At 36.1% G+C, this 72,089-nt stretch overlaps 1 protein-coding gene across 1 annotated transcript; it reads right to left on the reverse strand.

Annotated features, from left to right (window-relative positions):
• Positions 1-20,194: 20,194 nt before the first annotated feature.
• LOC110460384 (sex peptide receptor-like) lies at positions 20,195-49,245 on the reverse strand. Its single transcript, XM_021513262.1, has 2 exons — positions 49,209-49,245; positions 20,195-22,753 (listed from the first exon to the last, which is right to left on the reverse strand). The coding sequence occupies exon 2, from the start codon at positions 22,698-22,700 to the stop codon at positions 21,543-21,545; it is 1,158 nt and encodes a 385-aa protein (XP_021368937.1). The 5' UTR covers positions 22,701-22,753; positions 49,209-49,245; the 3' UTR covers positions 20,195-21,542.
• Between the last annotated feature and the right edge of the window lie 22,844 nt (positions 49,246-72,089).

Here is a 72,089-nt window from a genome sequence, read left to right on the forward strand (position 1 = left end):
TTTTCTTCTTCTGATATTGCAGTTATTGAAGGAAAGCAAGCACTTAATATGTTTGTTTAATTGACCGTACTGTGATATATATAGTCCAGGTGTAGTACGTATAGCACTTATAGGTCGTTCTTTTCTAGGTTTTCAAAATCCATGTGATTAGATTTGGCTGTAATTTCACGTAGACGTCGTCTGTAGTAACTTTACGCGAAGTCTTCCTGGAGTCGAGTTTTATATGAAGGAATGGTTGGTTTTAAAATTGTTCCTAGTAAGTGTGTAATGTTACATTTAATACATGCATTACTATAAGAATGAGTGTCTATAAGGTGTTTTTTTGTGGCCCTATAGTATCCTTAATTTGTTTTAAAATGTCATATTGTATCACATGCGCAAACACTATGACAAACGTTTGACCAAAAGTGAACTTTTTGAGGTACCAAAGGGGGTAGGGTAAACCACAAATATAATTTGCTGTTTTCAAAATTAGCTAAAACAACTAAAATATTATAAATTCTGTTTTTGGAAACATGTGTAAATTAAACAGGCATACATAAAAGAATGACAAATGACAGAAATTTAATCGCCACTTAAAGATTGTTAATATAAAACGGCAGATTAAGTCAGAGGCTCTTTTAGGTAATTTTCATCAGTTTTTTATCAGTTATTTCCTTTATAATTTATATTTTGAGTTGAAATTTACAACTTAACTCATTTGATTACACTTACATAAAATGCATATTCAGTACAAACCTCCTTTTTTATACTGAATTAAAGTTTCTGGACACTTCTCAAACTTAGCATTTTCAAATATATCACTATCTTAAGTGAATTTTAATGTGCAGGACACACTTTATATGCTATTAGAATAGGATAGTAAAAGTTAATATTGTATATCAAATATATCATATTATATTTGCTCAACAAAGCCGAAGCAATATAAGTTTTGCGTGGTCGTACACACTTTACACCTGTGTTAAAAATAGTCCTGTGCTTAGAAAAAAACATATTTAGCCTAAATTTCAGTATCAAAAATGAGCTTTAAGTTTGATCATGTTATTTTGTGAGGTATTTACTTCACAGTGTGAGACCAAATAAATATGTAGTAAATAGAAAATACCATTACGATTGGTGAATATAAAATCAATACTGGACCATCACATATGAAGATTTAACATTTTGCACATTCATCTTCACTGTAGTGAAAATAGAAGTTTGTTTAACAACCAATTTGAATATTTCTGTTCTGATATCTTTGTTCTATTTCCTTTACTGGTGACAATTAATCTTTACACTATAAATAGGGATTAAAGTAGTAAAAAAATATGTTTCCAATTTTATATTTCACATTGTTCTAATTAAATCATTAAAAATATTAATATATTTTTAGTACAGGTACATGACCGTATTAATGATACTGTATTTCACTCATTACAGAAAAGACAAAGGTGGCATGTTAGTCTAGCATATATCTTGTTTTATACATAGCTTTAAAAAAAAATCACCGTAAACGTTTGTAAGTATTCAGTACAGTGGCAGGATGTACACTTGTGGTCCCTCTTACAGAAGTAAAATACGGTTACCCTTCCGGAACACCAGGGTTGCATGTAAATAATTCCTTTGTTCATATTTTGCCCTAGTTTTATCGATTTTGAGTTCGAAGTATTGATTTGTTAATATTACGGTGTATTTTGTTTGTTTCAAGGAATAAGCTCAAAAAGTGTTCTTCATCGCAATATTATTCAATAGATTGTTCCATATCGTAAATCGTATTATTGTATTGAAAAAGGACACAACTGTAAGTGAAATATCGCACAAAATTTACATTGCGAGCTTTGATTAAAAAAATTAACAAATACAAAACAAGACATATTCGGACGGCTGAAGAAGGAAATTATTGTTTTCTTGCTCGTTTTGGATTGTTAATTGTAATAATCTGTTGTTTACAGAATCCTAGTTAACAAAACATCAACTCTTTCAATAAATATGCAAATAAGCTTTTAAGAATTATTATTTTTTTAGAACTAAATGACATACGGAATGGGACTCTAAGCACCATTTTTAAGCATCAAACTAAGATCATCGAATGTTCCGTCGCCTAGTCTCATTGCCATACTTCAGTGTTGATTCCACGGCAATGTGATTCTTGGAATTAATCACGAACTGTATTTATACTATGATATTTGTTAATGTTTCCTACATACACGTACATCGGGACGTATTTTGGGTTGGGTGGCGCTGTGGATAATACGATCGTCTTTTACAAAGACAACTGGGATTCGATTCCCCGATCGGACTTGAAAATGGCGATTCACGTAAATAACATATCTTCCAACTTACCTCTAGGCTTTATGTCTATGAAAATCTTTAGTCTGTGACAAATGTAAACAACAAATACAAGATTCGCGCGGAGGAATACCATGCACATTAAAACTATATAGATAGACATTTTTAAAAAACAGTATTACCGTCACAGACTTCTTCGTTCGCACATTTACGCTGAAAAGGATGTTTTTATCCACACATTATTTGTTTTATATTTGTATAATGACTTGTTTATGACGGACTTTTTTCTTACGCGAAACACCTTAGTGTGCAAACTATTTACGGTGCATGACGTAACCTGGTGCGAACAGATGTTCGTGTTCGAGAAAACGGGTAAACCCATTCTTAAGCTGTTCTAAAATTCTTCCTGAGTATTCTCATAATGACAACCCGTGATTATGAATTCTTCATACTATCAGTAGGCGGTTAAATGTCGTATATAGATGATGATAGTCTATTAGATATTGATAGATAAAGAGAAAGTATCATGAAACACATTCTTGAATTTCTTTGTTTTTTGTTTGCTAAATCTAAATGGTTTTACCTACGCTTCACCAAAAGAGGGCCTGAAAGATGACCCGAAAGAACTGCACTGTAAACTGTAGAATTCCGTAATTGTTTTACATTAAGTTTTGGAGTTCATGATCGCTTGTCTGAAATTTCGAAAAAGAACGTTTTCTCTGAACCATATCGTTTACGCTTACAGAACCGGGCGGTTTATGTAAACATTATTGTAAATATTGCTGTACCTCACATCTAACCATGCTACATGTATATAAACAGAGAGTTGACTGTTACATGATCTTTTACACCTTTTGCTCTTTTTGACAGCCTGTCATACAAAAATAGTTTTAGACCAGTTATTTCGGAGGAAATGTATAGTAAATTGCATCCCTTCAAAGTTTTACACCGACATTTATAAAATAAGGAGAAAGAAATCACAAAATATACATACGTTTCCAGACAGACGTTATATCAATCAACAGTGCAATAGGCGCAAGTATTGGCTGCGTCGAACAGCGCACTTTTGACCCACCCTTCAATAACACACCACGCGCTCACTTAGCCACGACTTTGATTGAAATATATGAAGATATTTGTTGACGTTTTGCTTTAGTTTGCGAGACAATTTAGAGAGGCACGTCGATTTGGTACTGCACAGGGACCAATACCTCAAAGTTTTGTTAGCTTGTAGAATTACAGAAATATTTTTTTCAAAGCATTTGTTTGATATTCAAATTAAGCTTGTACATTTCAATTTATGGTTATTACCTGCAAATAGTTGCTGTTTATCAACATATATATACATGTAGCATAACATTTCCACAGTATTAACAAACTTCCCTATAAAAATAAACCATTCACTTGACGAAGAAGTTGATGGAGCTTAGGAAAGTTTAGTCCGGAATAGGTACGCGATTGACAATAGATGTAGTTAATGAATATAAAACGGCGGGAAACTGATCCCATCCTGAACTACGGGGTCGTTATTATCATGTCATGATCATCGTGTGATTGATGGGGTGAGAACTATTCAGGTTTGTCTTTTTCCTCATCTCCTGGATTTTCCGACTTCCCGTCATCATTTCGTGTAATCTTGGTACGGACGTGTGAGCCCTGTCTGATATCCCGTGAACCCGCGGACAAACTCGAATTCCTCTGACACCATCCAATTGCTTTAGGTATATTCAGGCCAAAATAAAACCACTTCTTGTTATAGGTTCTGATAATGCATTCATCAGATATATTTGTTCAACTTTTTTTTTTGTATTTTTTCCTCTTTGTTTGTGTTCTCTGTTTTAGGTTTTTGGGTTGTTGTTTATTTCCTTTTTTACATAGACCAGATGGAACAGGGATATTTAATGATTGAACGTCCGATAGATTGCAATTACAGCCAATTGAATGCAATCTGGGTGACAGATAAATAATCATGACGTCCTGCGCATCCGTTATGTTTACATTTCCTCATACGACCTGTCTTTTACTAATTAGTCGGATGGGCTTAATGTATATGTCCTACTGCAGCAAAACCTCACTGGTCCAATTCTTGGTACAGCCGCAGACGGCCATTATCGGACCAAAAGCTTTCCAAACAACGGTCGCCATTAAAAAATGTAACTGTTAAATGCAGTTAACAAAATAAGTCGTAGCTTGACAAAGGGACCAGTCGGTCTTGACACGTTGCGACACGTTTAATACGTACATTGTTTGAGTAAAAGTAAAACTTTGATATGTATCTATAACCACTCTTTAAAGGTACAATAACCTGTGTGTGAGTTGTGTTTCTCTGAAATGGTTAATAAAAGAATTCGCAGTGATGATCGAAATATCAAACAATAATGAAAGCACAGCACAAACCCCAAGACTATTTTATGGCTTTAAAATCGAAAACAAAGATTTGGAGATATTTTGGATACAAGGAATGACATGGTATCCTAGAAGTTATTGTTATTTCAATACTCGTCGAAAACCTTAATCATTTTTAGTTATATATTTGTTTATTTTATATCCCCTTGGTAACGTTGACAATTGACCCCCGCTGGAAATGGAACAGGGTCAGTTTTCAACGTTGAAAATGGAACCGGGGAGCCGTTGAAAACTGACTCTCCGGTTGAAAATGGACCCCATAAGAGGTCAATTTTCAACGTGTAGGCCGTTGAAGACGTACCCTTACTTTGTCCGAAGTACCACTATGCGTCCATCGTTCGACCACATCAGGTCAGTGTGACCTATTTCTCAATATTTGAAATACACTAACAGAAATTATCATGGGGTTCAGAAATATGCATATTCCGTTTACCTTAATTTGGTAAATTTGACCTACCTTTGAAAAATTTACCTACATGTACATTACTTAAAAGTGTCATAGGGTTCAGGATTGAACTCGGTCAATGTTACCTACTTTTGAAAATTTGACCTAGATTGCTAAAATTGCCATTTGGTTCAGAAATAAACTTAGAACTGTTGTTTCACCTAATAAGGAAAGTTTGACGTACTTTTGAAAAATTGACCTACATTATTGAAAACTTTTGTTTGGTTCAGAAAAGTACTTATAACTGTCATTTCACCTAATCAGGTCACTGTGACCTACTTCTGAAAAAATGACCTACATTATTAAAAATTGCCTATGGGTTCAGAAATGAACGTTCTTTCGCCTAATTAGGTCACTGACTCAAATTTAGTATGTTGCCGATGGTAGTACTATATGTTAACATGATGGTACTTATTACATCAGTGTTCACGATATGCCACGATAATTATGCCTCCATACGTATTGTTTGATTATTTAAGTATGTATGGGTTGATTCATACTTTTTTAAACTTAGTGGGACTATACTACTGAACTAAGTATACTATACGAAATATGAAAAAAAGAGCTGTTGAATATTTATCGCATTTTATCATCATATTTGGCTCTCTAAAACAAACAGTTATGAGACCCGTGTCATCAATCTCAGATGAAATTGAAACTCATATGAGATTTTCAATTTTGTATGTTTTTTGTTTGTTTCCTTTTTATTTCTACATACAAAATTGCCAATACAAAGCAGAAGCCACATTTAATAAAACGAAACTGTATAAGAATATTAGGCAACATGTGAGCGTAGAACAGTTACATTGTCTACCAATGTAGGTATGAAGTATAAAGTAACGCACATTTTACAGTGACATCAAATATATTCTAATAACGCTACCGGGTTCTGATAACTTTAAGACTTTTCTGACGTTAGGCTTTATCAATAAATCGAAATTTCGTATCTTTGTTTTGCAAACGTAGATCTAGCCAAGAAAATTAGACGAAATAAAAATAAATGATGTATACGGTCTCAAATATACTCGTTCACTGTTCATCTTGTAAACAATGTTATAGCAATACCTCCACATCAGAAGTTCTGAGCTTCTTTCTTCGTGTTTTTATTTGGTAGACAGAGTTAGAACGATTTTAATCCCATTTTTAAGCTTTATAGAACACCAGTTTAGTGTTCATATGGTATTGGCCGTGTCACATCTGCAACGTCACAACAAAATAGGGGCTTGTTTCTTGTTGATGTGCCTTTTCTGTTTGTTTTGTGGTTGATTTTACATTTTCTGAACAAGTAAAGCCTTAAAAGAAGGCATTCACGTCATGTTGACAAAAATGAGTTAGAAGAGAAGTTCATTTAGTGTAAAATCTGTACTACAGAAGGATTGTTTTCTTAGCTGGTGTTCCGATATTTGTTTGTTTGGGGTTCGACGTTTTTGGAACACAAATCATACCCGGATATAGCAATGATTTGTAGTCAGGAAATTCAATCAAAGACACTTCGTTTATAGTTCAAACGCTTTCCAATCTATTGTTATTCTTCTATAGAACATTCTGCAATTGAGAGAAAATTCTACGCCTTGTGAGTAACCAATTCCGTCTTTTCGTATTGCAGAGTTATCTGCTCTTGTGAGCTGTTATGGATTGTTACGTCATTTGTTTGGGAGAGTAACGTCATCAATTTTTGAGAAAAACGACGTAATTTTCTCACACGAACCAATGACGTAACAATCAATACCTGCTCACAAGAAAAGATAACTCTGCAATACGCAAAGACGGAATAGCTGAAACTTGAAATATTTGCTAAAAAAACATTTAAAGCACAACAGCATGTATTACACTCTATGTAATTTACAGTAGGTTGTAGTAGATTGTATTTTATTGTGTTACAGTCGGGCAGTAGGTTATAGTAGATTGTATGTTATTGTGTTACAGTCAGGCCGTAGGTTGTAGTAGATTGTATGTTATTGTGTTACAGTCAGGACGTAGGTTGTAGTAGATTGTATGTTATTGTGTTACAGGCAGGCCGTAGGTTGTAATAGATTGTAAGTTTTTACGTTACAGTCGGGCCGTAGGTTGTAGTAGATTGTATGTTATTGTGTTGCAGTCAGGCCGTAGGTTGTAGTAGATTGTATGGTATTGTTTTACAGTCAGGCCGTAGGTTGCTGTAGATTGTATGTTATTGTGTTACAGTCAGGTCGTAGGTTGTAGTAGATTGTATGTTATTGTGTTACAGGCAGGCCGTAGGTTGTAGTAGATTGTATGTTATGGTGTTACAGTCAGGCCGTAGTTTGTAGTAGATTGTATGTTATTGTGTGACATTCAGGCCGTAGGTTGTAATAGATTGTATGTTATTGTGTTACACTCAGGCCGTAGGTTGTAGTAGATTGTATGATATTATGTTACAGTCAGGCCGTAGGCTATAATAGATTGTATGTTATTGTGTTACAGTCAGACCGTAGGTTGTAGTAGATTGTATGTTATTGTGTGACAGTCAGGCCGTAGGTTGTAGTAGATTGTATGGTATTGTTTTACAGTCAGGCCGTAGGTTGTTGTATATTGTATGTTATTGTGTTACAGTCAGGCCGTAGTTTGTAGTAGATTGTATGTTATTGTGTTACAGTCAGGTCGTAGGGTGTAGTAGATTGTATGTTATTGTGTTACAGTTAGGCCGTAGGTTATAGTAGATTGTATGTTATTGTGTTACAGTCGGGCCGTAGGTTGTAGTAGATATTGTATGTTATTGTGTTACAGTTAGGCCGTAGGTTATAGTAGATTGTATGTTATTGTGTTACAGTCAGGACGTAGGTTGGCATCGATTGTATGTTATTGTGTTACAGACGGGCCGTAGGTTGTAGTAGATTGTATGGTATTGTTTTACAGTCAGGCCGTAGGTTGTTGTGGATTGTATGTTATTGTGTTACAGTTAGGCCGTAGGTTGTTGTGGATTGTATGTTATTGTGTGACAGTCGGGCCGTAGGTTGTAGTAGATTGTATGTTATTTTGTTACAGTCAGGCCGTAGGTTGTAGTAGATTGTATGGTATTGTTTTACACTCAGGCCGTATATATGTTATAGTAGATTGTATGTTATTGTGTTACAGTCGGGCCATAGTTTGTAGTAGATTGAATGTTATTGTGTTACAGTCGGGCCGTAGGTTGTAGAAGATTGTATGTTATTGTGTTACAGTCAGGCCGTATGTTGTAGTAGATTGTATGCTATTGTGTTACAGTCGGGCCGTAGGTTGTAGTAGATATTGTATGTTATTGTGTTACAGTTAGGCCGTAGGTTATAGTAGATTGTATGTTATTGTGTTACAGTCAGGTCGTAGGTTATAGCAGATTGTATGTTATTGTGTTACAGTCAGGCCGTAGGTTGGCATCGATTGTATGTTATTGTGTTACAGTCGGGCCGTAGGTTGTAGTAGATATTGTATGTTATTGTGTTACAGTTAGGCCGTAGGTTGTTGTGGATTGTATGTTATTGTGTTACAGTCTGGCCGTAGTTTGTAGTAGATTGATGTTATTGTGTTACAGTCGGGTCGTAGGTTGGCATAGATTGTATGTTATTGTGTTACAGTCGGGCCGTAGGTTGTAATAGATTGTATGTTATTGTGTTACAGTCGGGCCGTAGGTTATAGTAGAGTGTATGTTATTGTGTAACAGTCAGGCCGTAGGTTGTAGTAGATTGTATGCTATTGTGTGACAGTCGGGCCGTAGGTTGTAGTAGATTGTATGCTATTATGTTACAGTCGGGCCATAGTTTGTAGTAGATTGTATGTTATTGTGTTACAGTCGAGCCGTAGGTTGTAGTAGATTGTATGTTATTGTGTTACAGTAGGGCCGTAGGTTGTAGTAGATTGTATGTAATTGTGTTACAGTCAGGCCATAGGTTGTTGTGGATTGTATGTTATTGTGTTACAGTCTGGCCGTATGTTGTAGTAGATTGTATGTTATTGTGTTACAGTAGGGCCGTAGGTTGTAGTAGATTGTATGTTATTGTGTTACAGTCAGGCCGTAGGTTGTAGTAGATTGTATGTTATTGTGTTACAGTCAGGCCGTATGTTGTTGTAGATTGTATGCTATTGTGTTAGAGTCAGGCCGTATGTTGTTGTAGATTGTATGTTATTGTGTTAGAGTCAGGCCGTAGGTTGTAATAGATTGTATGTTATTGTGTTACAGTCAGGCCGTAGGTTGTAATAGATTGTATGCTATTGTGTTACAGTCAGGCCGTAGGTTGTAGTAGATTGTGTGTTTTTGTGTTACAGTAGGCTGTAATATATACCGGAATCCCTCCACCGCGGTTGTTGTAAGTGTGCCTCTACTTTATTACATTCCAGGTGATGCTGATGTTGGCTAATAGTGATTGCATATTTAAGTATTGAACTGTTACCAGATGCAGTATACAGTCGATAAGAATGCAATTTGGGTGACAGATAAATAGAATGTCACCCGTTAGGGCGACATGTATATTTATCTGTCACCCAGATTGCATTCATATTGACTGTATACTGCATCTGGTAACAGTTCAATGCTTATATTTACATTTATGTAGTTTGTTTTGTATAGTAACTAGCAAAAATATGTTTGAATTTGATATTATGCATAACTCAAAATCTCGAAACCGAGCCCCTGTGTGATGACGTTGACAAACTTGGTAATTTCGTATTTAGAATGGCGCGTACAATAACTTTGTGGTACATGTACCTACACATCTTATAATAAATTGATATTGTCATAATTTGTCAAGTTGCTTTATTTTTTGCGATGACCTACATTGCTAAATGCTAACGAACCCAGAAAGTTCTCTGACTATAGGCCTATTGATATCGGATATGACTGGCGGCCATGTTTGTTTACCTTGTACCAGTTTTATTCCTTCCTACACTGGCCGTATCACTGTAAATTGTAGTATACAATCTCATATACTGCAATTTGGTTTACTAACGACAAATAGTCAAATGCAACACATAATGTAAATATATATGAATATGTGCACGTGTGTCCCATGTATAATAACCCGGATGTTATTAGTGAAGTTGATGCTGTCATAACGTAGGATTACTGGCCACTGGGTAATTCATAAGTTTGTCATCTCTCGCTCTTTGAACCATGTTTCTCAAGGATTGATACCGAAGCTGCTGTCTTCTTCCTTTGGCGCATTCTAGCACTGTACAACGACATTTGCTACAAGCATAAGGTGTTTTTCGTTTTCTTCATTTTTTTTATAATTTGTTCCTTTGTTGAGTGATGTGAATGTCCCTGAATGTAACCAATTATTCCAAAAAGTTGGACAAAAAGGACGTAATATGCGTGTTTCCTCAAACACATGGGTGATTGATTGGCGCAGTGAATATCGCACTCGCCTTTCATCAAGGCGGCCGGGTTCGAATCCCCGATCGGACGTGAACAGGAAATTTGTCACTCGAGGATAAAGAGTTGAGTGGGGGTGAATTTTTCTCGGGGAAATCGATGATGATGCATCCTCACAGAGAATAATAGCATCTGTTGCGTGTTCTACCGACTTTCCAGAGCCTCCATATCATTTTGAAATCCAGTTATGTCCTCCTACTTGCTAGGTACATGTATCTGTTTAAATTAATAGCAATAATTTTAAACTTATTAGAAGTTTAAGTAAGTACTTGATTCAAGCAACTGTTAAGAGATGTCGTATATTATGAAATAGAAGCTGTATCAAAGTCTTGCTATAAACGTTTTGTTACTGTATAATGCGATTGAGATCTATGTATTTTACTTCACAATGAGTTATAATCTCATTTCATTATATAATATATAGTACTCGTTCTACCTTCCTGTTGAGTTTGTATGAATGACTTTGAAGTTTTGTTATTTCCTAGAAATTTGGTTAGATTAAGGCTTTATTTGTATTTTTTCATAAACAACTAAATTATGCTTCATAAGAGTCCGTTAAGTTACCTTAGGAAAACCTTAAAGTTTTCCCCAACTTATGACTATTTCATGACTTTGTAATTATTATGTATGGAATTGAATCTATTGCATTTGTTTTCCGCCATTGTACAAGATAGTTGTAAAGTATTTATCTATATGTATATTTCTGTACGCCTATATGCAATGTGCATTTGGTAATAAATTGAATTGAGAAAAAAATTCTGTCAGTAAGACGAACGAGTCCACTGTTGCTTCTATTAGTGTCCTCTGCTTATTACCACTCAAAAATGCCTTATCCAGTCTTATGTGTTAATACGCACAAGAATTACTTTAAATCATCTTTGAATATTGAATAAGCTTATACGAAAAGAAAAACTCCATTTGCGAAAGTATAATCACAATGCTTTGTCGAATTCACTATATTTGTAACACTCGTTCTAATTGGACAGTACAGAACTTTTTATGTAGCATTATTATGATAGACCTGCCGGAAATGTAGTTCTGACCGCTTCACAAAAGCTATTTACATGTATTTGTAGCGACTGACAGGATTGATCGCGGGTGTCCATGTACGTCAATTAAATAGAGCATCAGTTTAGGGTTCGGATGTTCCAGGTTCGAATCCAGGTCTGGCCTCGTATTTTCTCTCCTACTAAAGTGGTGCCCCTGATCAACCATTTTTGCAAGTAATAGGTGAATACTTGACCAATGGATACCAAAATCTAAGTTATAAATAGTGCTGTCTTTCCAGGCGAAGACATAAAAAGAGGGGTGAATAAAGCGGTACTAGGCTGAGTCAACCGCGGAGGGATCTTCCGTCTAGAAGTAGGAAGTCCCGTGCTCAAATCCCGTTTTAGCCGTGCATCTCTCTCTCACATGTAACACCTTTATACGCTTATAAATATGAAGGGTTTTTTATGAAAGAAAGATTATAAGGTAAGGCATTGCTTATGTTCGATGGATTAGTATCGTATGGAGATGTTATAAAACAAAAACAAACAAAAACAAATTTTTGCTCCAATTGATTTTTTTTATCAAGGAACACCTGCCCAGAGTGAAGTGATCGGTATTCGCGTCACTGATTCGTCCACTTCAAGAAAAACATCGGTTCTATTTTAAACATTTACGACCAAATATATTTGCATTTGTGAACGAACGTGAATCGGAATGGAGATAATCTTACTGTGTTTATATATTTGCGGTGGTTTATCGTCATTTTACTGTCGCTAATGTCCGCTTCACGTCGCCAGTCAAACTATATTTGCATCGGTATAATCACGATATACCGCCACAAGTCTTAAAAAAGCGACAGGCCATCCTCTAAATATATTCCCCAAATCTTTATGACCCGATCTGTATGATTTCAAAGTCACATTCATCATCATTCAAATACCATCTGTACACAAGCCGAGTCAGCTGTTAAATCGAGAGGTAATATCATTTCAAGAAAAAATGAACGTCTGTCATTATCATTATTGATTGCACTTCTAAAATTTGTTAAATGATACAGTATGCCAAAAGTAAAATGCACGTGCAACTATTTCGTCCTTCTAGGATTCATGGGTGAGGTTAGGGGCCAAAAATGTGAAAATCCAAATTGGTCTTAACTAGTGTTAAAACAAAAGGGGTGTGCGTCAAAACCTCTCAATTTATTGCTTTCAAAATTTAAAAAAATAGTGGTTATTTTCAAATCAAATTATAAGTCAAGTGTACACATCATAAGCTGTGCAGTACTCGAAAGAACGGGAAACCCGACGAAGTGAGAAGTCCACCAGCAGAGTCTACCACCTTGCATTTAGACAGATACAATTAGGTGATAGAAACAGTATACCAAAGATGCATCACTGCATCAAGTAAATGTGATTTTTTTTATCCTGACTGCGGACCTTGATCAACTCCTTAAGGACTCTAACAACTTAGAGCCAATCTGCAAGTGTTTCGTACGATCGTAATCCCTACCTTAAATTTGTACCGGTAAAATACAGGTCTCTGCCGTTTGTTGCCTTTGTCAGGTATATATTTAAGCATTGAACTGTTTTTGTATGGTATTTATGATCTATTTGAATGACACAGCTTTGCAAAGCAAACAACATAATACGCGCTAGCTCATTTTGTGAAGAATCAAGGCGTGAATGTATTTGTTGACTGTATAGGATCCTGACAACAGTCGGTAGATTCTATAACAGCCTCGTTATTTGACATGTCGTCAGAAACTGAGGAATGGTGGATGCGAGACGTGTGAAACTGATAGCGTTTGAAGTGAGTGCTCTTGCGACGGAGCACAGGTTCGTTACAAATGTCTGAAATGTTTATGTGTGCTGTGACTCATATCAGTAGGTCTGTAACATATGTGTCAGTAGGTCTATAGAATATGTGTATTTAAGACATTTGTAACGGACCCCTGTTGATCAGTGCAGTGTAACAGACGATATTTCTGATAAATTGCATGAGCGTTAAAATTGTTTCCATTGCCGGCATTGGTGATTTCAACCGATGTGCATTTTGTACGATATTGCAGACCTTGGTCTTGCTTTCGTTGTAATAAAAGTGTTTTTTATTTTATTTCTTATTTTGCACATTAATTTACAATGACATTGTCAAATCTCACAATGCCCAGCGATATTTCAGCAGCCGTCATGTTTATTTATATTGGATATTGTAGTTCCAGTCAGTGTTGTATTAATACGCTAAGAATTGTGTCTCGTGATGCATGGTAATTAAAGTCCCATCAACGACACAGCTTTTAAAGAGGCTATATAGTGACAATGCCATGCAAATGTAAATATATATAAATGAATCTAAACAGTTGTCACTAGTGTTGAACTTCAAATATTAAAGCTAAAGGTGTCTCCGTTTGGTTCTGTGTTTTGAAGTATTCTTGTTCCTTTGAACTATATCTGGGTTAATTTGTTTACAATACCGTACAAAGCAGAAAGATTTTGGTAACTCAAGATAGACAACGGATTTATAAGTTTCCTTATTTTTTATTGTTATTTAAGTCACAGCAACGGCGAAAATATACCTCCACAAAAATACGCACCTGCCACTAAATGAATATGTGACTAGGGAATAAGTCTGGCGTTGTTGCGAAACATCGTGGAAAAATAGGTGTTCACAAAAACAGCGTGGAGTTCTGTAGTCGTGGTTTCAAGATTAGCTTCGGTCACTTCTGCAGACCATAAAAGTCACAGAAAACATATTTATGTATTATCTTATGCATTCAAGCGTTGTGAAGATGTTGATTTTAACCAGATATCGTTCACATTTTACGCACAGACACCCCGTGGAGTAATTGGGGGAATATGTCAGCGTAGAATCTAGGCCAATGTACCATTGAGTAATTGGGGGTCGTGTCAGCATGAAATGATGGCGAATACGACGTGACACGTCTGTCGATGTGTTTCCGATCTCGTTTTCGTTCCATGCTTATGTCAGTGTGAAATGTTACCAAGGAGGTATATCGAACAAAGGCCTGTGTGCTGACGTCATCCAATTACCTCCGCCGTCGGCATTTCAGTGTTTAATAGTGCAAATAGATCGCCGTAAGATAGTCTATAAGGTGAAAGGTCATTGACCAAGAGGCATCTTCAGGGCATACTGTATGTAATGGCAAACATTGAATATCGTGTTTTAGTAAGCAACCGTCTCGCGGCCATTTCCGCTTACATCAAGCAACATCAAGGACTGTAACCATTGCAACAGGGCTGTAGGTTACAGTTGAAATCCCGTAGTTGGAACACCAGAAATCGGTTTCCTTGGTGACAGACACTTCGGGTATCATCCGCGATTTTTCAAATATTACTTTAGGTTTGGTTTTACTTTTCTCTCATCCCATGCACACAAAGAACACTCAATTGTCATACGAATTGTTTGATTCTTATTTTATTCTGAAGTCATTGTATACCTCGTCATATACATGGCAATATCATCGCATCAACTATAATTAAGGATCCTCGCTCCACTGCGAATAACTATGAATATGAACCAAAATCTTTTTATCGGAACATTTTTGCAGAACATTACACACCAAAAAATATGTATACATTAAATGATATAAAAAAATCACAATATTGCCATGAGAATATTCTGATTATGCGACAGGGTCAGACTGTGATTTGAATCCTTGACCTCAGACTGCCTAACAGTTGATCCAACTAACTAAGCCCAATGGTCAGCGGTCGTTACATGGCGAAAGTCCCATTACAGTAATATCCAATAGAAATCAAAGGGAGGTGACTGTATGTATGAAACATGCCAGCGGAACTCTTCTGTGTTTAGCATTTAGTTTGACACGGATCCTTAATGTATGTGAAAATAATATAATTATGAGTTAATGAAAGCGATTTTCCGATGAAATCATTTGGAAGCTACTTTAAACTTAGAAAAACTCTATTCACACCAGAAAAATCCCCAAACATTTACAGATATTAATAATTGTATTTCTTTATCAGATTGGTTTTTTCTTCGAGAAATTTCTTTTGTTAAAAAAACGTATAACAAAAAATGGAAACCAGTTTCATAAAGACATGTTTTTTGTATGTTCTCTATTTTAAGAAACAGCATTTCGCTCGTGAAATTCTTTATTTTGTGTTAAGTGTTAAGTATTGTTGGTAGTATATGAGATTTAGGTAGAGATTCCGGCACTTTGTTTTGTATCTCCATCGAAAAAGAGTTCAAGATTGCTTACACGTTTACTTGAGGAAAATAAGTATACACGAAAGAGTAATTATGATATCGATTTTCACAAGCTGTCGCCGTCACGAGAATTGAATATCCAGACCTTTTGACTTTGGGCAGATTTCTTTTAATTATCAACTTCGCTAGCGGTCATAATTTGTTCAATGTTAATATTCCTCTACAACGTTTACGAGAATGATTAGAAAAATGTTATTTCTCCATAAAATGAGCTCTAAGCTTAATTGTTTTTGCATTAATATATAGAGGAACTAACATAAAACTTAGCAGGCAAATCTTTTTTTTTCAAAATCTTTTTTTTTTTCAATATCTGAAAGCGACGGGACTTTCTACCTTAGGTAATTAGCATTGTGACTTTATTGACAAATACTTGTTGTTCTTAAAAATAACATTTTTTGTTTGCAAACGAAATTATTTGCGTTTAATAGCGTTGCAATTTTTCAAGCTACACTAAGTGTGTCTTAAACTAGTTTTTTTGTTTGTTATGAAATAAGAATAAAGGAATGAAACAATAACCATGTTCTTTAAAATAAGTTTTTATCTGCAACAACATTGATTTCCAAAATACTTATTGTCGAAATTGGTCATAAAAAAACACTGCATTTTCCTTTAAAAGCAGTTGTCAATTCTTCAAACCAGAATACGTTCATTTCATTTACACTGTAATAAGAACTTAGTATTAAACACAAAATGTACAATACATCAACATATGTGTTTTCAGGTTCGTGGAATCTCTTGGCGAAGGAATGATAGTGTTACTTCATACATGGAAACATACATCAAGTCCAGTAATGATATTAGAGGTAAATTTGATTAGGAAAATGGCATTTTATGAAGATCTTTGCACAAAGTGTTTCATTACAAACATTCACGAGGTGTGTTTCATTACAAACATTCACGAGGTGTGTTTCATCGCAAACATTCACGAAGTGTATTTCACTCCATACATTCAAGCAGTGTATTTTATCACACACGAATGGATTTTTACGAATTGTTTTATCGAAAACATTTGTGAAGTGTTTTCTTTAATGACATTCCTTCCCGAAGTGTGTTTCATCATATTCAAGCTACGTTTTTCACCCAATACATTCACGTTACGTATTTCACCCAATACATTCACGCTACGTATTTCACCCAATACATGCACGCTACGTATTTCACCCAATACATTCACGTTACGTATTTCACCCAATACATTCACGCTACGTATTTCACCCAATACATGCACGCTACGTATTTCACCCAATACATTCACGTTACGTATTTCACCCAATACATTAACGCTACGTATTTCACCCTATCCATTCACGCTACGTATTTCACCCAACACATTCACGCTACGTATTTCACCCAATACATTAACGCTACGTATTTCACCTAATACATCACGCTATGTATTTCACCCAACACATTCATGCTACGTATTTCACCCAATACATTCACGCTACGTATTTCACCCAATACAATCACGCTACGTATTTCACCCAACACATTCACGTTACGTATTTCACCCAATACAATCACGCTACGTATTTCACCCAATACAATCACGCTACGTATTTCACCAAATACACTCACGCTACTTATTTCACCCAACACATTCACGCTACGTATTTCACCCAATACATTCACGCTACGTATTTCACCCTATACATTCACGCTACGTATTTCACCCAACACAATCACGCTACACATTTCACCCAATACATTCACGCTACGTATTTCACCTAATACATTCACGCTACGTATTTCACCCAATACATTCACGATACGTATTTCACCCAATACATTCACGCTACTTATTTCACCGAATACATTCACGCTACGTATTTCACCTAATACATTCACGTTACGTATTTCACCCAATACATTCATGCTACGTATTTCACCCAATACATTCACGCTACGTATTTCACCCAACACATTCACGTTACGTATTTCACCCAATACATTCACGCAACGTATTTCATCACCTAATACATTCACGCTACGTATTTCACCCTATACATTCACGCTACGTATTTCACGCAAGAAATTTATGCTACGTATTTCACCCAATACATTCACGCTACGTATTTTGCCCCGTATATTCACTATTTATGACATCACGTATATTTTTTGCAGTGTATTTCACACCACAAACATTATCTTTTTCGCCCCATACATTCAGATGTATGACACTGCGTATATTTACGCAGTGTATTTCACCACACACATTCCCGCAGTGTATTTCACATCATACATTATCGCAGTGTATTTCACACCATACATTCAGATTGATGACATCACGTATTTTCATGCAATGTATTTCATTCCACCCATTCATTCAGTCTTTGTTGCCCCATACATTAAGATTTAAGATTTATGACATCACGTATATTTACGCAGTGTATTTCACCACACACATGTGTGTAGTGTATTTAACCACACACATTTTTGTAGTGTGTTTCGCCCCATACATCAAATTTGTGACATCACGTAGATTTAAGTAGTGTTATGCATGAAACCCATTCACTCAGTGTATTACATAACACCCATTCACTCAGTGTATTACATAACAACCCTTCACTCAGTGTATTACATAACACACCTTCACTCAGTGTATTACATAACACCCCTTCACTCAGTGTATTACATAACACCCATTCACTCAGTGTATTACATAAGACCCATTCACTCAGTATATTACATAACACCAATTCACTCAGTGTTTTACTTAACACCCATTCATTCAGTGTTTTCATCACAGGATTTATACAGTATATCTTATTACAATCAGTCACAAATAATCGCTATCCATGAAAGAAGTCTCTTCAGCAAATTCCCTAAGTATGACATATACAAAGCATCTCTTCAACACTTATCCACGAAATATATGTAACTCTGTTCAACTCTTTATGTTTACGAGGTGGGTTTCATCGTTTTGCAAGGTTAATCAAACCTTTGCAATGTCTTTAAAATACGTTTTGTTATAGATTTAAAGAAAATTAAAATATTTGACCGTCATTGAGTGTTTAGTTATATGTTAACACTAGTCTACAATAACATATTTTTGTGATACAGGAAAGTTTTTTTATATTCAAGTTAAAAGAAGTTATTTTCGTTTTATATCTGGTTTTCTCGTTTGCCAACTTTTGTTTTCATATTTTCTGCCACCTATCAATTGCATATTAAACAGTCTGACATACTTTTGAAAATAATTTAATATTTGGCTTCGAAATCTTTCATCTCCCATCCCCGTAAAAATGGATCAATGAGTCTATTTCACGGATTCTTACTGTTCAAAATACCTGTATTATCATTAAATGGTGATGTTAAGTATTGCAAATGACAGTCTTGCTTGATGTCAGATTTTTTTTTTCTTTTTTTTTTCTTTTTCCATGTATTCAAATATATCACTGACATGCCCTCACCAAGTTGTTTGATACCACACTAACATTTCTAATGTCTGAAAAAATATTAATAATACAATTAAAGAAAAAATAATGTCTGAAACAAAATCTAAGTTGCCTTAACGTAAATGTTGTCATACCCTAGTTTTCATCGCTGAGGAGAGTTCCACTCCAGAGCTGTCGTTGCTACTTTGAGTAACCTCCCTTTTCATAAACCATGTAGAAAATAAATAAAGCAATTGAGGGAGTTTTTTTTTTTTTCTGGCTTAGGATTACCTTCCTTATCAAAGTATTCGGTTCTCATTTTGATGCCGTGCATTTACAATCCCTAGATACATGTACAAGTAGCTACACTATTAAAGTAGAGTAATGTGTATAGATCCCTGTAATAAATCGTTCTTGTTTTTAATTTATTTTTAAAACAAACGAAAACAAAGGTGTGATTTAAATTTGGAACGTCTGTTAAAAAAATGGTGAACAAATATATCATAATAATGATGATGATAATTATACGTTCCACTTTATTATATTTTTTAAACTTAATACAACAACATTGTATCGCAAACAATAGCAACAATGTTTCGAAAGAGACTTTTTTGTCGTTAACGATGATTTTGTCTTAATAATAAGAACTTTTGAGTTGCAGGAAAATCACAAAATGATATACAGCCATCGGTTCAGGTACTCAAAGCTCGTAGCCTTTACCACAAATTAACGTAAACTAAAGATATCAAAACAATAAATCTACATTCTTAAGTATTGAAATGATTAAACTACATTGTAAATAGTTTCAAAATCATCATATGAAGACACTTAATACACAAAATATTTGTAAATTTAAACAAAAATCTCATAAAATCACATTTGAAAAATTCCATTTACTACTACATGTAGTAATGCTTACAAGACTTTTTCCACAACAGGATCCAGTAATCCGGAACCGGAAGTCCAGTGTTCCGCAACTGGAAGTAAGACAGATGGGCTCGAGATGTTATATATAAGTATTATATATATATATATGTCAGATTTTAAATATAAATTTCGGACACAAGCAAATATGTGATCTGTAGGCGCTCTGTACATGGAAACAATATCAGTATAATAAAATTTTGTAATTTAAACGCGTTTTTTTTTTCAAGCGATGACATTTGCAATGGGATGGGCACAGTTTATATACAAATTCAAATTTATTTCATAATCTCGCTTAATGTCAATATGAGTTATCTCATGAATGATAGAGTTCTTAAGATTGTACACAGCTTCATGATACAATAAAACACGAGATCTAATTGACCCACGTGAGTACATGTGAGAATGTGCGATAACTCACGAGAATATTTTAATTCTACGAAATATATGAAAACCAATATACTAGTTGTTTAATCAGTCACAATATCATAGTTCACGGGAACAGTTTACGCCTTTTCTTTTAACTGCTCCATAACGCACTATTTTTCACTTTTCTTCTTAACTTGCTCATTATAATGCGACTTCTTTGTAAATCACAAATCTACAACACATTCAACGTCCAGCGTTTTGCAGGTCGATTATATACATGTAACGTATTATGATTGTGACAAAAAATATGTACAAAAATAAAAGTGATCGTAGCCAATAACGTCATCGTAGACCAGCTTCCATTTCAACGATACACGCAAAAACATAACTTTGTTTTCAAAAATGACAGAGAGGGTCAATAGTTTTAATCCTGCGTTGAGCGCATTGAGATGAGCACGTGCACAACGAAAACTTTGTCAATCATTGCTGAGTGTTTGAGTTTCAGACGGCTACACATGTTTGGTTGATATTCCGGCTAGAATATTTGAAATCTAACAGTGCAATACCTCTAGTGATAAAGCATTTCACCATGTGTTACTATTGTAGTCCAACGTATGAGCCGATTTTTATCATTCCAAGGGTACATGTGGCATTTCACAGGGATGCATTAAGGGTTTCAATCATTTCGCCGAAATCTTACACTGTGCTTCTTTCATCCTTTTTGAGACTTTTGAAACACTGATGTCTGATGTTGATGCCAGTGACTAGACCCATAGGCAACTTTTAGGGCCAATATCAACGTACATAGAGAGAAAGAGAGGCCGTATAACGAACACCCTTTACGTCTTTACCGCATAACGTCACCGTAGGAGCAGCGATCATTCCGTCTTGAACTTTAGATGTTTACGACGTTTGTCTAACATTCACGGAAACGGTTGTTAATAGTCTACGGTCATGTCGCTGACCTCACGCTGGCGCGAATAACAAGCCTAACGCAAGGAATTGAAAACAAGCACAACATTCTGGGAGAGGTGAAAACGGCTCATTTCCTATGCGTCAAGATTGGCTTGCGCATACATGTCGACGATATGTTTATCCGGATATCACGCAACGTCGACAACAGACGACGCGTTTGACTGGATAAAACTTGTTGATCCTAAAGAGCTGTTTCGTCGGTCGTCAGGGCTGTCTTACCGTTTTCCGTTGGTAGTGTCATGTACTGGGAACAATCACGGTCGATGGGCATGGGCGCCCCTGTGAACATCCGCTTGAAAGTTTCCCGGAACTGCCGAGACATCCCGCAGTAAATAAAAAAATTCAACGGATAACTCAACAAAATGAAGAAATTCGATATCAAGTTCATGATACCGTATTTCTCAGCGTCAGAAAATATTCCTAGTTCAAATGTATTGTCCATAATGTTTACAATGATAATTATGCCGAGAGGCAGCTCTACCAGCAGAAACAAACCCACCACAGCCACAAGCATGAGTGTGGTACAGTTACTGTCCTTTAGTTTCTTGCTCTCACTCTTTTTATTCTGTTTCAGTAGCTGCATCCGACGAAGTTGCGCAGAGCGCATGGCCGAGATGAGCAAAGCGTTGAGAACCACAAGAAATGTGCACGGAATTAGATGTATACATATTACTCTGAACCAGTAATAAACGTTATAATATACATCCGGGTTATCTCGCACCCATGGCATTAATGCCTCTTCACATGCGACAATCGTCTGGTTTGGGTCCAGACGAGACGGCACTATAAACGGCTGGTAGGTAGAGTCAAAGAATCGTGAAATTTGGCTCAAAATAGCTATGACGTATATTGCCAACGTGCCGTAAAGCACGTTAGTGATTGTGCACCACTTCCGGGCCTTGAAACTATGACAAATGTAAATATACCGCTGTATTGCAAGCGCCATGGTGAGCCAGATTGAGGCGGTGTGAAAGATAGTCGGAATCAGCTCAGACATATACTTGTATGTGTAGCACCACTTATACGGGATATATTCTTTATAATTGCCCAAACCGAAAAAATACAGAAATACAGGCAAGGGAAACAGCCCAGTAAACATGTCAGACAGGGCCATTCCCGCCAAAATGGCGTTAGTGGGAGAACGCATGTGCTTCTTGAGAAGCACGATCACAACCAGAGTATTTGTAACCAGTGTAATGAGGATCAACACCGGAGAGAAGTATCCTAAAAGTGGAACAGCGTATCGTATCGGAAACGAGACCGTCAGGTCAAGGAGGAAGGGCGCATCCGTCGTCACGTTTTCAAACGAATTGTTGTCCATCTGGATCTCTTCCGCCATTTTGTATGTTGAATGCTGGGAAATGTTAGGCAGTCAAATTATGGACACGACAGCTGAAAATAGAAAACAGAAAGAGTTTAAAGTAATTATTTGGAAATAAATGTTATCAAATATATGCATGGTGACTGATTACGATTTACTACAAGTATATTAATTCGTGTATATTCAGGATCACTGTCCAGAATATATTTCATTCATACAGTTACCTCTCCTTTATAATCAGTCCATAATAAGTTGTCTAGTGGTACATGTAGGACGCCGGGCTCGTGACCGAAGGGTTGCGGGTTCGAGTCACGGCACGGCTCGGTACAGTGTTGTATCTTTGAGCAAGATACTTCACTCCGCTTGTTACAGTCTACTCAGCTGTAAATGAGTATGTGGATGGCAGTGCTCGAATTGTTGAATGCTAGCTGTGAGCGCCGAAATGGCTGCATCAGCTACATGCTCCACGGGGAGTTGAGAAAGCTATTGGCTGGTTGCAAAGGCCCTTTAACCACGGATTACAATTTGTGAACCGCCTTAAGCCGACCTACGAACTAGGTTGTGATAGAGCGCTATATAAGAACCTCGAAGAATTATTAATAATATTAGTATGATTGATGAACAAATCAAAACAGGAGATAAATGAGATTTTCGTTAATGCTCATTTTGGTCGCATACAATCCGCCTACATCAGGTATTTGATTTGCAGATATACGCTTCAAAATGGAGTTGTGTGCTATAGTTGCATCGAAAAGGGAAACATGTGATTAATCGACACATGAATACATGTAGATATTCATAAACATAAAACAAGTAGGATGCCATCGAAACAGGAAACATGTGACAAACTGTTCCTTATTGATTTGAACGTACATGTAGCTGTTGTGAAGTCGTAAAACTCCAAACAAACGAAAGAAAAAAAAACAGCTTCATGGAAAAATGGAACGAATATTTGCTTTTAGCCTAAAGATTGATCGAATGCAAATACATTAAGACTTTGAGACGACCTACGAACAACGTTGTGATAAAGCGGTATATAAGAACCACGAATTACTATTATATATTTGTTGTTGATATCACAGTAGCGCAACAGGTGTGAATAATTCCAGTGACCAGGTAACTAAGATAAAGAGGAATTCGAACCATGGTCGGTACCTGTTGTGACAATTAGAATGTCACTGTTGACTATTTTGGGAGGTGTATGCCATATTTATTTATTAATTGTTTTAATTAAAACATATATTTTTTGCATCAATGTTCTGCATGATATGGGCCCGTAGTCATGAAACTGTCCTTATGTGCAAATTCAGATTCTGTGCTAAAGTTCATCTTCTTGTCCCTGTGATAAATAAATAAAAAGCACACAATTTGTATATGATTTGGAATAATTTTGAGACATAAAGCCGTATAACATTTTCAATGTTCAAATCTGTAACTTTCATAGTGTCACATCATGATTTAGCGTGAAACAAAAACAGTTGGCACGAGCATAGACGCTATACTTCACCAAGGTTTTCTTTTTTAAAACAAAGTGTTTGTAAAAGATGTAGTCTGGACTAGAAAACGAGTTTCCAATGCACAGTTACAACTTTAGGCAGTGATACGAGGATCTTTTACACACCAGATTGTCATCCTGAAAATCGTCTCGGTCAACCAGACTCTTGTTGTCTACACAAGCTACGCCGAGTTACGAGGGAATCAGGAGTCTGGTTAGACGAAACTAACTGGATAATCAACTCACGGTGATGTTTTTACATTATGAAAGATCAACAAGAATTGGATTGCTTGTTTCTCATGTCACTCGAAATGTAAATACATATAGCATGACGTCATGGAGGAACACGTCAAACATGATTAATCGCTGGAAACAAAGACTCAGGTTTCCAAATAGAAAAACTTAACATTTAATATCTAGAAAGATATATCCTACATACTAAAGGATATATCTCTTGAAGTAATGAGATATCTTTCTCTCATTTCAATTTATGTAGATAGGGCTGTCGAGGCGTAATAAAAGGGTGTAAGACATTTCTATCTTACACCCGATTTCACATGAAGTGACGTCACAATTGCTCAACAATGATGTGACGTCACGATTTGGAATGTTCCGATACTGCAATGCGGTAAAGGCGACGTGATGAAATAAAAACCTTTTTATAATATATTTATCGCACACGTTAGAAAGAGAAGACTTTTTTTTCTGCGCGGACTCTGTTTTCTTTTGTTAGAAATGTTCAGGGAAAAAATGATATTTTCAAAAGTCCACACGCATTTTCATGGCTTCTGAGCTGGTTCTTGGAGTTGGAATGAGAGAAAAATACTCTTTCATGCACAAGGGTGTATGCTAGGATTTTTTTTTTTTTCCCGGTGTTTTCAAATTTGGCAAAACCCTCGGCAAAGCTCCGAGTTTTATCAAATTTGAAAAACCCTCGGTCGGAATTCCCCTATTACACCATTGGGCATGAAAGAGTCTTATGCTTTTGGTTTGAGGGAGATATCTTATACAGTAAACAATATAGATTTTGTTATATAATACTAACCATATGACAATACCCTATTATATTTAAAGATATATATATATATATATATATTAAATTATTTGAGATATCTTTAATTAGACATTTTCAGGTTATATCACATGAACTAAATATAGCACACACAATGACCTTAGCTGTTGATAAGACGTTAACTAAATAAGACCACAACCAAAAACCAAAACACAAAAAATGATGACGTCGTAAACGTATAATGCAATGTTTTGCGCGGTATTTGCAATTCTAGCTTCCGACTGGTTTAAGTCGCTCGGCGACGAAATTACAGCGCAATGTTGTGTTTTTTTGCAAAGTTATTATATTTTTTAAATCATAAACGAATAAATAGTCATTAGCTATAATCTTGAAAGTGTTGTCTGTCTTTTTCCGACACAATCCAAACACGTTCGCGCCATTGAGGCTAATCAAATAGCTTTTCTAGCTCCAATGTAACTTAAACAGTTACTAACACTGACATCAGTTATAGAGTGTGTTAAATCCAATACAGTTGAAGCGTTTGACTAACACTGACACTAATTAAATGTGTCTAACCCCGATGCAGATCTAACTGTTGCTAACATTAACCTTAATGGAAGCGTGTTTCAAACCCAGATGCAAATTGAATGTTACGAACATCAACGTCTTTAAATGAGTTTGACCCGGATGTAAATTAAACACGTTACTAGCTTGTGATCAAAGCATGTTTCTAACTCAGATGTTTATCAAACATGCTCCTACCAATCGATCTGCACTGTTCTGCGTGAAGTATTACGTGCTATTTCTATATTTGTATGTGTTGAGTAACTTTACGATTTCATCTAAAGTAGAATTACTCATAGGGTGTTGATAATGGCTCGTGAGCTCGAGAACTCGTGAGCGCGTGAGATGCCATTCAGTATTTTGTATATCAATCGAATTTGTTGCGTGTATCGTGCAGTTGATTTAACTGACTTATCTCCACTCCTTCTTCCATTGATCTAAAAAGGGACGTAACTACAGAGAACTTATAAATGATAACAAGCCTGTCATTTAACTGATTTTGTTGAGTGACATCAATAAATTCAGTATAAAAATAATTACTGTTTAATGCAATTAATTTATTAAATGCGCTGATTACGCATCGATCTCGGAGAACTGTTTGTCTAGATAAGGAGCTTCATGCTAAGAACTTAGATCAAAGGCTTATCGGTATATCTAAAAGGAACACGCGTACGGTTCACTCTGCTTCAGACCAGCAAAACAAATCAGCGACATTTGATTCATAAGAGTATACTTTTTATTCCTACTTCAAAACTGTTGAAGTTGTTTATATGTAGCCTTGAAGGACATGGTAATTACAATAGCTATATGATTATACGGTATATGTGCCGATAACAACTGGGTGTACTAAAATTTGCGGTAAACCTCTTTACCGATGTATACAATGTATAGGATATGACGATGCCTTTCTCTCTCTCTAGATATATTACAAGTAGGTTCAAAAATCTTAATATTTTTTAGATATTTTTTCATCATGAGTAGCCAACTCGATTCATGGGCGGATTGGTCTAGTGGTTAACGTTCGACCTTCCACGCAGGCGGCTGGGGTTTGATCCCCGAAGTCGTCGTAATATTGAATATTCAGAGAAAGTGTTTTTCTCTTGCCCACACAACCCCAATAACCCGAAGGGAGTATAAAATGGTCTGGGGTGGATGTTGCGGTATCTGTGCTGTAGCATTCAAGTGAGATGGCACGGTCTCGCTGTGTCCCCGTTGGAAGCACTGTCCCACTACAAACAGAACACACATTGCATCTCCAGCACATACACAGGCATACAAACATAGGGAGATATTAGCCAGGTGGCAAAGGACTAGTACATGTAGTTAGTACCTGATAAGGCAGCTCTTGCGAATTCCTCAAAAATTGTATTGATTAATGTATATACTAACTGTATTAATTGTTTATCTATGTATGCTATTACACGAGCGTTATGCCAGTTGACTACAATCCCCTATAGTATTAATATAGTCTTTTTATTATCACAAGGTAGGTATTCGTGCTTGTAAGACAAGATACAGAATACTACTTTCCATATATAAAATATTTAGCGAATATTACTTTTGGGAATAAAGCTGACAACATGAGACTTCCTCCTATACATTGCGAACTCAAATATTCGAGAAATAAACCCTTCACGCATGTCTTTGGGATAACTAACAATAAAACTAACTCTGCACAGAGTACGAAAATTATAACAATAAGCTTTATTTTCAAAAGACATCAATTATTGTCTTTGTGATACAAACATTATGTGCATTCACAATATGTGTAATACAGTAGTGGTATAAAATAAGTTCTGACAAGTTACGACAGGCAGCATTTTTACAATCTGTACATGTCTATACTTTCATCCAATATGACGGCTGACAGCCAGTATAGGCGAGTGGTTTCTGATCCGTGAGAACGACAGCACAAAAGTAACGGCGTCACGGCCATATAGCGTCATGGTTTCCCTACTCGATCGTAACAGACTTTGATAGCTTTATGTAGTGGCTAAGTAGACGTTAATGTAAATGCTATAAACTGAGAAATATGGATTATAGTTGACAAGAAACGGGATAACACTAAAGGACTTGTCGTTCTGTAGCTAACTTAAACCACTCGCCCGGCGGTCGTAAGCCTCTTAACGTCCAAACCATTGACCATTTACGTACGATAGTAACATATGGCTTTGCTCTGTGTCTGCGTAATGGTCATTCAGGGGGTCAGTGGCTGTATATTGTTCGTAATAAATTCAATGTGACCAGCGAGGTCAATCAGGGACAGGATAATCTGATAAGTTATTGCAGACACAACTGAATTATCTCCCCTTTCTCGAACTGCCATATTTTGTGACCAATCCGATGACGTATTTAGTCAGTGAATTGATAGGCACAGGATTCCAATTTATCGTATTGATTATACATTTGTTCCTATTCTATGTAGGAAAATGGTTATTATGCAACATCCTAAATCCGAGAAAACACCCACAGGAGTAGAAAGGTCAGACAGTTGGCATTGGATCGTGTCATTTTGACAATTTCCCCTGTTCACATAAACCAATCTTGATCAAACAACATCTCTTTATAATTAGCTCTGCCAGTCTATCATGTCGAACAGGCTCGAGTATTTAGCATGTAGCCTTGCGGGACGCATGAAGGGCTGAGGGAACGAAACTAGTCTGTCAGAGCCAACAAGGTGCTTAGTGAATTTGACTTGCCACATGAATCCGACAAGCGTCTGGTTGAATGAGATTCACGTAACACAGCGCATGGATAAAGTCCAGATAAATGTTGGAATGATATTTCTTGCTCGACCTAACACCTTTATACCACCAGAATACAAAGAAGACAGAAAATTATTATTAATTATATTGTCTGAATTTTCCTTCTAACAATGAGAGAATTTTAAAAGAAGAATATTATATGCACTGTACATGTGTTTCCTAATTATGGAACGATCAGGTTTTTGTTGTTGTAAACAATAATGAATGCATTGTCTCCGGGATCTTTTTGTAAAAATATATAGCTCTTTTTTATTTTAAAACTGTGTCCCCCTATTTATCCAAACTACAGTGGTATAATCTGACGACCTGTGAGACACAACATATTTGCCAAATTAACCTATGTAATCTGACGACCTGTGTGGCACACCATATTGGTCAGAATAATCTGTCTAATCTGACACCCTGTGATGTACAATACATTGGTCAAATCAACCTGTCTTAACTGACACTCTATTGAACACATTATATTGGTCTGTCTAACCCGTTTTATTTGACACTGTGTAAAGCACAGCATATTGGACGATAAACCTGTGTATTTCGACACTCTATTGGTAACCCCATATTGATAAAAAAAATAACCTGTTTAATCCGACGACCTCTGGTACACAACATACTGGTCATATGAGACAAGTTATTCAAATGCTTTGATCGGCTCTGGTTGTTTTCATCGAAAACAGTGTTATAACATAATGTTGAATTAAAGTTGATGATCGGGGTTTAATAAGGTTTCACTTTTATGATTATTTTTTAAACCTACGTCTCTATATATCTCATCAATGATTAAATAATCTTTAAATTGAGCAAGGTTTTGATGCTTAAAACAGAAACGCATTGTGAAAACGAAGCTACCAAAAAGGCTATATGGGCCTGCTGAAGTCGGAATACCGCCGATGAACATTAGTTCTGAAGCGTCGTTGCGTTTATAGATTTTGTTTTTAATAAGAAAGATTTTAAAGTTCAAAACAAAATATTCTTAATATTCAAAAGCCCAATAAAATACAGAAATATACAATCTTCATTTTCTTTGTGAAAATGCTAGGAAATCCTAGAAACTGCTTGTCTTGGAATAAATGTTACAGGACATTTAGATGTGCACAATGATGTACCATTCTTCAAACGCTGTTGTTAACCTGTGGAAATGACAGGTAAATATTGAATTTACACTTGTCCTGTGTGTTTATTGTGTTTATTTCCAACGTTATGCACATATTGTGTTTACTATGTACCTATAGTATAAAGGCTGCCTGTTATAAACTTGTCAGAAACTTATTTCGTAATACTATCGCATTGCAAATATTTTGAATGTATGTAGCAAAACGACAATCATGTCTATTGCAAGAAATGAAGACATATGTATCAAGATGGCTAATATTTTTGAGAAATAAAATATTGTCTTTAGTTTCAATTAATCCTTAAATAAAACTCTTCAAAATATATCATAATTTGTTTTCATAAAGTTTCACTGACAAATCTATTACAGATGCATTCAGAAAATCTTCATTCTTTTTTTGCTTCTTAATCGAATGACATCTTTAAACTGTATTTTCATTTAATTCATTCGTAACATTAACTTAGAACAAGAACGTCTGTGAAACATGGAGCGCCATTCCCTGTGTTTATATACGACACGATACACTCGAATACTCACAGTGTTAACACAGTCTGTATATCCCTACCGACTCCACGCACGACTGACGGCCATGTTGTTCAACGAAGCATCCGCCCATGTACACTTCCGCTTTATCGATTTTCTTTTCAGAATCATGACGGTTTCACAACAACTCATTCGATTAGTTCCTCTATTGCATCATGATACCTCTACCTTCAAAGAGCTTTTTTGCCAGTAGTGGGAATGTCAATTTCGTACGCACGTGATTGTGCCATTAAAATATATTCACTAATCAATATTAAAAAAGTGCACTTAATATTAACGAAATCGTGAGAAATGAATAGGTATTCAGATGTTTAATTAATGCGTGACTTCCGGTTTAGAACAAAACATCATAAACAACTTCCGGTAATAACAGGAAGTGAAGATCTAAATTTTAGGATTTTTGTTTTGTTAAGTGAGTGCATATTTGATGAGAAAGTAGGCTTAATGTAAAAATATACTATTTTGATAGAATGACAACGTGTTTCAAATCTTCAAATGTTTTTTTCATACACATATATCGGTAAAGCAGCAATGTGCAATGAAATCTTACAAGAAAAAAGGCAATTGGGCGAACACTTTAGTACAAATTTATTTTGTAGAGTGACAGATGAAAAGTAGGCAGCATTTGATGTAATTTGGAGTAAATGTTTCTTTTGTGGTAACGACTTGGCAATAAATACACATTGTAAAAATTACAAGGATCCGACAATTCTTTACAGAAGGTATAATTGGACCAATACTGATGTTCCGAGTAACATGAGATGTTTAAGGGCTTTTAATCAGATGTACCATCACTACGGTTCCATTTTAACCGAGAGTTTATCCTAATCGAACAAAAATGTTTAATATTACTCCGAACACATCAGTTCACATGTAGGTCCGAACATGTCAACTGTAACAAATTATCTGGTCCATGTGTTAAAAATATGCAATGGCTTGAGAAATTCTGTTAGGTATTGAGGAAGCTATCGTCAAAAAGGACAGTAGCTCACAGGTTGATCAACACTTTTTTTGTTTCAAGGATCTAAAAACATGTATTTATATACAATGTACGCTTGTACATTTAGTATTTTGTATATAAAATTGAAGAAAATGCAGAGCACCTTGTTGAGGTTAATCATTGCCTGAATGATTAATTGCCGATAATACTTATCGAACAAGGAGGTCAGTCTGCGGATAAATAATCACAAGCTTATATACCTTTATCGGCTGACTGGAAGAAAAAAAATCGGTTAAACACCAGGAGAGTATACATTACTAGGGTAGGTTAATGATGGTCACCTGTATTAGCTGCCGCTGTATCATTAACTACTATGTAATTAAATACATAATTAAATTCGCTAACAATTACAATTTTGTTACAACGTACACTGTCCGTCATACATAAATATCACCGGAGAAACATGTGCTATGATTTAATACTACAGTAACGCTATTTGTTCGACCGTTTTCTCGACTTTTAGTCGCCATGCATAGAAATGCAAAGAACGCCGTTTTTTCGCAGCAGCGCATCCAATATAGTCGTTGCAGTCCATGTTTAAAATAAAAACATTTTGCAACTTCGCTCAAATCTAATATATCTTATTGCAGCATTGGGAACAGTACAGTTGATAACGCGCTCGCCTTTCACCAAGGTGGTGTTTGATCCGCCGATCGTACGTAAAAAGTTATTGTGTCAACTACCTGACCTCGTGGGGTTTCTCCGGGCTCTTCGGTTTCATCCCTCACTAACCCCCTCCCTGCGCAAACATCCGGGCCAACACGAATGATCAGTTGCAATAACGTGTTATATAATTGTTGTAAAATGAATAACGTTTCTGTTTATCGACAGCACATTGACTACTGTTAGCATCATCAATGACTGTTGGGTTATTTTGGAAGACTTTTGTAACGACCGCCATTATATGTACAATAACAGCTTGCTTTACAGTGTTTGATACACAGAAATAACTCCATATTGCATTGAGTAGCCATGGTTATTCAATGTTTATTCACTTCGTCGCTGACCTGGAACAAACGTGTATTAAGGTTAATGTCATGAAGATATAGTACAGATACGGTCCAGCGGAGATGAACTTTTGAAATTCAGTAGGCAGACGATAATAACGTAACTGACGGTCGAATCAATACCCTACACATTCGATTTTTTAAGAGTTATTTCCCTTCGTTACATTATCGGAGGAATCTTCATTACCAGCCTTCTCGATACGCTCTGTGCAGAGAGCGAAAGTGAGCGTAACCCCTGGGTATCGAGGATGCATTATCAGATAGTCAAACAAAGCAGAAATGACTTGTTTATCTTCTAAATGTATCGTTAAATGTTGTTATCAATTATGAAATAAATATTAATCGAGTTATTTGAAGTCAGATTCGTTCTGGGAAGGCCGATAACGTAGTATACATTTTAAAGTCTCAACAATCATTAATCCTTGTAGCAAAGGTCATGGGCTGACGAGTTCCTAATGTGACGTCACAACAACATTATTAACCTATTCAAGTTGACAAGCACGTGCACTTGATTACAAGATCGCGTTATTGACATATTCCGTCAAATGTCAACCGGACATAGACGGCGAAAGCTCGGTTAGATTACGATCGAATATGTAAAAAATAAATGAGAAATTCATTTAGTGAAAATCAAATGAAAACTTTTTTCAAATTGGAAACCATTTAAAACAACTGATCTATCAGAAAGAAAACGAAAGAATAAGTAGGGACTTATTAATTATTTAACAAACAAACTGTTTATAAATTTCGACTAATGAGAGATGAAGTTGACACCACGCGCCATATCTGTGCTCGGCAATGTAACAGCATTGATTTTATTCGATTGATCTCGGGCTCTTTCGCTGTTAAGAATGAAGTGGGATTATTTGAAAAGTGGTTTATTGATAAAAACGTTTCGCAGTCGGACATTAACAATGTAACAATACAATCAAGGAGATTATTTAAATTTTCCCATAACTGCGATAGTCATCCCTACTTCTAAGGATTTGGACAGGTCACCAATACACGGTAGATACATTGACTGCTTTTATTTACTAAAACGTTCATACGCACTTCCATGGATGCCACAACAATCCGACGTCAAGATATTTAATGACGTCACAGGATTTCAACCTATGATGACGTCATGAAGCCTTCGTACACACCTTTTCTGCTCTGAAGTGATTTACAAAAATATTTAAGTTTTTTTTCTAAAAAACGAACTGTCTTTTTTTAAATGTACACATTTAACAATAATTATAACGGCTGTGTAAATAACTTTTATCAACTAATTTTAACTGATGTTGAATAAAACCTGATATCGATGTTTATACTATACACAATATGTATGTACGTTGGGTCGCGGGTTCGATACCAATATTGGGTAGTCCCCAGGTAGTGACGTGATTTTTGTCCGGTTACTTCGCCTTTCATCCACCACCAAAAACCTTGCACGTCCTGGTACGAGCAAAGCTGGTAACAGGACGTAAAACAAGAACAAACAAATCTAAGTCTGTACCGTGTTACTCTTAGCGATTCAAAACACGTTTTTTTTTATTCAGATACCTTCATTACTGCACAAACAGATCATTACTACAATGAAAGTACCCCCAGGTGAAATTTCTACATTGAGCATTGTTCCAGTGTTCCGGAACAACAATGTCATTGTTCACACGATATTGCACTAAGCTCTGTTGTACGACACTAACCAAAGCGTTGGAATGAGGCTACAGGCGCGTTGACATTCTGATGGGTTTGACGAGCTGTGTGTGTTAATATGTGCGCGTATTTTACATGAAAACATATATATGGTGTTGATACATCGATTTATATAAAAAATGTAGGTGCGATGCGAAAATCAAACATATCTATTACATTTATTCAAAGCTTCCCTCTTTCAGAATCCGTCAAAATAACAGTCACATTACGGCTAGGGATCGATTTGTTTGGACAAGGACTCCTAACAAGAAACAATCATCTGGTAATTTTTTTGCAATTAATTTCGTATTCTATTTATGCACTCGACAATACACAGGATCTAGTGTGTGTGTGTGACAACCGAGTTCACACTTGAAACTAATTAAGATGCCAATTAGACGTGGAGTATAGATAAACACGTGTTTGAGCCAGTACGATGGGATATTGATTTAATCAGAAGCGCGTGCTGTGTACGTGGGAGATGCCTGGAACGGTTAGATATATATATAGCCCAGTGCGCGCTGTGGACCGGCAACGAATATACAGCTACTTGTGCAAAACATGTTTTTAATAAGAGTAATATATAAACAACAGTCAGATCTTGCAAATCATACTATATATGTGCATGTATATAATGTCTGTTGTAGATGATGGGATGAATGTTTTGTATGACGGATACTGTAAATCCTTACATAACAACGCATTCGACATCTCTATTGTCAGCTTCCATAGGCTGCCATACGGTTGGTTGGTTATGCAGGGAATGTCGTCTTAGCGAAAGTTAAGGACGTGGCTCCATGTGTGTTATGTATGCGTGCATGTGTGTATGTGGGCTGAGGGCATGGTATGTTGGTGTATTTGCCATTTTGTGATAGCACGGATCTGATGCCGACTTTATAGTGTTATCTCACTTATATACCCTGCCGAAGGCACCCAACACAGCATTCCGCCCGGTCACATCATACTGACAGCGGCTGGACCAGTTGTTGCCACTATCCTAAATGCTGAACTTTAAGAAGGGAATAACAACTAGCATTCTAAAGGACTTTGGTATATCCCGGTTTTGGGACAGAGAACATTGCCTTCCTCACCCTGGAGAACGTTCAACATTAAAGACAAAAGTAAGGAATTGCAAAGCAATGCCCTAGGAAACAAAAAAGTTGTTGGAAGTAGAAAGAAACACAATACAGGATTCAAAGATAGAATATCACTAAGGCAAGATAATTTGGTCTCGTCTTGTTTACTAAACAGCATCTCATTTGTTTAAAAAGACCAGCAGTGATTAATGTCAGTTTGAAATGTCAATGCATGCTATTAGCCTTAAAAGCACCAGTTAACGGACAATTAAAAATCAAATACCTTCCAAACTTTTAGCGCCAATTCATGTTGCTTCGTTGTAATGTCACTCTATTGTTTTTGAAGTTAGCAACGACATATATTGCGGTTGTACACGCGACGATTTCTCAATACCCGGATGTGAAACTTGCTTAAATCGCTGCTTCGCAAAATGGTTCCTCGCCCTTTTCTCGCCCGGTAGAGAAATGTTGTAGCATACATGGACAAGGGTGATGCCATGCTTGCCCCCCCTCCCAACCCCCTGCGCTCCTCAAAGTTTCAAAGTTGTTCGTCGTTATTGTTTAACTTTTTTTCTTCTATATTCACAGAATATGGATAAGCTATCAAAAAAGTAGGAAAAACATACTGACAGCTGATCTTATGCGTAGAATTACTTCACGATTCAAAATTGACGATTCTTTTTACATCCTATCATAGGTCATTTTAACATTTGCGCATATTGAACATTTTCAAACAATGGCATTAACATACTACAATAATGTATGTATAATATTAAAAAAAGTTTAAAAGATTGAGAGAAGGTTCGTATACTATTGGCTATTATGGTACTTCTCCCCTGCTTTGGGATAGCTGACATGAAATGCATTTTGACTGATGTTTTTAATTCTTTCTTGCATCTACTCATTAACAGTATTTGGAAAGGTAAATAGAAGACATTGGCTATATCTTCAGATTTATTTGTCAAAACATTTACATGTATAAGTTCATAACAGTATTGGCTTTCTGAACGTAATCCACAAATCGCGTGAGTCATGTAAATATGCTGAACAAAAATATATTCTATTTCTTAAGTAATTCGGTTTAAAATCTGCAATCTGCGTCCGTTTTCACGAAACTATTTTCATTCTCAAAATCAGATTCTGTGCTCAAATCAAATTTCTTGTTCCTGTAATAAATTTGTAAATAAAATCGCATTTTTTCGATGACAGGCAAGAGATTTAAAGAGCGTTATACCATTTTCAATGTTAACACTTGACCTTTTGATCATGAAACCCAATTTAAACGAGTTACAATGTACAAGAACGTTGGCCTGATCACATAATACATGCTTGAATATGTAAATAATTTCATGAATATGAGCCCAGAGCATAATGTCACAGTACAAGTCGGAGGTCATCAACCCATTTCATGAGTAATAATGATACAAAAATGACGTTGCTTTGATTAAACCTTCATTAGTTGCGGGACGAAAACTTGTATCAAAATTATCTTTAACAACATAAAGCGACATTTAATCAGGAACGTTCGAGTTGCTTGCTGAGATATCTAAAGAAAGTTCATAACAACGTTGTGATTAATCGTCAAAGAATTAAGATACAAACAGCATAAACTGCACGTACACTGCATCCCATGTTACGCTGTTAAGATTCGCTTTAATCGATCGACCTTCATGATCAGTACAGGAAAAAAAGAAAAAAAATTCTACAAAGAGTTTAATAGCGGCACATTTTCATGTTAACTGTTTTAAATTCTGTCATCGTTGTAAATAAATCATGATTTGATGAATTGCCCGCTCACTAGATATACAAATGTTTATGATGTGTTACGTATACAGCTCTTTGAACGCGGGTCTCCTATCTTGTCGATCTGTAATATGGCAAGCCGTAAACTGGCTGACTTAACAGATGCTTGTCTTGTCCATGTAGGTATATAATACAGCAATACATGACGAAGGGAAAAGTTGAAGCGGAAAAGCAAATTTGAAACAGATTTTCACGTTCGGAAAATCTTCATAACAATGTTGAAATCAAATACTGAAAGGACAAGTTTCCGGATTTTAAATGAGATCGAGAAGACAAGAAACACAGACAAGGATGTAGATTTGTAACTTCAAAGCAAAAGATTTCTTTTTTGTTTAGTTAATGATGTATTAAACTGACAATGCTTTGAAAAATATATCGAGTCAGTTTGATATTCACATTATTTGCATGGCTATTTCCGACGACAATGAGGAGGATACTATATTGGTCAACTTTCTTTATGTTACATGTTCTTATTATCCTTACTACATGTAGATGAACAAAAAGGGAATGAAAGCCACGGACCATAACGCCCTGAATACAACTACAATTTTGTCAAGTGATTTTGACAATAACGCCGCCATTGCATCAATATGACGCTTGAATTTTCGCTTCAGAACGCTTTGCGTCTGCCTTTGTGTATCGCTCAATCGACAACGACTTTCGTATAGCTGTGGAGTTGATGTAATTTTTTTGCACTTGACGTCAGAAGACATCAATTGTAGACAAGTTTCGTTGACGATACATTCACTCATAAATACAGTTGTAATCATAGACTGTGCTGCTTCGATCACAGGAACATGATAATTCGTCACAGAAGGTATGTTTGGTCCTTTACTGACCCTTAGTGAGTTATATTGGAAGTGTTAATGGTTGAAATTAACACGCGGTCAAAATTTCAAACCACTTATGTTATAGACAACTAGGTACAAATCTTAACAATATATACAAACATAAATTTAATTCTCGTTACGCAAACTTAATTTTCCTTTTCCTACGAATACACACACTTTATCACAGTCGATATTTCAGAATGATTTACAAACTTTATTTATTTTACAATAATTATGAAACAAGTTATTTCAACTTATATTGATCACTCTTGTTGGCCCGGATGTCAGCGCGCGGTGAATCTTAATGTGGGAGGAAACCGGAGTATCCGGAGAAAACCCACGTAGTCGGGCAGGTGCATTTGTAACTCCATAGATGTTCACGTCCGATTGGAGAATCGAACCCCTGCCGCCTTGGTGAAAGGTCAGTGCGTTATCCACTGCGCTCCTCAAAGTTTCAAAGTTATTCGTTGTTATTGTGTAACTTTTTTTCTATATTCACAGAATATGGACAAGCTATCAAAAATGTAGGAAAAAAATACTGACTGATGATCTTATGTCTAGAATTACTTCACGATTCGAAATTGATGATTCTCTTTACATCCTATCATAGGTCATTTTAACATTTACGCATATTAAAAAGTTTCAAACAATGGCATAAACATAATTTACTAAGAATAAGAGAAGGTTCTTATACTATCGGCTATTTGACAAATAGTTAAAACAAAATATCAGTGTCCCCTATCTCGTGGTATTAATCACTATACATATAAATTTGAAGAATTTAACCTTCATTTAGCTACTGGTAGTCTAGAAAGAGAAATCTGTAAAGTAGACCTTTGAGAGAAGAGATATGCAAAAGCTATTACTTACGTTCATAGGGTTCTAATGTTTTTTGAATGTCGGCGGAATTATCCTTAAAAGCAATACTTAGCTGAATGGTAGCGTTGGTAATATTTCAGTCATTCCGTGAAAAAAAAAAAAAAAAAAAATAGTTAACACGTAACCCAGACATTTTTATCAACGTTGAAAGGTTTTTAACTGCCTCCAATTTCATGAACTAACGATGCAATCAATTTGGCTGCAACTGTTTGCGTCGTAATTTTAGTGATAATTCGCACGTTACTCGATGGTTGATACTGTTGCTGTACTGTCGTTCCCGCAGACTGCTACGGAGGAGCATTAAGGCTCTCACGTCCGCATGTTTGGTTTGGTTTAGTATTGTGCAACGTCCTATCAAAAGCTATGGTCATTTAAGGAAGGCCTCTCCTGTGTGCAAGATGCTTGCGTGTAGTGTATGCGTGTGTGTTTTGGGAGGCTGCGATATGTTCGTGTTTGTCTCCTTGTGATAGCGCGGAACTGATGCCGACTTTATAGTGCTACCTTACTGAAATATACTGCCAAAGACACCCAGCAGGACACCCCACCCGGTCACATTATACTGACAACGGGCGAACCAGTCGTCCCACTCCTAAACTGCTGAGCGTTAAGCAGGAGTAGACACTTCCATTTTACGTCCGCATGTATTGGTAAGTTTTGTAATACCGTTATGACCGTTAGGCGGAAATAGGTAAGCGCGGGGGAGACGATGTACTATACAGGTAGATCTAGTGTTGGCTTATCGTCTCTGTCCAACCGATTGAATTATAAGATATTCCAGTGTGAATATGAGCACAGAAGACAGTCTGTGGTGAGTATCTTATATCTCTCCTCTATTTCTGTTGTTATATCGGGTATCGTTGCGTTATACCTTGTATTTTATCGGTCAAGCCTTCTGTTTATCGGTGCGGTCCACTCATGCGTGACGTTTGTTGGTTTTAGACACTTCTTATAATAAGTATTCGATATCAAATGTATAATATTTACATTTGAATGACATTGTCACTATATAGCCTCTTTGAAAGCCGTGTCGTTGATGGGACTTTAATAACCATGCATCACGAGACACAATTCTTAGCGTATTAATACAAAACTGACCGGAACTACAATATCCAATATAAATAAACATGGCGGCTGCTGAAATATCGCTGGGTATTGTGAGATTTGACAATGTCATTGTAAATTTATGTGCAAAATAAAATATAAAATAAAAAAAACACTTTTATTACAACGAAAACAAGACCAAGGTCTGCAATATCGTACAAAATGCACATCGGTTGAAATCACCAATGCCGGCAATGGAAACAAATTTAACGCTCATGCAATTTATCAGAAATATCGTCTGTTACACTGCACTAATCAATAGGGGTTCGTTACAAATGTCTGAAATACACATATAGTCTATAGACCTACTGATATGAGTCACAGCACACATAAACATTTCAGACATTTGTAACGAACCTGTGCTCCGTCGCAAGATCACTCACCTCAAACGCTATCAGTTTCACGCGTCTCGCATCCACGGTTCCTCAGTTTCTGACGACATGTCAAATAACGAGGCTGTTATAGAATCTACCGACTGTTTTCAGGTTCCCATACAATCAACAAATAAATTCACCCCTGGATTCTTCACAAATTGAGCAAAGAAAAAAGTTCGAATTAACTTCCAAAAATAACTCCTTCGTGGAAGGCAAAGTGGGATTTACGGTGTTCACTGTATTTGTCCATGCGCGAAATTTGTTCCGGGGAAAAATCGAAACAAATTCAAATCTAACATTCAGCTCAGAGTTCTATTGTTAAACTTAAATCACCCTATAGACATATCATACACAATTGTATTTATACTGAATTGTGGAATAAAATTGAAGTGTTTGCTAAAATTTCAAAGTACTACTTTGTTTGCCAATCAGCCCCCGACAATACGCTATTCAAACTATTGAACGAAATTGTGTGGACTGTCGATAAGGCGGGCATTTTTAATTTTAAATATAAATATAAGTTAAAAAAGCGCGCATTATGTTGTTTGCTTGCAAAGCTGTGTCATTCAAATAGATCATAAATGCCATACAAAAATAGTTCAATGCTTAAGTAAATGCATTTGTAAGTAGCCAGATGTATTTGTATATTGTAAATATCAGTTTTATCACTGTTAACGTGTATCAGTTCGATAAGAAAATGTATGGAAGCACTGATCCGTTTGTATTAACGTCTAGTCTACTGTGCGACTGTGCGCGTGTGAAATGTATGGAAGCTGGGAGTGGACATAGAGTACGCATTTGAGATTTCATGATTTTGAAGTTATTTCTGGACCTGCACATTAGTTTAGATAATTTAGATTAGATTCATTAACATTATGTAGTGGCTAAACTATTATTGGATTGATATTAAATGTTTTAAATACTTTGATACACTTGTATGTAGTACAGAGTGATGTGTTCTATATTTGCATATTTTTATATTTTAGCTTCACATGACGGGGGACCAGTCATTTTGGGTGACCACGCAGAACCTAGTATGCCATCTTACAAGCAAGTTGCATCGGGACCGACCAGAATGCTACTAATTCAACGGGGTCAAGGTCAGCTTATAAGGAGATGGTGTCTTTCTGACAAGGTCAAGGCCATCCACAAGAACTGGGGAGTCAATGTCTCAACGACAGACAGGAAACCTTATTCAGCCATTGGAGGTTTGTCGTGTGTATGTCTTCCGGGACATTACCTATGTACGGACGCAAAGGTGTGTTAGCGTCACTGAGCGAACCTTTATCACCGTTGGTGATCTGATCAGTAAACTACTCTACTAGAGCTACACTATGTGATACTTTCAAATAGACTTTGTCTATGCTGTGTCATCCGTGCCGTCAAGGATTGAAGCTATAATAGGCTGTAGTTTTATTAGTTACCTTTGAGATAGTGAGCGTGAATGTGAGAGTGTGATTCGTTTTTTATATGTTCTTGTTATAAATAAATAATTTACTCTAAAAACTATTTCTAGTTGTGATCATTAGCCAAAGTACATAACGGACGCTCGTCCAACGTTACAAGGGCCATGTAGAAAAAATAATGTTTTTTCGTGTAACTAATTCGAAATGTCGATAACACGAGTTATAAAGATGTCGCCAACATTCAATATCTATCCTTCGAAACCCTGCGTCATAAAGTTGTCGCCAACATTCAAAATCTATCTCTCGAAACCCCGCGTCATATGTTTGTTGCTAACATTCAATATCTATCCCTCGAAACCTCGCGTCATAAGTTTGCTGCTAACATTCAATATCGATCCCTCGAAACCCTGCGGTGTAAGTTTGTTGCTAACATTCAAAATCTATCCCTCGAAACCCTGTGTCATTAGGTTGACGCAAACATTCAAAATCTATCTCTCGAAACCCTGCGTCATTAAGTTGTCACAAACATTCAATATCTATCCCTCGAAACCACTGCATCATACAGTTGTCGCCAACATTCAAAATCTTTTCCTTAAAACCCTGCGTCGTAAAGTTGTCGCCAACATTCAAAATCTATCCCTTAAAACCCTGCACCGTAGGTCTGTTGCAAAAATTTAATATCTATCCCTCGAAACCTTGCGTCATACAGTTGACGCAAACATTCAATATATATCCCACGAAACTCTGCGTCATAAAGTTGTCGCCAATATTCAAAATCTATCTCTCGAAACCCCGCGTCATATGTTTGTTGCTAACATTCAATATCTATCCCTCGAAACCTCGCGTCATAAGTTTGCTGCTAACATTCAATATCGATCCCTCGAAACCCTGCGGTGTAAGTTTGTTGCTAACATTCAAAATCTATCCCTCGAAACTCTGTGTCATTAAGTTGACGCAAACATTCAAAATCAATCCCTCGAAACCCTGTGTCATACGTTTGTCACAAACATTCAATATATATCCCTTGGAACCCCGCGTCATTAAGTTGACGCAAACATTCAATATATATCCCTCGAAACTCTGCGTCATACGTTTGTCACAAACATTTAATATATATCCCTTGAAACCCGCGTCATTAAGTTGACGCAAACATTCAATATATATCCCTCGAATCCCTACGTCATACGTTTGTCGCCAACATTTAATATCTATCTCTTGAAACCCCGCCTCATAAGTTTGTCTCCGACATTCAAAATCTATCCCTCGAAACCCTACGTCATACGTTTGTCGCCAACATTCAATATCTATCTCTCGAAACCCCGCCTCATAAATTTGTCTCCGACATTCAATATCTATCCCTCGAAACCCTGCGTCGTAAAGTTGACGCAAACAATAAAATTCTATCAGATATCACCCTTTTAGAAAAGCTAATATCTGTAGCAGGCCATCAAACCTATTCTTTTATGTTTGTGTTTCTGTGTCCTTTCCTAGTCATGCAATGTTATTGGCAAATAAAGAGTTCCCTGTATTGATTATCACGAACATCACATTCATTGTATACGTAAAAGGTATTCTCGTTAACAAAAACATATCACTCGGCGGTCTCATGTCTACAATAACACTAATTAGGTGAAAACAACGATCATGGTTCCACGTTATTGGAAGACAGATAGATAATCTTAACAACAACCTAAAGAGTCTGTTCTACTACAGGTAAAACACGGAACAGTTTCACTCTAACTTTTCATATACAAAGTAACTTTCCATTATTACAGTTTTGGATAAATTTGTTGTGGGTTTTGAGCCAGACAACAATCGCTTGTGTGGTAGCTCAGCTTGTTAGATATTATAATCTAAGGTCAGTGGTTTCAACTCCTTATTACGACATATACTTATGGAAAGAATTCCGCTGAAACTGTCATTCTGAACTCTTTTCATGTTTTTATTTCCACGTATAAAGGCTATCGATTTATTTTGTTTTAACTTTAGGTACAGATACGATATGGTGTTTGTCCGTACTGTTTTTGTTTACAAATATTGTTATGATGTGAATACTATTTCAATTCTATGCATCCACATCCATATTTGACGACATTGGTCAAACTTGAAAACGGTTTTACACCTTTCAACAGTTAAGTTAAGGTTACACTTCAAAATCTCCTCTTTCGAGGAGTTGTTTTAATTTACAAATCCGTGGGATCTTTTTTTGACGAGTTATTTCCAGTGGTCATGTCAGAAAGCGCTAAAGTAAGAATGGATTATTTCACTTTTTGTTTCGCAGGTTGTAATTTTTCCCGTTGAAAAGATAATACCGCGAAAATAGCGAATATCAGAAACTCGCGAAAACAACAACATTCAAAAAATGACGACGATGTCGGTTGATATTGGGAACATTCAAGGACCACTTTGATGTGCCGCTAGACTAACACATCATTAAGAGTCATGCCACTGTGGCATGTTTTGCGTCTCCATGGCTTCTGTTGATAAGAGTTCATGTCTACTGTCACTTTTGATCTGCGTTGTTGTTGGGAACGTACGCTACAACTATCGGCTAATATGCGCCTGGTTTATACCCACCAGCACATGATTTTGCCTGTGGTAGTTTTTTCCTGGTTGATGATGCATTTCCTTTTGTTTTGATGTTTTGTCCTGTTCATGTTTTTTGTAGTTTTTTCAATATCGATTTTCTGGTTTTTTCCTTGTGTGTTAACGTTGAAGTATTCATATGTTTTTTTACATCAGCCACGCAAAATGCATCAAGGCGTAAACACTCACCATACGGGCAGATAACGTTCGCGTCAGATACCAATAATAAAAAGTATATATTTGCTGACTGGCCCGTATATGTATATACGTGTAAATGCCAATTTGCTTATTGGAATATAGATGCATTGCAGCATGCGATTAAGCGTATCCCTTGGCGTCCATTCACACTCTACAGGGAAAGGTTGATGAGACCAGATCAAGAGTTTCTATCAAGGCGTAACTTTCCATTTCGTCTCTGTGTCGATTCTCTCGTGACAATACGTTGCCCCAGACACTGCTGTGTATATCAGTGTATACATACATTTTATTGTTTCAAAAACTGAGTATTTCTTATCATTGTGGTGGAAGATTTGCTATTGTTTTGTTTTCTACTCCGACGTAGAATATATATATTAACCGAGACTTGCGGAGATTTTAAACATATTTTCTACACCAGCGACTGGAACGAAAAAGTCCTTTACATTATGACAACGTTACATGAACTCTCTTTGTCTTCTATGCATATGTCACCCTGGACAAAATACTAGCCACTACCTATCGACTCGGCTAGCGAGACTTTCTCTTTAGCTCATTCGGTAGAGCGTAGGACTAGTAAGCCAGAGGTTCAAGATTCGACTTCTGACGGAGGCATTGATTAAATATTTACCTCTGTTACACAAATGTAAAACAAAATACCGCAAGTGACTTTCACATTCCATGCAGTAGTCATTTTGTACGAAATTACAAGTCAGGAATCAACTTATAAAAAAGTTAGCAGACTCGAAAGACAAAGTTAACACTTTTACTACAATGTTGCATTAGTTGTTTGTGTTTGACGTCCTATTGAAAACTATGGTCATTTAAAGACCTGCCCGGTTTTGGTGGTGGAGGAAATCCGGAGTTCCCGGAGAAAAAACACCGACCAATGGCCAGTACCTGGCGACTGCCCCACGACCAAGTGGTTGAGGGAGGGCTGGTGGTAGCAGAATGTCAGACGCCGTAATTACTTGGCAACCCCGGCCCCTGCAATGATGCAATTACGTCCATTTAGTACTAATCGGTGTTATTTAAGGTTAAACGTTTGAGATTCCATGTCTATATATGGTCCGTAAGTATATTTAGTAGTAAAAATTAACAAAAGGTGTCTCGAAAACCATTTAATACGTTATATTTTAAATTTTAGATTTTAAACAGATTTATTTATAAACTTATATTTTTTTCATATCAACCGTGCAGGAGGAAATTTCAGCAAAGAGATAAAAACAAAACTTGTGGACTGACCATCTCGACCTTCAGAGGAAGCCACTGGAAAGCGTGTTTACCACTGGAACCCTGCAGGTAGGGCATAAGAATTGTACCTGCTGCCCCCAATTGCATGATCGTAAGAGGCGACTTAATTTGGGACCTTATCTCTTCTCTCCTTTCTAAATAACTTTCTTCTTCCTAATGCCTCCCTTGACAATGCCTTCCTTTTGGCCATTTGTTGCGCGTTCGCCCCTGTGAGGAAGGCTTTGGGTTCTGTCCCCTGGCCGAGACATACCAAAGTCTTTAACAATGGTAGTTTCTCCTCCTGCTTAACGCTCAGCAAGTTAGGAGTGGGACGACTGGTTCGCCCGTTGTCAGTATAATGTGACCGGGTGGGGCGTCCTGCTGGGTGTCTTTGGCAGTATGTTTCAGTGGGGTAGCACTATAAAGTCGGCATCAGTTCCGCGCTATCACAAGGAGACAAACACGAACATATCGCAGCCTCCCAAAATACACACACATACACTACACGCATGCATCTTGCACACAGGGGAGGCCTTCCTTAAATGACCTTAGCTGTTAATAGGACGTTAAACAAAATCAAACAAACAAACAAACAAACGTTTACCACTGGGTCGCGAGTTAACTATTTGATGACGTACACTATGTAGGCATTTCAAAGGTAATTTATTCTTCCAAGAAAACTTTACGTAAACCATACCGAAATATATTACATCTACAAAGTTACGGACAACAACGATGACAGGCAGTCCATTAGCAGAGTCGACCACCTTTTGACGTAAAATCTACCATTTATTATTAAACAGTATACTAATTCGTTAAAACAATTTTACAAACAGATACAGCCGGAGTTACGGCCAACCGTTGGTTTGGTGTGGTTTTATTTTGTTTAACGTAAAACCAAAAACGAATTGTTAGAAGTAGAGATATAAAAATCCCAAAAACTGCAATTGGTGCAGCAGATTTATTTGGTCGTTCATGTATCCTTAAGAAGAGGGCACACACGAAAATCAACATTTCTGTTTGGGGTTCCCATATTAGTCGCCTTCTTCGCTACATGCAGTGGGTACTAACCAGGTGTATTCTTTTCACGATTCCAGCATATACTACATCACTTTGTCACATGCATTATTCGCCAAAGATTGGCAGCACCAAGACTACAAAAGCTGTCATATTCAAGAGGGTAAGAGTGTCTTGAAGCACTTGTGGTAGACACCTCAATGTCTCCAAAATCCTGGAAGGTTGGTTTGACACAAGGTCTTTAAGACACACATTGAACGAGATTTTAAATATTGGAAAATAGTTCAGTCAAAGCAGATAACGTAGGCTACTCATTTAATACTTGGAATTGCATCGCCTCAGATATGTGAAATCAATTGTATAATATTTATTTATATAGACTACTTATTGACATAGATGATATGAATTTCAATGAATTACTTGTATTGATATGTTGTTAACCTTCATAATGACATACACAATGACATTTCATACATGGATGCCTGTTTTGTGGACGACCTTTTAACATCGCTACAGCGCACATTGATAAACATGCTGGTTAGGGTAGGCAGTACGCGTTATCTGTATTCAACCTCCAACTAAGCGTTCCAATGTTTTTTTCTGACTTGGAGTTGCTTATCCGTTTACTAAAGCAAATAATTATTTATATACGAAAGGAGAATTATTATTTACAATTTCATAATACCTCCAAAAACATGTCTGCCACCACGGACGTTTAATCCGCTGCCATCTTTATCATGAGGGAGGATGCTTATTTACTGTGTTATTTGAAGCAGGAGGCACGGCATAGTGATAGGACGCCAGGATCGTGACCGACGGGTTGCGGGTTCGAGTCACGTCACGGCATATTGTTGTATTTTTTAGCAAAATACTTTACTCCTCTTGTTTCAGTCTACTCAGCTGTAAATGAGTACATTGTTGGGTAGTGTTGAATGCAAGCTTTTAGCGCCGAAATTGCAGCACCGGCTGTGTGCTCCCCATGTGGTTGAGAAAGATATTTGTTGGTTGCAAAGGCCCGATAACCACGTATGATAATTTGTGAACCGCTTTGAGACGACATTTGAACCAGGTTGTTATAAAGCGGTATATAAGATCCCCGAAGTATTGTTGTTATTATTAGTATCTGGTATGGTATTTGTTTGTATCAATACCTTATTACAACATTACTGTTTTTAATTTCAGAATGGTTTAGCTGACTAACAAAGCCCACGACCTATACTTGTGTCTGTAAAAAACATAAACGTTAACACATACACACACCTGATTGTGCCATTTACATTTTACAACAGATGCAGGAAGCCAAAAATGAATTACACTGCATCAGTTGTTTCGGTTTTTATATTTGTCGGTTTGTATATTAGAAGAATATGATTCTCAAATGTCTGCATAAAGAAGGACTGTGGTTGAATTTTGGTTGAATTTTGGAGAATGACATAACCAGTGTGTATCATAACTAGTTAAGCATCCTTATTGATTAAGATGAACTTTGTAATCGCATTTATCCTTGTTAATTTGCAAGTGTTTTTATCATAATTGCTTTGGTTTGATGACATTCACACTGCCGATTTAAACCGTTAGTTTAAACAGTGTTATGCCGCGGTCCAATCTTACCGTCACGCACGCAGTTGATCGTAGTGGGGTATGACAGCACTTGACTGTAGTCAACCGTAGGTTACCTTAGTTTAACGTAATAACGCGTAGTTAGACGTAGTTAAACATAGTTAGAAACATAGTTTGAACTTCAAGAAACCCATGATTTGGCCGTGGTAAGCCTAAAATCTGTCAACATGTTCAAAATATCTCTGTAGTGAGTTTGGATGTCAAGGCCGTACTGTGATCGCAGTTTGAACGTATTTGACCGTTATTGACCCTACTTGACCATAGTGTTTACGGTAGTTGACCGTTTGGGTCAAATAGGGACAACTATTAGGGTTAGACTACGTTTGAAGTACGTTCACGGTACGTTCACCGTACTTTTAGTACGGTTAACTAGGACCAACTAGGGTGAAGAAGGGTCAATTAGGGTTAAGTAATGTTAAGTTTATAACTACGTTGAACTACGTCTAACAACGTTGAATACGTTTGATTAAGGTTATCTTCGGTCGACTACAGTCAACTACGGTCACACCCCACAAAGGTCAACTACGTGCGTGACCGTAAGATGTGACCGCGGCTTTAGTCTTTAAAAGTGTCTAGAATATTCAGACAACTCACATAAAATGAAATGATAGCGATTATAAACATTGCAAGGGGTTCAGCAGGTCAAGATTGTTTTGGTCCTCCTTCATCATAGAGAAAAGAAAGGTAAATCTGGATCCCGAGGGGATTGCGAATAGACAAAAAAATGATTTGACCCGTTTCCCTCTGAATTGGTTCAAACAAAACGATGACAAAGAAACAGAGCTCATACAGAAAAACATATTTCATTAGTTGCATAGTTAGACTCGCCATAGCTTTTAATAGTGTGTCTTATTCCGTCTTTGCGTATTGAAGAGTTATGTTCTCTTGTGAGCAGGTATTGATTGTTACGTCATTTGTTTGTGAAAGAAACGTCATCAATTTTTTAGAAAACAACGTAATTTTCTCACACAATTCAATGACGTAACACTCAATACATGCTCACAAGAGAAGATAACTCTGCAAAAAGCAAAAAAGGAATATTCGCCAAATCAAACACATATTCTCTCCACGAAAATCGTTTGCTATAGTTATACACGTACGGTACTTGCTTTGGTACGCGTAAATATAATGCTATGACGATATTCTTAGTTCAGTGCAAATACCTTCAAATCATAGAATGGAACCCACAGGCTGTATTCATATTCAATGTAAAATTCTGTGGCCGTACTCACCAGGAAGGCTTGCGTTCATCCGTCTGTCGCAGATATATCCTATGTAACACCTTCGCCGAATGCAGCACAGTATCTGAGCAAAACGATTAACACCGTTATATAATGGCTTTCAAATATGCCCTATCGTGTTGCTCTTGAATATGTAAGACCGCTCTTGACTATTTTGCATCATCACCAGAGACGCAGGTTTTAAATAGTTTTTGGAGATCAAATCAAAGAATTTGTCTAATACACATATTTCCGTAACATTATTTGAAGACCTTTTCGTTAATGTTTATCAAATATTGATATGATACATAACTCCATGCTTTAATTTTCGAGAAATCGATATGGTCCTCAAATACCGATAAAACCGATATTCATCATAGTTGTGATCCACAATGTTTGGTCTCACACCATTTAATTTACAGTACATTTTAGAACGTTTGTAACACTGTCCACTGAGGCAGGTCGAAATTAAAATTAAACTGTCTGCTATTCGTTGCAATTTGATACGAACACGAACGCTATCATGTGCATGAAAATTACACACAGTCACGTGGGTTGTTAATTCAAAAGGGAATGTATGAAAATAAAAATACTTCTGTAAATTTATTTAAACTTAGGACTGTTATTATTAAGTAAACATGATATATATCGCCATCAAATAATTCTATAAGCAGTTAATTCTTTAGTTCAATAGCTTTAATGGTATTATATACGTGCATTTATTCCCAACTCACATTTCTATGAACACGTTATCCTGCAGCTAAACTAGTGGTGTTTGGTTGAATACAATCCCTGTTCCTAGAATTCGGACTATTTGTTCCCAGTTACACAGATTTTCACGTAATCCTCCTGCTGATCATGTCGTGGTGTTTGCCTTTCAGTCTTTAACCTATGTGTCCTCGTATCTGAATGAAAAAAATAAAATGTTGTTATAAATCTCCAACCTTTGACTTATCGTGTCAATATCCTGTATCTAACCAATACATCCTGGCACTTACTCGCACGTCCAACTCCATATACAACACTACATCTATAACTGGTATTGTCCATTAACGCGTAGCTATACTGCGATTAGCACAACCGTACAGAGTCATGACAAACACTAATGTTTTAAATAACAAAATATGTGGATGAATTTGTCCATTAGTGAAACTATTTCATCCTCTTTACACTGTGACAATTTTCCATGCCATCGTCACACCCTTCTGAATAAACTCTATTCATACCTTGTATTTAGCATAATAGTCTCTTCTGTTAGCTTATTGAGTAATTTTCAAACCTGATTTTTTTTTTATTGACGAACTAGTTTCATAATTGCAACACTAAGTCATATTTAGAAATAGATGGTCTTTATACTGTATTAGCTACGAGTATATTAATGATTCGTTATTGCGTCACAACATAATGTGTGTTTTACTTCACAGCGGGTTAAGCAGACGACGTTCTGAGCTGCTTGCCTTTGTGTATTAAATATTTATCAGGAAGGATAAAACGATATCTAGTACACACTAGTATGTTCTAATTTAGTCAAGCACTAACGACATCACGCGAAGAACATCGCCCCATCAATTTGTCTTTTCGTACAGAAATATTCTCTAATTGTATTTCGTAAATAAAGATAATGCATTTCCATTTGTTTCAAGGTGGTGTTTGATTGCTTTTTGCGTTTATGTTTTGGTTTTCTGCATTCGCTAGGAAAGCTGATACGCTATACTGAATACTGAGTACAGTTAAAACTTATTATATTTTGCCTTTTGCCATTTGTCCACAGACAGTTTGGCTTTACAAAGGGATTTTGCCGATACACAGAGATTGTCATCGAAAATATTCATCATAAAAAACTAGAAAATATGTTGACGGTAAGCGAGGTACGTACAATACGAACGGCATTTCATCAAAGTGATCTTCTTCAAGAGCCAAGGTTGATGTTATACAAACTTTTATTTGAGAAAAATTGTCAACGCAATTTAAGAATGATTCATGAATAATTGAATCCTATGGATTTCCTGAAACTCCATGGTTAGTAAAAACAGGTTTTTTCGTCGTGCATTAAGCTGAGTCGAACGTAAATGGTTCAATTTAAAACTGGCAGTATTCAATTTTATTTGTTTTTTAACATGCATTTAAGGAGCTATCAAGGTCCCGATCTCGTTAAATGCCTCATCGGGCAAAGTGGTTTGAAGCCGTTCTACCACACTGCAATTAACAAATATTAAAATATTCATGTATTATGTCGAACGTCAAAAACACACCACATATTTAGAGATTCACAATAATCCACAGAGAACATAAAATGCACTACGAAAAAAAAGGTTTTTAATCAAAGTTCACCAAAACTGAAATTAAGTTGACAAATCATTAGAAAGCTTTGCAAGCCTAATAGTGTATCCTTTGGTATTTTCTAAATTAAATTCAAAATAGATTGTCAATAAAAACGTGTTATTTTTGTTTTAGTTTATACAAATAACAGTCCATTGGAGCATTTCTAGTTAGAAAACCCTAGGTTATAGTATAGTGGAACCTTGCTTGTTACGGCACAAGCAGTTTAAAAAAGGACCATACGCTGGGATGTATTAAAACAAAATACCAACACAAAATATGTCCCTTTTTGCATTCTTGTTTTCAAATCTGAACATTTAAAATGAAATGCAATAAGACAGATGTAATTGGGTTTTTTTAATCTCATTCTTTCATGCTGTTATCTTGTCATACTGACAGTAGCAGCTCCCCTTTTGTTTTTATTCACATTGATACTATTTTGTATAGGTTTCTGTTTTTCGTGGGATGTTCCTCACTGTACGAGAATTTTGCAGCTTGATTTTTTTTTGATGTCGATCATTTGTGATAATATATATTTAAGCGTACAATGCTGCATCTAACCTAACTATGAGTAAATGTGTTTTAACATTATTTTGTACAAATAATACAATTTGTTTCAAAATAATCATGTTTTAGTGCAGCAGTATTCATCTATGATGAATATTCGAAAAATGTCCAAACCGCGCTATACAACGTTAGAATTGTAAAATAAATAAATGAATGTTATAATATGGACATAAAAATTCATATTTATTCATATATTTTGAATAACAATGTATATCAGTTTGAGTGAAAGTTTGACTAAACCTTTCATTGGCCCAATATAGCCATTTGTTTTCTAGATCTAACACTCCTGGCTCCAGGCCAGCTCGTACACATCAAATACTTGCCAACGTAGGTCTTTTCAGATAAGAGGACAAAACATTTAACCGCGGGATCAGGTTGTTACAGGCGCTCTTCTATATTTTATTTGTTTTTAATTTTATAAAAGTTCAAACTGCAGTCAGGAATTATTCGTCATACATTCATATCTGTAGACTGGCTACCAGCCGTAATTACTAGCTTATACAACCCTAGTTTGAGAACTGAGAATCAGACATCCAACGGATCAAAATTATTAGAGTTTTATGTCCAATAATTCAATATTTTAGAGATGGAAGCCGGTATATTATATCTGATAATATATCATTGGTTATAACAGCAAATTATACCGCTATTCCTATCTCGATATCCCTGTCTGTTACATGAGTATGCATAGCTTTGAATAAGTCCAAACAGTTCAAATTTTCAAAACCACTAATCTCTATCAAGACGACAGTTCAGGACCGATCCAGTAGCGTTCTGGTAGGCCGGTTTCCAACGATCGAACACAGTCGACAATCCTCAAATGTTTGGCTTGGAATATTATGCCTTGATTATTCAATAGAAAAAAATATTCCTTGGAGAGACTGTCTTTGCAGGAAATAAACATTTTATTTTGAAACTGTACTATGTTTTTACAAATAACTAACGTGGTCGGGCAGGTGACCCAATACCTTTCTCATCCAATCGCAGAATCGAACGCTGGCCGTCTTGGTGGAAGGTGAATTTGCTATTCACTGCGCAACCCAACCAGCCTAGTATTTTGACGTTCACAATAATGCAGGCTGTAAAGTATTCTGCTTCATCTCTATTTCATGAAGCATATAAATGTATCGATGTTAACATCACTCCAAAATGCAAAACCAGCCGAGCAATAAATTTCCAGATCAACGTCAAAACGGGGGTAAAGGAAAATCTACGTCATAGCCGAAATCATACAAGAATCTTTATGTCGTGGGTTCTTAAATAACCAAAGATATCCGTAGCACCATTACACGAATGTTGCTATGCATTGGACATTCGCATATTATTTATTATTATCGTCATGGACACTAGAAGTAATAAATTTTAACGCGTTTTTAACATACCAACCACATCATTTCAGTGTGTGTCACCTGGTAAATGATCGTAACATACATACATGTGATGCACCTTTCAATTTTGATAAAAGATACAGTTTGCCAAAACATGAATTATGCTGCATCATACAGCTGTTTCGTCCTTCTAGGATTCATCGCTATTCGAGGTCGGTAGCAACAATACTGATGGTGCAAACACTAAATGATATAGTAAAACGTAATATATATATACTATTTGGCTGGGGGAAATAAAATATTTGAAAAAAAACAACAAAAAAACAACGTTATGTATAGTCAAAGATCTTTTTATAAAGCAAATCATAGCACCTCTCTTCTACCCCCCCCCCCCCCCCCCCCCCCCCCCAACAAATTCTCAATAGTAGTCGAAAACATATGTCCAGATATTATTATGAAAGACCAAACACATTGAAATATCATACATTATTCAATTATGTAACACAACATGAATTGACATCATTGGCTAAATTTATTACCAATATTAATGACATAATTAATTTACAATACTAATGTCCATCCTGTTCCACCATGTATTATTGTCACCCATATGTATATATGTATTCTCTACACTGTATTGTTTATGAGAATAAAAACAATTGTCATTGTCATTGTTATAACTGTTTATAATTGTACCATTGTAAATTTCTAATATACTGTATGTTATTATATGTCTACTCTCAGATGGGTCTTACACAAGAAATCAAATAATATGAAATCTGAATCCGAATCTGTACAGATGTAAATGTTAATCTACTCTTGTCCTATTGACTTTACATATATGCATAACAGGTACTTACGTACGGATTGGTCGTTAGTCCTTTACACAAACAACCAGGGCTTACCTCTGGTAAAAGAAATTATTTCTGTAAACCATGGAGTCCTTATTATTTGGTAACCAGAATGATCCGTTGGAACATTAAATGGAAATAAGCTACAACTGTTAATGAGAGCGCTAACTTCATCAAAAACAACAGCTTTAAAATAAACACAAAAATAACTGTGAAGTATAAATTTTTAGAAAAATGCAAATAACATATAGATTATCGCAATATTAATTTGTTTTTTTTATTCTAACGGATATGTTTATATAGTACACATCTGCTGATGTTTTTAACAGGCCCTTCGTAAAAATAGGATCCAGGTGACACCTGACAATATGTGATATTTTTAGACATACACAGTGTTTAAGCTGTCGATAGGACGCTAAACCCAGTTGAATCAACTCCCTAGAACCGTTTTTATGCAGTTCATTTGTAGGATTAAAAGGTTACCTATGGTCGTGAAGATATGTAAAGTAAATATTGCAGCCTTTCCTTTACAACTGGGCTTGAACTCAGATTGTATGCTCAAGCTCAAATTTCTGTTGCCGTGATCGGTGAGCATATATAAATATTAAGACAAGAAGACCTGTTACCCGTTTTCAGGTAAAAAGTGAAGCTGAAACAACAATTCAATATCCTTTTTTTTTTTACTTTGTTGTGACAAAAAACCTCTAAAATAAATCCCATCATCAAAAATACAAAAGTTACACACTATTTTTATCAGGTCATGTTGCGCAAAACTTAATCCCTGCGAATTAGTTCTTTTCGAGACAATCTTGAGATATAAGCCCCGTGAAAATTAACGACTATACCGTATCCATTTGCGTTGAGCGATATGAATATCGATGTTTTCTGTTGTGCTCAAGATAGTGCTTTGTTGTTTCATTTTCACTACTCCAGTTGTCGCTATGGGTACGTAATTGTTCTTGTATTTGACAACAATAGTTTTATGACACATGCTTACCCTGCCGGAACACCTGGTCCTATTCACGTCGTACCGTTCCTTGGGTCTTTAGTTAGTAGTTCATTACTTTATATTTTGCTCTAATTGTAGCGATTCTAAGTTTCGGTTTTGGAAATGCTTTTGTAATCTTGTTTCTTATTTAGCAGGTGTGTTGCGGAATACCAAATGCTAGTGTTTTACGTAACACAAGTCATTTACTATTATTGTAGTAGATCGGCCATACTCTTTTAACAGTTTAGCAAAAATATGTGTAAATTCATTTATTTTTAAATATAGCATGGCTTCTAACAATTAAACATGTTTTTCGTGCTTTTCAGTGAAAATAAAGCACTATTCTTCAATTCGTTTCTATATATGTATGACATTATGCATGCACTTTACATCGTCGTCAAATAATCAACAAATCATCAATCAATGAGGCCAAGTTAGCGCAGCAAATATCGATTAAATGTTCGTAACCCATAATGTTTCGATTTTGTCGATGAGTTCACTTAAAAAGAACCGATGAGTTCAAAACATACACCAGGTGTGGAAACACGGACTTTGTTTTGCTTGGCCTGAACAACTTATTGCATCAATGTCACGAACAACAATGGCGGACAAAACGACATCAATGTTGGAGAAATGATGACATGTTAACATAGTTTAAATACGCGCTAATGTGTATACACCATACTGTTTCGTTTTTGTCGATGTGTTTGTTCACTGAAAAACAACCGAAATAAGACTGTTCACTGAAAAACAGCAACAAAAAAACGGTCCTCGGCTACTGTGGTATTACACCTGATTGTATTTTCACAATGGCCTGATGACTTGATGCATCACTATCGTAAATTACATCAGGTATATAATAGTATGATCTATACACACGAATCCTGCTTCCTACAATGACGGCCATTACAGACGTAATTGTTTCCACTGTTTTACATCAACACAGTGTGTATAACCGTGTGTTAGTATCGCATCAAACATTTATTTCAATTTTCAGTCCCGTAACAGATGCTTACCAGCAAATGATCAGTGCGTGTATACATGGTGTAAATGGCCTTTCATATACCTCAAAGGTACAAAGTATCGATGTACAAAATCACCAAACCGTGCCTAGATAAATGTATTTAAAGCATTGTTAGCTTTATCAAATATCATGTAAAAATCAATGTTAAAATGTGTTCAACCCATAAAAGTTATAATAATTTATTTTTGTCCTTTATGTTGTAGTGATAAATGTTCATCCCATATTTTGCTGAACTATTGTACAATTTAAACAGTTAGGAGAATAACAATGTTTCTGATTTTATTCCAGTGTGTTGGTAAGTTGATGTGTTATAAAGCAATTAGAGTTCCCCCACATTTACACACCCACACTGAGAAGAGGGTCGTAGCAAAGCTTACATTATTTATAGGCCAGACCTCGTTTTCTACGTCTATAAGGTCAACGTGCTTGTGTCATTCAAGAACATTATTACCCGTTGTGTTTAGTATGTTATATCAGTAAAAAACAGTATTTAAATTAGATAGATGACATCGTTATGCTTATCATGCGTAGTAAATTAAAAATGATGGTGAAACATTATCGGTAGGTCAGATGGTGCAATGGATAGCGCACTCGCCCTCCACCAATGCGGTCGTGGTTCGATTCAGCTATTGAACTTGAAAAGATTCCGGGTCACCTTCCCGATTACATAGGTTTTCTCCGGGTACTCCGGTTTCCTCACCTATCAAGATCATCTCCCTTCGGTGATCCAAAAGTGATTTATAAAAATTGGGAAACATGTTTCATGTTTGTGGTAAAAGAAATACAGATTAAACAACTGAAATATGAATATATTATCTGAAAAAAGATAGGGAACATTTTATGAAACCAAGAACGTTCTGTACACTTTCACGGTATCGCTATTTGATCATGAAAGAGTTCACACCAATCCTTGAGAAAGTGCCACAGTATTGACATACACAATATTAGACACATTACAATGAAGACAGGTAGTTCACATCTTAAAACGTCTGCAGCACACATGCACACATACACGCTTACACAACACACATAGGAGCACGTCCCTCTGTTAATAGGACGTTAAAAAACCCATTTCGCCAACATTGTATTGATCAACTAAATTAATAAATAACATTCAACTACACATTTTGAAGGATGACTCTATATGTTTCGAATCAATATCCAGGTCTCGTTATCACGATATGCGGCACCAAACCGTTAGAGCACATAGGCCGTGATGTATAGTTACATACATGGCTACGAAATGCCACTTTGTCCTTTGTCATGAAAGATGAATAATACTACTTCATATACTAATAATAGTAATTTGAGGTTCTTATATACCATTTTATCACAACCTAGATAGTAGGTGGTCTAAAAGCGGTTCACAAATTATTATACGTGGTCATAGGGCCTTTGCAACCAGCCAATATCTTTCTCAACTCACTGGGTAGCATACAGCCGGTGCTGCCAATTTCGGCGCTCACAGCTAGCATTCAATAATTCTAGTACTGCCCAACAACATACTCATTACAGCTGAGTAGACTGGAACAAGCGGAGTAAAGTATCTTGATCAAAGATACAACACAGTGTCGTACTCTGACTCGAACCCGCAACCCTTCGGTCACGAGCCCGGCGACCTACCACTAGCCTACCGTGCCTCACAACCCTTCGGTCACGAGCCCGGCGCCCTACCACTAGACTACCGTGCCTCACAACCCTTCGGTTACGAGCCCGGCGACCTACCAATAGACTACCGTGCCTCACAACCCTTCGGTTACGAGCCCGGCTTCCTACAACTAGACTATACCGTGCCTCACAACCCTTCGGCCACGAGCCTGGCGACCTACATGTACCACTAGACTACAGTGCCTCCTAATAAAACACACACGTACAATGCTACCTTAAAACTGAACATTGCACATTCCTTTATTAGAACTTTCACACACCTTTATAATTTGATTATAAATACATTTAGCCAAAAATGAATTATACTGCATCGTAAAGCTGTTTGATCCCTCTAGAAATCAGCGACATGTTTGGGGCCAAACAGTTGGAAATTCAACAAAATGGGTGGTCGGGTGGTGCAGTGGATAGCGCACTCGCCTTTCATCAAGGCGGCCGAGGTTCGATTCCCCGATCGGACGTGAAAATATATAGGTTCACCTGCCCGACCACGGGGGTTTTCTCCGGGTACTCCGGTTTCTTCCCACATTAAGACCATACGCGCGCTTCCATCCGGGTCAACAAGAGTGATCAATATAATTTGAAATAACTTGTTTTATAACTGTTGTAGAATACATAAAGTTTATATTTTATATAAATTCAAATTGGTCTCACTAGTTTTGAAACAGAACTGGAAAGTGCGTTAAACCACTTAACTTATGAATTTCAAAACTAAGAGGAGAACTGGTTACTCGTAAATTAAATGATTAGTGAAGAATGCACATTATGAGCCATGCCACTACGCAAAAGAGGTTACTTAAATCAGACTCTGGACATTTAGCACTGTTGTAGATTACGAGTCATGATTAGAAAACATTGGTTATGGTTTCTGGCGTATCCTACGTAGACAAGTTTACATGGGTTTACCCTGGGAAATTAAGGCTTTAACCGAAAATGAGTCACATGTCTATAATCTTTTTTGCATGTCGATAAGGAAACGAAATGAGTGAAAACCAAACAGGCATTACCTTCGGTGAAATATAGCAAGACCAGAACTTCTGATGAAACAGAAAACAAATCTTCTACCTAATCATATATAAATATTTATTGTGCTGATTCCGTTAAATCTGTTAACCTGTTCACATACCTACGTTGTGGTTCTACTGCCCCTGTTCCCGCTTTGACAACGTTACTCACTTGATGAAGCACTTGACACTTTTCCTTTCGTTGTGCTTAGTCTAATTATCATGTTCTTTTTAGGGAGATCTGTGCCCATATCCCTTTATCAATATTCTGCCCTAGTTTGTTAGATCTTGAAGAGCTATAACTATGGTTTCGCTTACACTATGTTGGGTTAAGATATATCTACTATTAATGTTCTGAAAATGATACACGTATTGCCTGCCATACTAGAATATTTACAGGGTAACAGGGGTTTTTTTTGTGGACATTCTACCTATATTTTCTGCTATTTTCACTGCAAAATAATCATGCTTATGTCACAATATTACCTTTTTTAATAAAGGAATGAGAAGAAACGTTCTGAAAACTGGCTTACGCATGAATAAAAAAACTTTTAAAAAACGCTTTCAATACGAAAATTCAGTTACCTTTAGCTTAGGATACCTCGACCTTTTAAAATCTCTCTCTGTTAACCCTTTATTCTATGAATAAACGATTGTAGAATATTGCATGACTACAATAAAACAGACAATTTTCGCCGTTTCACGAAAATGAAGATATTGTATTCCTAACAATAATCTGTATCAAGTAAAACTATTTTAATTTAAGTTGATAAGGGATGTTACAGAAGCAAGTTTATGTGAGAGTTAAACGTAATGGGTTTTTTTTAATGTAGAACTTGACATTTCGACTGTATTTCTGGTTTCTCTGGTGAAACGTAATTACATTTAATCCATGAGTATATTTAACTGAACTCTGTGACCCTCGTTCAAAGTCTCGTCAGTTGTCTTGTCAGAAATGATAACGTATTGTGTTTAGGTCTTTTTAAGTTATTTCTGTAAAACAATTAATCATAAAATGTGAACTTGGCCCTGGGCATCTGAAACAATCGCCCATAATCTTAAAATATATAGCAAATAAACATTCGATAACGTTCGGCCATAATCGTTACTCTCTGTATTGCACTTCCGTTAATGCGTGACAATAATCGTAACACTCGCTATTGTACTTCCGTTAATGGGACCCCATTATCGTTGCGCGTGACATTAACCTCCAACATCGCTGACACATCCGGAATTATCCCTAGCAGATAGTATCGATATAGAAACAAATAAGAATGGATTTGTTTTCGAATGTCTTAACGATATATGCCACTCTAGCATCTTATTTACCCCATTTTCTTAAGAGTTTCAAATCCGTTACCTCGGTAATAATGTTAATGTGGATATGAACACACATAGACAACAGACTAGTTCTCCGACGACGTAATCAGATAATTTCGGGAAGCAAGAAAATACCAACACCATATGTGATATGAATATATATAAACTTTATTTATTTCACAACAATTATGAAAGAAGTGTTTACAACTTATACGTATCACTCTTGTTGGCTCGGCTGTTAGCGCGCATGGGTCTTACTGTGGGAGGAAACCGGAACGGAAAAAAAACAAGTGGTCGGGCAGGTGACCCAGTACTTGTTCACGTCCAATCGGGGAATCGAACCCCGGCCGCCTTTGTGAAAGGCACGTGCGCTATATACTTCGCCATCCAACCACCCAATAAGTGATACAAAGAATAGGATTTTGTTCATCACCAGTCAAATCCAAGAAACCTTCTACAGAACCCTGACCGTTTCCCTTGTCCATTTTTAATGCGAACGCCATCGTCCCGAGCGATACATGTCAGAGTGGACAGGGATTTAATTTAAGCAAACATGCAGACCTTATATTCATGAAAGTGGTCATGCTGACGGACCTAGAATTCCTTCCGTATCAGCAGAGTTTTTCCTTTATGTTGTGTAGCTTGTTGTGTTATTTATGAGTGAACATGATGGATTTACACTGAGGCTTTGAACAGGCTCTAAAGTAGCAAACAGACGCTTTTATCCACTCTCCATGCATGTAGACTTGTCAATCAACTTTTCGATGTGTTAAAAGACATGGTTTTTTTTTATCCTTTGTGACCGACTTACGGTCTGGTATATGACAAGAGACATCGCTTTTATTGGCTACAGTATATGTGTGTGCATTAAATGTTCACCTCTTAAAAATGTTTTTTCCTTTTTTTTCCATTACAATGTACCTGTTCTTGGTTGTTTTTTTATTTATTTATATTGACATCCATTTTTGAAATTTTCTTCATGTATTGGCGAAGTAATATTTGTTTATTCCTTTTTTTCTTAGTTTGTTTTCAAAGACATTTTTTCCAGAATTATTCATAGTGTATTAACGATGTCATATTTTGTATTTCTGTTCCTTTATTTACCAATTTGATTTTGACCTTTAGAAAAAAAAGCCTGTCTCCAGGTCGGGTCATTCCTTAAATTGAAGTTACTATTCCCTGCTAAACGTTCAGTATTGAGGGTAAGGGTACATAGAACAATTACTTCACCCGTTGTCAGTATAATATGACCGGGCGGAATGCTGTGTTGGGTTCCTTCGGCATGGTATTTCAGTGGGATGACACTATAAAGTCAGAATCGGTTCAATTCAACTTTATTCTCTTTCACAATACAATGTATAGAGAAACATATTTACAATATAATATATAGAAATTGTAGTGTTCGTAGTCGGTAGTACACCGTACTGTTTCATAATATATACACATTTATATCGAGGAGGTCAAATACTGTTATTGATTATTCTAATAAAAGTACAAAGTTTCTTCAGTGTTTTTATATTAGTAGTATTCATCAATTCATAAAACTTTAAAATACGTTTAATAAAGCTTATATATGGAACCGGTTTATCATCAACATTATGTTGATGGCAAAGAAATTTATACAATGTAATATTAATTGTATTTCCTTTAGAATGAGTCAATTGTGACCAATATGATATTATTCTTGTTTTGACTGTTATTTCAAGTGGACTAGTACCTAGTTCTCCATATACCATATAATTAGGGGTGCTACTTTTTAACCCTAGTAATAATTAACAGAACTTTAAATGTACACGTTCAATAACCTTAAGGTCAGTAAGACCCCAAACTTCACAACCATACAACAGTATGGGTTTTACAATCTTGTCAAATAAATCATATATACAATGAACTGATAAGTTATGTAGTCTACCTTTCTTTAAAAGCGTCATATATTGCTATAGTAGCCTTTTTGATGTATTTTTTCGTTTCATTGAATGAACCAGTTCGACTAAATGCCGTACCCAAATAGCTAAAATTGTCCACTAACTCTATCACCTCATTATTAAATAAAAATACACTTCTATTGTTTTTACGTCCTTTACTAAACACTATACATTTGTTTTTTCCTATATTAACCTTTAATTTGCACTATTTACAGTATTCACTGAATACATTTAAATGTAGTTGCAAGTCAACTGGACAGTCCGAGAAAAGTAGTGTATCATCAGCATATAGTAAAATAAAAAGCTTTATGTATACATGTAGATTATTTTCTAACTTAGTACTAAGGTTTGTCAAACCCTGAACATTATTTTGGACCATAAACTCTTCTAGATCGTTCAAGTACAGACTAAATAAAAAGGGAGATAGATTTTCTCCTTGTCTCAAACCATTTTCGCATGGAAAATAACCAGAATATTCACCATTAAAAGATATATTTGACGTAATGCCTTGATACATATTGAAAATAATTGTTAACATTTTCCCATTGATTCCGCTCATTAAAATCTTGTTCCACAAGCCATTGCGCCATACTTTATCAAAGGCTTTTTCAAAGTCAAAAAATACACAATATAATTTACTTTTCATCATCTGAGTCAGATTTATCAAAGAGTAAAGTACAAAATGTTATCAATAGTTGAATATTTTTTTACGAAACCCTGTCTGATTTTCACATATCAAGCTGACATCCTCTAAGTATTTCTGTAGTCTTTCATTTAATATACTAGTGAACAACTTCCCTAAACAACTAACAATCGTAATTGGTCTATAATTTTTAGGTGCCATAGGTGAACCTTTATTTTTAAAAATAGGAACAATAGTACCGGTCAGCCATTTTGATGGGAATGTCCCACTATTGAAAATAATATTAAACACTTTGACATACAAATCAGTCATTTTCGTAACAGAATGTTTGATAAATTCATTCATAATATTGTCATCAGAGCATGTTTTGTTATTTTTCAACGACCTAATAGCTCTTTTCACCTCATCCTTTGTTATATCACAGTTTAAAAACTCATTAATGGGATTAACAATATCCACAGGCACATCAGTACCATTTTCATCATCATCATCACATGTATTAAGGTCTTTGTAAAAATTTAGAAATTCGTCTATAGGTATTGTTCGTTTCGGTTTTCTTTCTCCACCAGATTTCAAAAGCTTCCAATAATCCCTTGGATTTTTACTTTTCATTACCTTCAATTTTTTTTCTGATATCATGTCTGAACGTTTTAATACTTATATCCATTATATTTTTATAATCTTTTTCAGATTCTTTATATTTATTGTGAAAATATTCGTTTTTATGCCGTCTATACTGTCCTTTACATAGGCGGTATTTTTTTCTAGCATTTCGACAATTAAAATCAAACCAAGGTTTCTTGGGGGCGACTGACTTCTCACGCTTACTAGCAGTATAGGGTTTTGTGCCAAGTGTTTTTTTAGCAGCATGTAATAAAATATTACTACAATTACCAACAAGTTCGTTAACATTCAATTCATATGGATCTGAACAATTGTCAATCATATCAGTAATATCTTTTACTAAATCATCATCAATATTATTAATGTAATCATGTGTTTTCTCTGTTTTCCATCGGTTAATTCTTTCTCCAGATTGTGGGGTTTGGTTGTTTGTTACACAGGTGTTTAAAATGTTATTAAATTGTAAAGTTAATGAAATTGGACAATGTACATCAGATAATAAAGAATTAAAGTCTAAAATATCAAATTCATGTACAGTTTTTTACAAGTCTAGATGAACATAATACATAATCAACCACACTCGCGTTTTTACACGTAAGCTTACCAATACTTTTGTCGCGGCCAGTTCGACCGTTACAAATAAAAAGGTCATTGTACTTACACAAATCACAACTTGATCTATATTTTGGGAAAGTAAATTCATTAAAAACACTAGTATTCTGTACGTCATTAAGAATCTCAGCTGTAAAGTCATCATTGTTTTCTATTTCGTGTACATCTATAAAATCATTTGCCTTTGATGTTCGTGCATTAAAATCGCCTAAAAGACACATATAATTACTATTGGTTGAGAAATGTAGGTACTCATTTTCAAGTTCTGAATATGGATCACCTAAATGGTATTTAGAATTTTCAGGTGGTATATACACTATACCAAACAGCAAATCTTCATCACAATGGCAGACGTTACCATTAACCTTAAACCAGCTTACATACTTGCTGTCACTTTCTAACTTTCTAGAGTATTTATACAGTTTTCTAAACAACACTTAAAAGCCAGTGTTATTCCCCCAGCTTTCGTTTTTCTGAATTGAAAACGATTCTTCATTTTAATTACAAAACCAGGTAAATCGATAACATCTAAGTCGTCAGTTTTTGTCTCGCTTAGACATAATATATCAAAACTATTTACAAAATCAATAAAGTCTGGGTATTGCATTTTTTTCAAAATACCACCAACATTTAAAACCAATATTTTGGTATTATAAACTGTACACGAGTCCAAAACAGAGTCGGTAATTACACTTCTGGTTAGGAATTCATCGTTAGAACGCGTGCTGTCTGCTCGGGTTTGCTCTCCGGCGCATTCCTGGTGTGAGACATCAGAATGTTCTCGTCGACGCTTACTGGTTTGTTTACTCGGTGTGTACGAAGTAGAGTTCGGGGTTACTGGGTTCGCGTACAATTGCCCGTCAATAAATAATTTGTCTCTGACCAGAACAGGTTTTTTCCCTTCTTTTCTTGCTCGTTTTTGTATCGGATAGAGTTTTTTTCGGACGTCTTCTATTTCTTTTGGATATTGTTCGTTAATTCCGTAGTTTGTTCCCTTCAGTTTCGCCGCACTTTTTTTAACGTTTACCAAATCACCGTAGTGCACAAACTTTGCAATAATAGACCGTGGTCTACCTTCCCTGGTACTTCACGTTTTTCCAATTCGATGCACATTGGCAATCGGGATAGCATGTGCACCCTCAACTTTCAATTTTTCATTTATAAATTTCTTTACAGTTTCTTCGCAATTTTCAGCGTTATCATTATGGGCCCACACTTTCTCCTCAATTCCCGAAAAGATTAAATTGTATTTCATGCTCCTACATTGGGCTTCAACTGCTTTCTCCTTCATGTCAGCCATCATGTCTCTCATGTCATCGAGTTCATCCAGTATATCATTATCAGACTGCTCCAGTGCTTCCATATCCTTTTCAATTTGTGTAACGTTTCGTCCTATGGTGTCGTTTGATGCCTTTACTCTGTCCATTATATTGCTGTTGCCCTGTAAGTCACTTTCTAAATCCTGAATTCTTTTGTTTACAACCACCATTTCAGTGTCAGACTTTTCCACCCGTACAGACACCGTACCGAGTTTTTCCTTAATTTCCTCCAAATTCGCAGTATTTTTTTCTATCGCTGTCAGGCGAATATTCACCTCATTTATCATTTTCATCACACTTTTCATCATTTCACTCATATTCTGGTCTTCATATAAAGTTTCTCTACGTTCTGATAGTACTTCAGAAGTTGACATACCTCTGGCTCTGTTGTCCGCCATCTTATCACTTGCGGCGTATGGGTCCACGGTTACGCTACTTGAAATCAGCCAAAATTTGACAAACTTCCGTAAGCATCACAAACTTTTCTCGACAGGTAAGTCCAGTGTTAGATAAGAAAACATGTTGCCAAATTTCGCCGTCTTGTGAAACATTTAGGATGAGTAATTTTGCAAAATGTGTCCCTCTGCATCTCTGTACGTGTTACCTGTACGGAATACCACGTCAGCGCTACCAGAAGACACATGAACTAGTATACACTGTCTCCGGCACACATACACGCATGCGCGCATACACAGTACCTATGGCGACACGTGCTTGAATGACCCTTGACAACTAACCAACCGACCATGCAATCGAACGGACGCTTTACAATAGACGGCGTTTAAGACAATATAACTTTCGTAACATTCGCCGAATAAGAATGGATACCTACGACCTTTTTGTATTATTATATTTTAATCAATATCGTATGGTCTACCCACAACAACGGATAATCTGTGGATAAATAATAGACGTTATGAAAGGTATGTTGACGGATAACGATGTCTGGTTTATAATTATCTGCGTTAAGTTCTCTAAATTAGAAGCATTTGGCCGAGAGGAATAAAGTGACCGGTCGTGTGTAAAGCGTTTACCGGAAAACAAGTTCAATTGTGTCACCATTATTTGGTAGCGTGCCAACAAAAACGCACGCTCCAGAGATATATTCAAAGACTAGTTATCGCTTCATTGGTTGATTAAAATAGTTTCCGTCACATATATCAACATATTGATTGACTGATTAATAGAAAGATTGATTGATTAATAAATTGATTGATTGATTAATAAATTGATTGGTGAATTGATTGATTAATGACTGGTATGAATTCGATTAATTGATTTGTTATTGAAAACGAAATAAATGACTGATTCGGTAGACATATTAATATATAAACTAAAAGAATAATAATACTGTGTTTTGAAAGTTAATTTGTTCATTTGTTCGGATTCATATACATGTATAACATTAATTCTGTTTACAACAATTATAAATACAAAATTTCATTTTATAGCAACAACTTTTGTTGACCCTGTGGGAGCAAACAAGTTTGGTCAGGCAAGTGACCCAATACCTTATAATGTCTGTTTCGTGAGTCAAATCCCGGCGGTCTTTGTAAAAGGCGGGTGCGCGTAAAATATGCTACCAAACCACTGGTGATTTAATGGTATACTTAATATGTATTAAGCTAACGGGGCCTCTCAATTACAGTTAAACAATACAATAACTCTCACATGCACGATATAAAAAATGAATTGAATACATCTACACACTCCAGCATTGTCCAACACAAATGGAAGCAGTAGGACGACTCAGTAACACTCTGTTTTTGGAAAGCGACTCGAAAAATATCGTACCTGTAATTGTTCTAACATTGAAGGATCCTTGTCCCACCGCAAGTTTCATATAAACAGTATCCTCTAAGTCTCCTCACCTTCCATTAGGCTATAACTGGAGCACAGATAGACCAGAATATATATATTGACCAGGTAAAGCTCAAACGGTTATTTCGTCTTTGCGTATTGCAGAGTTATCTTCTCTTGAGAGCAGGTATTGATTGTTACGTCAATTGTTTGTGAGAGTAACGTCATCAATTTTGGGAAAACGACATAATTTTCGCACACAAACCAATGAAGTAACAATCAATACCTGCTCACAAAATAAGATAACTCTGCAATACGCAAAGACGGAATAGCGAGAGTATATCAATCGGAAATGATCCAGGGGTCGAATTCCGTCTAGCCCCGCTGACTTTTTTTACACTCAGAATACTGTTGTTGATTAAATTTGTACTTTTCATCTTTATTTTTTCCAATAAAAATCCCGCAAGGTAATTACTCTTCAGAAATGACTTATCAAAGCTGTAGTCATGGCAGAACAAAACAGTTTCCATAAAATTGTAAATAGTTTTTGGCAGTTGGACGGGAATTCTTCATTTATTCAGTGATATATAGTTAATTGAATCTGTGTGAATGACTCAACAAAAGCAAAACCTTGCTTTTCTTCACACGGTGTCATGTTAAAGACCCGAAATGTCAGGAAGGTCATGTGACCTTGATTTATTGACGTCTCGAGGTCATTTAACATGTAACATGTTAAATGACCTCGAGACGTCAAAATTTGCACGGAAGCTCACGAATCAAATGCAAAATAAAAATAATTTGTATCGGATTTCTCATATATACACGTTATCTACATAGGAATATGGCTCGTTTGAAATTCAATAAAGTTAATAAAAGCAATTTTCTATTGAAGATAACGTACATTTTTACATACAATGTACTGTATTTCGGAGATTATTCACTACAGATTGCGCTTGGCGAATATTAACTTTACCAGTGAAAAGCGAAAGGTTGAGTAGACGAAAGTTTCTTGCAATACAGTACCACGTGACAGACAACAGATACTTTTATATTTGCATGTGTGCAGTTGTCTTAATATTTTAGGCAATACGTTTTCTTTGAATCTTTATAAAAAGGGCTCTGTGGAACGCTGGCATCGCCATACACCAGAGTAACGGTATGGTAACGAATGTTCTGATCAAATGTTTAGTCTTGATCAAGAAACCTAAAATATCTTTTCTATGAATCGATGTAGACATTTTACTGAGAATTAGTCTGCTTTTGTAAAACCGCAAAAATTCGAAACCACAAAAAATCAATTATTTTCGTTTTTCATTTTGTTTATTATTTTGCACAATAACATCCCCTTAATATCGTTTTGGATAATACTTCTGCAGAAGTGGAGAATGACACTTTCGTTGACCACAGATGTCAGTCGGCTTCATGTAGAGCGATAGTATAACAATCATAAACCCTCGGTTCGAATCCCCATTTGACCCGGCTGAATTCTTACTTTGAAAACACTGTTTGCTTCTTTCATGTTTTCTACTCTTTCATGGAAGTCCGACAAGGCATAATTTTATGTTCTAAATGTAGTCACGTTTGAAAAAGTTTCCAAAGCGAAGTTAAATCTTTGGCAAGTTTACAGGGATCCTTAAGTCAAGGCGATATTTTGAGCTAGTAAATTCCAAAAATATAGAAATAAAGTTGAAAATCTAAAACGACTTGAATAGATGTAAATGCCCGACGATCAAGCGTATACAAAAAATAGTGGTTTGTAAATTCTTGCTGATACTAAAATCAGGATAATTTGTCGGTTTTGTTATTAGTTAGTTCATGATCACGTCTTTGGTTTATTTTGGTGGATCTCGGACAACTGTCGCTTTGTTTTGATTATGAGTAGGATTGTATCCCAGTTTATTGACGGATTAACAACGTTTATTTTACTTGATTCTAGTGCACAGAGGATAGGACTAGATAATCGAAACAAACGAGTAGGATCTAAGGATGGAGAAACTGTCGGGAACCATATTTATCATGATATATTTACAATTGCCACTGTTTCGGAATCGATAACGTAAGTGTAGGCAAGTCTGTTTATTTCTCAATACAATACATTACATATGTTGTGTTTGGAGCTAAACTCCAATAAAGAAACCACGATTGCACCCTTTAGCATACCTTCTGTGATTAATTATATACAACATTTGTTTAGCGTCCTATATAACTTGTAAGATTACTCTAAAGAGCTTTACAACATATTGATAACAGCATTAGTTTTAATCGTGAAACAAAAACAAAAGGCTTACAATCACTTTATATATTACGCAAGAATATAATCATCTCAATGTGCACATAAATGAATAGATAAAGGGTGGTATGTACATGACGTCTGTACAAATAACCTAAAATACAAACGTGAAGAGGTGAGTTTTTATGTCCTTTTTGAATTTACCCAAGATATTTGACTTTCTAACAGCAGATGGTGAGCTATTCCACAACGTGGCCGAAAGCCTCCCAAAAGAAACTTCTATCTTTCTCTCTTCAGATCTAAATAAGTAAAATCAAGGATGGTTAGATGGCAATGAGGAGAACGCACTTGTCTTTCACCAAGAGAGCCGAGGTTCGATTCTCCGATCAAACGTGAACAAAGTATGGGGGCATCTGCCAAACCACGTGAGTACCGGGTCTGGGTACTCAGGATTCCCCAACACTATGACCCTCTGGGTCATACCACCTGGACAAACAACATTTTACGGATATCCTTTGTTTTGTGTCCCCTCTTCTTATCTTTCTACAGGATCTGTTTTTCAGTTTTGTCACTTTCTTACGTTTCTTAAGGATATTTTTCCTTTTCCCCCTGTTTCATTTAACAATAATACAAAACAACATTGGTATAGCACCCTATCTAGCTTCACAGTACATATATATATAATTTATGCAATCAATACAATTAGCATATACATTAATCAATACAAGTTTGAGGAATTTGCAGGAGCAGCCTTATCAGGCGCTAACAACTAGTCATATGCCACCTGGTTAATACCTCCTATGTGTGTATCCCTGCATGTGTGCTGGAGATGAGTTTTGTTCCATTTTTAGAGAGACCGCGTTTCAAACGGTATCATTTATAGTCCCACCTCACTTGAATGCTACAACAAAGATAATCGCAACATCCCCCCTAGACCATTTTATACTCCACCTGGGTTCTTGGAGTTGTGTGGGCAAGAGAAAAACACTTTCTCTAAATAGTCCATGCATGCGTACGACGACTTCGGATATCAAACCAGGCCGCCTACATGGAAAGCCGAAGTGTTAACCACTCGACCAATCCGCCAATAAGGATATTCGTTCATTTATTTTGTCACTTTCTTTCATTTCGGAAGCCAGTTTTCAATACAGTATATTTCTTTAGAAAACGTCCCCTCAGCCTAGATGCCTTCACAGATAAGAAGTCGGTAAGCCGCCTATTTACACTCTATGGTGTACCTATACTGAAAGATAGCGTTGATTACAAGCCATTTTCTGTTTAGTGGGCGACCTCGGTGAACATATAACCGCTATAATGGAACACGACGTCTGGGTTATCTTTAAAAGACAATTTAACCAAGGTTAAACAACGATGGTTATCTAGGATGGGTAGGTAAGAAGCTTCCTTTCTTTTTGTGATGGCGCTGCTAAAAGAACACAGAAAGTCCCAACTGTGTCATAAAATACCGCTATATGGTTACAGCTAAGAATAAACCCGTTCAAGTCGATTTCAATGGGTCAGGAAAATTTGCTAAGAGTTAACAAAAAGAAAACAAGAACAGGATCAATACCGAAGGGCAACAACTTAGAAAACAAAAGTCAAAAGGAGAGGAGAATACCAACAGGTGGAGGGACATGACAACAAAGACTAATACCTTAGTTAAATAACAAACAACGATGGTTATCCAGCATGGGTTGGGAAGGAGTTTCCTTTCTTTTTGTGATGGCGCTGTTACAATCATGACATAATATCAAAGATCTAAGACATTAATGATCAGTCTTTGATCAAGGTAGACACTGAAATATCATGAGTTTGAATAAGGTTATTAAAGGATTAACTTGAATATATTTTTCATGTGATGGAGATATAACACAAAAAACGGAGTGTACTCTAAATAACCCGAGAAGCGGTTTATGATGAGAGTACACTCCGGTTTTTTGTGTTATAGCTCCATAACATGAAAAATATATTCAAGGTAATCCTTATAATTTAATCTACTATATACAATCCCTGTGGAAATCCACTTGTATTGATGGACTCTTTTCTCTTAGAAATTATTGCGCTGCTGTATCAGCCAATCAAAAGCGACGTTACAAATGGCGACGTCATTTTTTATGCTATGGGCTGATAACATATTTGTTTAGGCCAATGAAATGCTTGTTACAAGCAAGATTAAATTATTGAGAGATAGATATTTTACTTCTCTTTTGTCCTTGGATATGTAATAAAAACTTTAAGATTTTAATCTATACTACGTTGCAAATGATAGCATTTTCTTTTTTATTCACACAATGCTGGAGTAATGTGTTACAGTAGTATGACACTGTGTAGTGGTTGTGACTTTGATGAAGGCAACACACTAGACCTTGGCTGTAAAATTGTCTGATATTATCACATTATTAACGTATGTTCTGTTTTTTTAATAGTCATATACATGTATATATTTAGTTGTAAAGTACTCGATTGGATACCTTTATGTAATAAGCTGTTACTTACACGAACAAATACAATGATAGATATTTGAGTAATTGTAAATAAACTAATAAGACAAAGCTATATTATATGTTGTTAACCTGTCGAAAGTATATATTTATGTTAATGTAATAAGTTGTTAATAACTCGATAAGACTCACTCATGTTTTAGGTTTTTAATTACTCTTTAAGATAAACTTAT

Source organism: Mizuhopecten yessoensis, unplaced genomic scaffold (assembly GCF_002113885.1).
Source record: "Mizuhopecten yessoensis strain PY_sf001 unplaced genomic scaffold, ASM211388v2 scaffold1375, whole genome shotgun sequence".
Lineage (NCBI taxonomy): Eukaryota > Metazoa > Mollusca > Bivalvia > Pectinida > Pectinidae > Mizuhopecten > Mizuhopecten yessoensis.

Coding starts and splice junctions, on each gene's coding strand:
- LOC110460384 (XM_021513262.1), bottom strand. CDS start 22,700: ATGGCGGAAGAGATCCAGATGGACAACAATTCGTTTGAAAACGTGACG.